Source organism: Ixodes scapularis, unplaced genomic scaffold (genome assembly GCF_016920785.2).
Source record: "Ixodes scapularis isolate PalLabHiFi unplaced genomic scaffold, ASM1692078v2 PGA_scaffold8__174_contigs__length_109621045, whole genome shotgun sequence".
Taxonomy (NCBI): domain Eukaryota; kingdom Metazoa; phylum Arthropoda; class Arachnida; order Ixodida; family Ixodidae; genus Ixodes; species Ixodes scapularis.
The window spans coordinates 29184443-29256531 of record NW_024609883.1 but is presented as its reverse complement, the minus strand read 5'-3'; the positions used below and the strand labels follow the sequence as shown (position 1 = coordinate 29256531).

The 72089-nt window shown below is 46.7% G+C and overlaps 1 protein-coding gene across 1 annotated transcript; it reads left to right on the top strand.

The window, feature by feature from the left end:
* Positions 1–16431: 16431 nt before the first annotated feature.
* LOC115327797 (tyrosine-protein phosphatase non-receptor type 23) lies at positions 16432–58341 on the top strand. The gene is made up of 3 exons (XM_029988835.4): positions 16432–16739; positions 51112–51415; positions 55780–58341. The coding sequence occupies exon 3, from the start codon at positions 56419–56421 to the stop codon at positions 58015–58017; it is 1599 nt and encodes a 532-aa protein (XP_029844695.3). The 5' UTR covers positions 16432–16739; positions 51112–51415; positions 55780–56418; the 3' UTR covers positions 58018–58341.
* The last annotated feature ends 13748 nt before the right edge of the window (positions 58342–72089 follow it).

The following is a 72089-nucleotide window of genomic DNA, read 5'->3' as shown; positions in this document are numbered from 1 at the left end:
TACTCGAAGCACAAAAAAGTGCTACGTTTGATATAAAATATCTAAACAAAAATATTTTACACAACATTAAGTTTTTTTTTCTGCATATTACCAATTATAAGCACTACATCTGTAGCTAATTTCATTGTCCTAGCGCTTGTCATTAAAAACATATTAGTGCTGAAAAATGTCAATTTTTGGGCAATATTTGGAGGGATGAAAAAAACAAAATAGTGCAAATACCAAAAAAGTTTATCGTTACATTCTGCTTTGACATCATCTTAACAAAACTGCTATATTGGAACCGTGTTATCTTTAATGGATCGTTCATAAAACATGAACTAGCGGAGCAAGTGAGGGTCCGCGCCATCATATTCGCAACGCTACAAATGCGCATGAACAGTAAACACCAACACACACATAATATCAAATGAAAGAGGATTGCATTGCCTTTCGAATGACATCAATCCCACAAAACAGTATTTAAAAGGAGATGAGTAATGACCTGCCAAAATGTACCTAAACTGCCACATTCAGTGGGACCGTGGCCTTAACGTGCACCATTGCAGTAGAATTACACGACCGCACGCCGGTACGATGCTCTTCCAGATCGAAACGGGCAGGGGTGGGGCTCGAACCCAGGGATCGGTGGCCGAGGGGGCTAAAGCGCACACCCAGCTCGATGCTTGTGGAGCGAAACTGTCAGCAGACATGTCGTGAGACTGCATGAAGCAAACATGCTTCGAAGATGCCCGAAGCGTATCCTTGGAACATTCGGTCATTATGTGGGCAGCGCACGCTTTCGTAAGCCGGGGTCACACTGCTTTTACATCATACAAAGGACAGTCTGCATACAAATTGAAACACGAGTCACTGCGAGTTCCGCGCTTCGAATTCCACACAGCAATCAGTTGAAGGAGAAAACCTCCCAGGTGAAAATGTGAATGGGTATTTGAAGTGGTGCCACTTGGGCCTCATGTGGTACCATTTGGGTTGCAAATGGTGCCGCATGAGCTTCAAGTGGTACCGCTAGTTTGCAATGGTACCAGTTTGAAAAATCACATATATCAATAATAAAACAAGTGAAAGCTGTTGATCAATCTGAAAAAAGTTTCAGGTGTCTTAAACATGCTGTTTTTAGTTACAAAAAGCCAAATTAAAATATTTTGACAATATTTCACTCATGTATACAGTGTGATAGAGGTCTATGAATATTGATATGCTAATTATTGGCATGAGTGCAATATTTATAACAAGCGAGAAGAAATCTTTTATATGAGATTCACTAAGCCATTATAAATTTTCGAAATCTGTTCCAGCAAACAGTAATGCAGTTTCGGGAGGTCTTTTCTTTAAATCGAAAAATTTGGAACAAGACGTTTCTTGAGCTCGAGCTCAAAAAACGCATGCAGGGCATGGCGAGTCATGAGCGTCTCGCCATCCCTTCACAGCCAATGATAATGTGACATTAGCCGACACGACCGCCGGAGAACCAATCACGAACCAAGAAGATAACGAGTCACGCCCAGTGTCTCTTAAGTTGTCAATTGTCACGTGTACTACGTGTACCCGTTGGAGGTGTTGCGTCTTCATAGTTAAATTTTCATTAATTTGGATAACTTCATCTTCTTCTATGCTATGTGCACATTCACTTACTTCTTCTTCATTATCATCATTTTTGAATAGAATCTCATGAGAGCAGCACAGGGTACTGGACGTTCCTTCCGACCCGCCGGTCCACCTAGGACTCTACATTCTTTTGACGACGGGATGGACGGCGGATTCGGCATCAAACCTCCTGAAGACGTTTTGAGTAAACCGGGACAGTCGGAAATTCCCTGGGAGTGATGGATTTCACTCTTCGAATGTTTCATGGGGTGCTCGTATGCACTGCCCTCGGAATGTCGTCGATACCTAGTGCGCCAATGCCTGGGAGTGGAGGGTCAACGGGTCTTCGGGTCTTCGACGCGTTGCCTTCATCCCGTGCTGTCGCTGTGCCGTCGCCAGCAACGACGTCAGCGGCAGCCGCTTCTAGAACTCCGACGAGAGACGTCAACCAATTGGAGGCTGTCGACACCCTCAGCGCGCAAGTAGAAAAGTCGTTCAACATCAACCTGGAGCGTCATCGGTTCCGCCAGCGTTATCAACAGCCCGAAGAACCATTGTCGGATTAATAGACTAGCCTACGGGACTTATGGAGGCAAGGTGGCACCGAAGGACAAACAAAAACAAAAATGTGGGGGTCCAGAAGGAACTGAGTCTCTTCAAAGTTGGCCTCGTCATAGGTAAATGAGTTCAATCTGTTCAATCATATGACTGTATTCCCATGAGCTCTTATTAGATTAGTGTTTTGCTGTTGTCTTTGCAGAAACAGTGCAACATTGGGGACACCACAACAAAATGCCTGTTTAGCAAGTCATCCCTAACATGTCGACAGTTCTGTCACAAAAGATCCAGGACTCCCGAAAATCCCTGAGGTGCCTGGGTTTTGAGGATTTTTAATCTTCATAAGCCCGAGTACTTCTGCTCTACAAGCACTCTCAACTGCAAAATAAAAGTAAGAAAGACTAACACCTAGCTTTGTTTTTGTGCATCTACACTGTTAGCAAGTCCCGGGTATTTGGCGAATATTTGGGGTGAAAAACACGCTATTTACACAAATTACCATAAATTTACACGATCAGTAACGGATAATTCGTTCAGAAATCATGCGAGGTTGTAAAAAACGTGTTTTGGTTCGGTCATACACGCATAACCGTGTAGCCGACCTCGATACCACGCATCGCCCCCGGCGACGACCGCGGCATTGCCGGCCATCGAAGCACCGGAATGCTTGGGGACACACTTAGAAAGGACCGTCGAGACAAATGCCGCGAAAAGAAACATGTTTCGGAGACAAATATGCACCAAAACCAATTGCGCCATGTCGCAGGACGTTGGCGAAACCCGCGGTCACCGTGCTCGCCGCCATCTTCTGGTCGATGGCAATGCGGCTTCCCTCATGTCGCCCATGTTTGTATTTAGTTTAGGGGTCCTGATAACAGTTTCTTAGACACCACGAAAAAAGTCATGGGTCTAATTATTCGTTTCAAACAGTTAAAATGGATATAAAAAGCGTGTCCTCGATGTGAGCACGTGACATTGCAGTTGGTTTCGTTTAACCTTCAACTGTAAGCGATCTGGCCACGGCGCAAGCGCAACGCCGATGTACTCTGGAAGCAAGCGCCGGTTGGCTTTCGTTGTTTTTGTTTGACCGGAGAAAATCTGGCAAGTACGCATGGCGCCGCTACTGTTTTGGTTTGACGGGACGCGAGAAGCTTCGCATAGAGCTTCGGAGTTTGCGAGCACATAGTGAAGACGTGACCGGAGAAGTGCCCCTGTGATGTTTCTGGAAGACGGAGAGTAGCATTCGTAATCGTCGTGTGTGCTTTGAAAGCGAAGGGAGTTTCAGGGTCCACGAGTTCGCAACCACAAGCCAAGGTTCACGACCGCGCGGCGTTGACTTCGGCGATCTCGTTCTGTTTGGTGCAACCCGGCGATGCGAAAAAGAGCTGAAACATTCGTCGTGTGTGGCGCGGTGCTTTGTATTCCGGGCCTGTTTGAACCACGCTTTTAACACGGAGCGCAAATTGTTTGTTGCGTGGTGGAGGTTCAACGGGTACAGTCCCGTCGTCGTCAGCTAATCCGGTCCAGCTGGTCCGGGAGAACGCAGCGAGCGTTTTTAAAAGTAAATCTTCCTTCGTTCCGTTTCAAACTGTGGAAGTATCCCGACACATACCGTGAGTAAGAAGCAGCGGGCGTTTTCAACAAAATTACGTTGTTTTAATTGAATAATGGACTCCGGATTGTTGTCTTAAATCTGCCGTTTTTTATGCTTCGTGTTGGACTGCGTTTGCATAGCGACGCACACCGCTCGAGTAGATGATTCGGTCCTGCAACGAATTTGTTGCGCCAATCATGCGGCGTGAATAAATTAGGGCAAGGTTTCCTACCTGCCCACAGATGCATGTACTGAGACCATTTTTTATGTTGTGAACGTAGTGCTCTTTCTTTATTTTGGAAGACGCGTTGGTGCATTTATTATGGTACAATCACTTGAGAGTTGAGAAATTGGAGAGCGAGCAAGCTTTCTCAACTTTGTCTCTTTCTCTCTGGCACTGCCCTGTTTCAGTTTCAGTAGGCATATCTACTAGCAGGTACAAACTGCTCTAAAGCAGGTAAAAAACGGGAAGCTTAGGACGGTGCGGACTCCGTGTTTCGCGCTTTTCGCAAGGTGACAGGGTAAATGCTTTTGTGAGATATGCGGAATATGCAAGCGATTTTGTTATGCCCGTCGTTTGCGTCTCTCCAGCAAAACGAATAAGATGATCTACTACAAAGGCGCAATCACAAGCCAAGATTTAAGATAGCAGTCGTTTGCTTCGGTGATCCGTGTAGCTGTATTTTACCCTGCTCTCTGCAACACCGTGTCATGACGAAGAGCTGGAATGGTCACGGTTTGTGCTGGCCTCCCGGTTGACAGAAACCCGCGTCGCCCGCATCGGCACCGAGTGCGCTTGGGCTGTTGATGCTCAAGCCTTTCATCCGCGGCTTGTCGCCAGCTCATCCTGCTGCTCAACGGTGAGGAAGCGGCGAGAGTGACCTCTGAAGTCAATGTAGATCCTCATTCATTCAGTTATCCATGTCAAAGTGTGGAAGATGTCCAACGTGTACTGAGGGCGGGAACTCGAGCGCTTTGCCTTGCTTTTATAACCGAACCCAGAGCAACGAGATAACTGCCTTGCGTACTCCAAAATGACGGAAGCAAAAAGTTTCAACAGGTCGAGTACGTCACCGGGGATGTAGTCGAGACGGTGCACACTGTTTAAACGCTTGCAGTATCCACGAGTGGTACCAGGAAAGCGACGTCAACAGAGAAGGAGCTCGCGATTCAGCATAATGCAGTGCTACGGGCCCGTGTATCTTCAAAGTTCGGGGTGGTGGCACTATAAAAAAAAGACGCATCAGCGCCCCACACCAGTGTTCACGAATAACACCGGTCACAAACTCCCAAGCCCCACCGCTCTTCTCGACACCGACACGACATACGACAACAAACTGCATCAAAACGCCCCAAAAGTGAAGGCGTCTGCTCCCGTACTGCAACTGCTGCAACTAGCGGAAGTGAAGTGTTGGGCGGATGTCCGGATGTCCTTCACAAAAATATATAAAAAAGGCTTTGCGCAAGGATCATTTTCATTTATTATTGTATACGTATTGACAAAATCCCAATAATTTGTTTTCCTATCTGATTCAAGCTAGTCGGACTGCTCATAACACTGGTCAAGCAAGAAAATAACAAAAATTTGAACTTTTTCATGACCGGTTTAAGATTTATTGTTAACATATCGTTATTTATTGCAACGGACTAACATTATAGATTTTGCCTCCATACGTTTTAAATGCAAACAGTTCTAACACACGGCTGTCCATTGCGCCGTGTTTTGTGTATTCTTCTATAAATCTGTAATGGTCAGCGACCGAAGAGCTCACCCGCACATGTCAAGCTTATATGCGCCGCGGGGAGAAATGGATATCGAGTAGGAAGTGTCGGGCATAGTGTAGGTTGTTGTGTTTATGTACATGTCGGTGCTGTGTAGCCACTGATCTCAATTGCTGGATCGCGCTTGCCGCTCCCGCAAGCGAAGCCACCGGACGCAACCCCGCTGGGATACGATTTCCCGTTTTGCTAGCCTTTTGCTGCGGTTTTCCAGCGTGCTGTAGACAGGTTTTCTACTCGTTCGTCGTCATTCGCCGAGGAAGTTTTTTGGGACTCTGTGTATTGTTGAGATTTGCCGTTGTGAACACGGAACATTTTACGAAAGTGCAGTGTCGCAGGAAAAAGGCACAACGCGTCGAAAGGAAGGGCTGGCGGCGTGTTCAAAGCTTCCTTGGCACGCCGAGTGATGCATCTTTGTGCCTTCGCACGCTTGGATACCGGTCAAGAATTGACGCCGCGCCAAAGTTCTGAACGTGTGTCGCGCGTAGATGCCTTTAGATCATTTATATATATCGGCCACGGAGTTCTGGATCGTCCAGCTGTTCCGGTGAGTTGCTATCAATAAAAGGGGGAGATCTGTATGTGTTCTTATGTACTATATTAACCATGGCTATGTCCCAAATCTACTCTAATAGATTCCGTGGGAGCACGAATAGGGCAACGTTGTGGAGCCAGGGGGGTTTTCGAAAGCAAAAGTACAAGACGGCGAGAATGAAAATCTTTGAAGCGCGGCCGATATGGTCGTGTGCAATCTGTTGACCAATTACAATTAGGCGAGCCGCGCTCAAACGTCAAGTGCAATTAAGTAGGTTGATAATAAGCCAGCACTGATCAGTGATGAGGAGCTGTTGTGCACGGTATCGTGTAAATCGTCTAAGGTCGAAAAAAAGACGTACCTTCCCCCCATCTTCCGTCGCTAGTGGACGCTGGATTAAGCTCGTTCCTAAACCGCGAGGGGAAAAGACGCTGATCCAGAGGCACGAACAGCTTCACGCACATTGCACTCGCTAAACACATACACACGGCGTCGGTTCTTGGTCGGTATCCAAGCGTGCGAAGGCACAGAGACACGGCACTTCGGCGTGCCGAGGAAGCTTTGAACACGCCGCCAGCCCTTCCTTTCGACGCGTTGTGCCTTTTTCCTGCGACACTGCACTTTCGTAAAATTTTCCACGTGTTCACAACGGCAAGTCTCAACAATACACAGAGTCTTCAAAAAACTTCTTCGACGAATGACGACGAACGAGTAGAAAACGTGTCTACAGCACGCTGGAAAACCGCAGCAAAGGCTAACAAAAACGGCAAATCGTATCCCAAGCGAGTGAAGTCCGGTGGCTTTACTTGCGCTGCAGCGAACAAGCGGGGAAGCGCGATCCAGCAATTGTCGTAGAGATCAGTGTGTGTAGCTGTGTGCTGTGTTGCCTGCGTTGTATGTAGGGTTGCTGTGTAGTCGTGGTCGTTAGCAGTGTTAACAGACTCGTCTTTTTTAAAAAAACAGGCTGCTAGAAATCTCGATAGGTGGCGCAAGTTACCGCCCGATTCTAAATAGTTTGCTCAAGTTATCTATCCATGTGAGTTCGGCATACGTTTTTTTTTGTTTTTGTCTAGCGGTTCGTTGCAGCTACCGACGCCGCCGACCGCCGACAACGCATGTACGTACCTTTGCAAGTAGCTACGTCCGCCGCTTGGAGACTTTACTGTGTATAAAAGACATCGAACGAGAACTAACACGCCCTGTGTGCTTTCAATTCGGCTGAAAGGCGCGCGGCTCGCTGGGCTCGTCTCTCGCCTGTTCTCGGCCGCTGGCCGCCATGTTTCATAAGGAACACGCTCGAAACGGTTTTGCGGAAGGCAGACACGGTGTAGCGTGTTAAGTTTATTAAGTTTACACAGCACCTCATGTGTAGACGAAAAACACAGATGGCCTCGTGTAAAACGAACACGTTTCGACGTGTCCGCTATGGGACAACGGTTTACACGTCTGGGCGTGTTATTTTTGCTAACAGTGTATATGACAATGACACTGTTGGCAAGTGATACCACTAGCAAGTGATACCACTAGCAAGTGGTACCACTAGCAAGTGGTACTACTGGCAAGTGGAACCACTTGCGAGTGGTTTATTGAACAGGTACCACTTGCAAATAGTACCACTAACAATGGTACCACTTACGAGTGGTACCGCTTCCTAGTGGTACCCGTTCAATATAAACCACTTGCAAGTGGTACCACTTGCAAAAATTTTCACTTGGGCTGGGCACCTGCACATTCGAACCAAGGATGTTCCAGTGACTCGAGTTTGCTGGCTGTTTTCTGAAGGGTGTGTGAGCAGTGTGACTCCGGCTGTCTGGTGTATGAGCGGCGTCACTGTGGCTCCTTTTGTATAATGTATAGGTTGTGTGAGCGTGGGTTTGGGACAGAGGCCAGTACTGCGTGACAGGGTGTATTACCCAGATCGTTCGAGCTGGCTGCCTCAGTGCTCGGCCAGCACGTTCAAAGCGGCATTTTTAAGCCAAACATCGCCTCTTTTCTCTCCATTCCGTTCCAAGCATCTCTAGAGTACGTCTCACGACGAACCGCAGCCGACGAGCCTTCGGAGCCAATACAACGTGGCCATCTGACTCGACTGCGGTAGGTCTTGGAAGGAATTTCCGAATTGAACGCCACGTTGCCCACACTCCGACAGTCGAGGTAACCGCCATCTTGAGACTTGCGCGCTCGGTGGGCCCGAGATCTCTCGAGAGCTTCCCTCAGGCCGACACACCAAATCCTCAGCATTGCGTGCGTACGCAGTACGCTAGCCCTGTTATTGCGTTTTGGGCAGGCGCACTTCCGACCCGTAACTTTGTCGCATAGGCAACCTGCAATACTGTTTGGTTTGGCGCCATCTAGCGACTGAAACAAGAAATATTGGGTAAACCTGGGAGTGGCGGCTGCATTTTTCAAACGTGAGCTTTTACTCTGGTGGCGCCGCTTAGCCTGGTGTCTGAAGCAAGAAATACTGGGTATCCCAGGAAGCCGTGATCGCGTAACGTGCCAGTGGAGCGGAAGCTACGGCCCTGGTGGGCTAATCGGAACGCGACTGCCTATCACCGGAGCGCGCCTCAACTCCGGAGAAGTATCAGGCTTTTCGCTGTGTCATGCTCCAATACGTGTGCGTTGCGCTCGTATACGTCGCGCTTTTCGAAGCCTTCGGCACGAAATGTGGGTCTTATCGTTTACCCTTTGCCAAGTTACAACGAGACACGGTATAACCGTGCGCTCTCACCCTGCTGGCGCCGCCTGGCCGTTGGCGGCTGGCTATGCGCGAAGCTTTTGCGTACGGTCCACAAAAAGTGTCTATTAAGTTCCGTCGTCGCATCTCGCCGGCAGCCAAAGCGATCCCAATACCTAATCGTGTGTATGTAAACTAATGGGTAAAGGGCGGACGTTGTTCATCAACATGGCGGAACGCGGCTGACCGGAAGCGAAAGCGCTTTTCGTGAAAGCGTCCCACGGAGCCTAAGGCACTTGCGCCGAGTGCCTCGCTCACGAAGCACTTTCAGGTACAGGCGCTACAGGCTTTCTTTAAGCTTGGAACAAGAGTTCAGAATAAAATAAGGGCTCAATTGCGGTATCTGTAATGTGTATTTACTCGAGTTTGTTCCGATTTTTGAAATTTTGATTAAAATCAGTTTCCACCAAAATCTAGTCGAGTTCGGTCCGAGTCAAACACCAGAGGATAGCCGCAGGTGCTTTGTTTCGGTAGAAGAGAATTATTCTCATCGGACGGCATTAAATATTAATCCTGCGCCGCGTTATAATTTTTGTTCCACTACGTAAAAGGTCTCCTCTAAACATACACTCATCGAATCTGTCGTGGGTTGGACGGCAGTAATCCGACTGCTTCGCCATTTGCCTCCAAGTCCTCCCCTCGCTGCATTCCGATACATTTCACTAAAAGGTGAAGAATGTCTGCCAAGGTTGAAGCACTCGGGCCCCGCTACGCTGCCAGATCTTCACGGCCGGCCTTCCGGAACTTTTCCAACTATTAATTTCAGTGATGTGCAGTTGGGTAGGACATTTTGTGCAAAGCAGTGCTGCGATCACTGACAGAGTGAGAACGGCGTGTCTTTCGAACGCCCCCAGCATACGATTCGTGAGTTCCCCCCCACTTTGGCGGCGCGCCCGTGCTCGAGGTGCCCGAGACGCCACCAGACGCCCAAGCGCTGGCGAAGGCTCGCGCTGTAGCTGGGGACACCTGAAGCTACTCTCTGCCCTTCTCGCCTTCTTCGTGACTAAAGTGAGGTGTTCATCGTTCCAGGTCTGAGTGGATCAGTATAGCTCCGTTGAGTGCGCTTCTCGTTGAGCACCGGTGCGCCGGAGAGCAGCATGGCCCGCGGGGGAGGAACTGCGGCCCCGCATTTCTCGCTTCGCCGTAGCGAACGGCCTGCTTTGGGGGAGAGCACTGGTTCCAGGTGGGTTTCTAGAGTGATTCACACCTGTTTCCGACGTCATGCCCTGCTGAGCTGTCGCGCTCGCTCGCTCCATTCATCGCCCACATTAGGAAAAGATAGAGCGCAAAATGTCAACTACCGTTGCCGTTTGACACCAATCGTAAGCACTACATAAAAAAATAAAGAAAAGAAAGTGAGCGTGAATGGAACTTGTCCCTGACTCCATGCAGAACAGTCGATAGATGTTCCCAAAACAGTGTTAACTTTGGAAACATTCCAGTTCCATGATTTTTGTTAATTAATGCCGCCTTGCTCCGCTTAGCACCGCTCCATGAATGGACGTTTTGTTCTTTCGTCTTATTTCCTGAAGCGAGGATGTTGTTCAGTGGCGTACCAACTTGTTTTTTTGTTTTTTTTTGGGGGGGGGGGGGGGGTGGGCAGACCAGCCTTCCCCCTCCCCTCCCCCCCTCCTTCCCCCCCAGGACCGGGAGGCGGTGCCCTTGGTATTCCTTGCGCGCCGTCGACCAGTGTTTGCTCTGCCCAGTTGCGACTGTTTCAGGGAGGGGGGCAAAACACATGCCTTGCCCCCCCCTTACAACTGGGGAAGAAAGCGCCCCCATGATGTTGTGGGAATCTGGGGCTTAGCTGTTTTTTTGTCGTTGTTACTTTTTGCTCATTTTGGACGTCCACATTTATTTTGAGTGCAATTTGGCAATATAAGAGGAAAGGTCCCTTGCATCAAATTGGAAATTTAATTGCCGTGTGTCCATACTTCACTCAGTTCGTGGTTGTGATTAGCGTAATTCTACATATTTCACCGTTTGGTTTCTTTGTTTTCGTCCGCGCGATGTAGACCCCCGCTGATCGATGAACGATTTTGTTCCTCGTTTTCCGCGTGAATATCCGAATACGTGCTTCGTATACCCAGTTCGAATATGCATTTTATAGAGGCTTTACACACACGCCAGAATACAGCCGTTATTGCTGACCTTCTCTTGTCTTACGGAGATACCGAGCCACTGGAACGGGTGTTGACGAGCTTCCAGAAAGGCCAATGCTGGGAAGAAGGACACAAGGAAATCTAAGATGGCAAAAACCTGGAGTGCTATGGTAGTGGCGAAGTGATGAAAATGAAATAAGCGGAAACAAAAACTGAAGGTCAGTTATGGCGGCGCCCATGCACAACTGCTGTAAAGCGTCTATAGTCGCGCCTCGCGACTCTATGTCTGACATTGTCTTTGTTCTCATCAATTTTCTTCTTCTTCAGTCCTACTTGAGTCGTAAATGTCCCTTTGTATTTCTTTAAAGGATAAAAGTAACTATTAAACCCAAAAGAAAAACAAAACTAATATTCGCTGGGTTCCCTTGAACCGCGGTCATACTGTTAATAAATCATACTGAAGACAGGCTGCACCCACTGTAGTGTTTCTTCGTGTCCCATTGCTCGTACAAAAATTGCGCTCACACACGCTCGAAGCATATACAAATTGTTTGTACGAAGCAATCTCTCGGCTCGTCTCACGAATCAATAGAGAGTTTTAGTATACCGTTTTCGGTTTTCCGCTCCGCTCTATGGAAAGCGGAGTCGCCGTCGCGCATGCGCGACCCGCTCTGGGATTTGAGCGTGGAGCGTCAGCTCCGCTATCGTCGCCATTTTGAGAAGTGCGTTCCACTCTCAGTAAAGGTTCACTAGATGGTGCTTTTCTGGAAAGGTGGGTGCTCGCTATTTGAAATCATGCTTGGGAGCGCGCTCGACCCTAATGAACCTCGCTGCACTAAGAAGCTGCGCAGACTTTGTTTGAAAAGGCGTCCCCCAGAAAACGTTTCACGGTGGTCAAGAACCTCTGGCTGCTTCGAGAAATCGCTGGCCGCAATCCTTTCACGGCCCCTGAACGGTGGGAACAGGTGCTGCCTTGTCTAAGCCAGCGGGCTCGATTTTTCTATGCGAGATGACGACGACGACGTTGAGAGGATGACACACCGGGCGACGGCGGTGTCTCAATCTGAGTCCTGGGCCCCGGTTCCTCGGAGGCGGCAGCTTCTACTTCGGCTGGACTACCTCCTTGGAGCATGATTCTTTGACCCCAGTGAACCCCAGTGAGCAATAGCGCCATTATGTTCCTGGTGCTCCTTCATGCACTGATCGAACGGCGTGCAAGATCCTCATAGCTCGCTGCTCACCCGCCCAACCCGCCTCCACCAAGTCTGGACTTCTGCAAATCGGACTGCCACCCTCCCCAATACCAACAACCCATGTCGTCGTCATTTTGCACGTATATACTCATCACATTACCATGTTCCCTAGACGCGGCACCGGGGGCCGGGCTGCTGCTTTCTGCGGTGCCGCGGCTCTCCAGAGCCAAAAATTAAAGGTTAAAGACCAAAGACTAAAGCAGTCGGCAAACGGACAGATATTTTGTTTGGTTACTTCAGGCAGCAAGACAGTGAAAATTAGCAAAAGCGAGTGCTCCATTTATATCTCTACTTTTTTCTCCTAATGAAATGAGTCTTTTCTTCCTCGTATGCTTCGGTTTGTGATATGGTGCCTTGGTGTTTATGTACACTGCGCGACACTGTTAGCGGGAGCATTCAATATCCTGTTTTCATTGTTCACATTAAATTCGAGGGGCCGACATTTGCCTATTGGTGTGAAATACAGCGCTCGTTTGGGGCACTAATCTGAGCGGCAAAAGTTTCAGCTTTTTCAATAGCTGTCAAAGAAATAAACTGCAAATAAAAGCGATTTTTTTCGTGTTCGTATTAACAGTGGAGCGCAGCGATGCCTTGGGGGGTGACATGAAACCATTTTGCTTGACTATACACTTCTTTTTATTTCTTTTGTGTGTTTATGAAAGTGCGTTTTTCAGCTTAAGCTCCTGCCCAGTTTCTGCCTCACCTGTGCTACGGTCGTTTCTTGCAATAGAAGGCCACGCAACATAGTCTACTTTTACAATGCTGAATTCAACAGTAACACTGTAATTTGGTTAGATGCAATATTCACACGCACATCTGAGAAGTAAAATGGGAGTCGTTAGTAAACTTTTTTATTCAAATATTTCTAGATACTTTTCAGCCCAGTTGGACAGGTATTTCGCTCAGTACAAAAGCTTGAAGATGATTTACTGTGATAATTTTATGCATTCTAATATTAAACAAACAAAAAAATGCCCATTGTCTTTGTAGGTTTCGTCCAGCCGTCAAATTATGCCGTCTGCGCACATCACTGCCTGGTGCTTCACGACGAGCACCCTCTTGTGGTCTTCTTCTAGTTTTTTTGATGGACGGCATATGGGCATGCTGTGCGGTCAACAAAAACCCAACAGTTGTTCAGGGGTGTTCCCTTGTCCTTGACGGCCTAATAAAAAAGACAAAGAAAAACACTCTTACAACAAGGCAGTATTTAAACACTACCAAAACATGTGATATGGGACTTGTTACCCCTCTAAGATAAAGCGTATTTCCATTGTAGGGTTGTAGAAAACTGGGTATCGTAAATTAATATATATATATATATATATATATATATATAGTTGTTCCTCAATTCTGCTAAGGTTTGAGGCCGTCAAACTGCGCATGCGAGGCCCGCTACGCCGGAATTCAAAACGAAACTTCTGAAAACTGTTCTAATCTACCACTATTGCTTAGAAGTCCAGGGTTGTGTTTGCTAAATTTTGCATTGTTTATGCCTGTCTGGTTCTCACCAGACAAAAAATTGACGTGGAATATTCTTTCGACCGTTATTGGAAACTCTTTTCAGAACACCACCGGGTAACATATTCGGCCGCCATGTTTTGGGCATCGCTTTTAGTGTGAGACGTGTGACTAGAACCCATTTCATAATCAGTATTGACGCAGCATTCGTGTCTAATACATTTAGACTCGCATCCGCGAAAACAATGACGTAGCTCTCTTGCTCCCTAGACACTTGGCCAAAATAAGGCGGCCTCGAAGACTAGCGGCACCATGGGTTGCACTTTTAAAAAGGCTGCATTCAAGTTTCTATTATTTTCTAAATCTACCAAGGAAATCCAATGGAAACATTTCTTGAGGAAAGTTAAACAATTCAAAAGTTGCGAGCGAGTGTGAATAAGTAAAGCTGAGAGGATTGGTTTCTTTGGTGCTGCTTGCGAGCGCTATGCTCGTGGTCAGCATTCAGTGGCATATCGACAGGAGGGCGCATGCACAGAAGCACGCGCACCCGTACATCTGACTGCATAGCCACAGGACGTCCTCAAAACGCGACGACTTTACCGACGCCGTGCTGGTTGCAAAGTGATACTCGTTCACTTCGATTGATTATGCTGTTTTGTGTTACATAGAACTCAAATCGAATGGTTTACTTTTTACGCGCAGGGCGTACGCTTTGCTTCTTGATTCGACCTCTTTCAAGCTGAGGTCACGGTCAAAAACATCGACGCGTATTGAGTAAGTGCAGCCATCTTGAGATCTAAGCGATCACGCTAAGGACGCAGAGGGCAGTCCGCTCTACAATTTGTGAAGCGGAGCGCACGCTCACTCCGCTAACTATACGCTCCAACTCAGAGCGGGCCACGCATGCGCGGCGGGGACGATGCTTCTCGCAGAGCCTAAAGTAGAGCAAAGAGGGCTCATAAAAGTGGCCTACTAATACTCATAGATTACAAACGCGCTCGTCGTGACTTGTCCTGACACTGCCCATGTACACCTTTGGCGTATAGGAAAAATAACTTTTCACCAGACAGAGCAGCTGTGCTAGAAACAATGGAAACGCGAAATTTTACACAAACCATGCAGGGTGCAACCTGTGAGCACTGCTCTAGTTTCGCCAGGGTCAACCACCTATGTTTGTTCATGTCAGCGAGCAGGTGGCCGAACCTCATGTTGATGTGATCCACGATGAGGTTCACAGAAGTGAAGAACACCGACAAGTTCCGTCCAAGCGCTCATCCAAGTACGAACAGACGGTTGGGATAGGCCAGTCGAGGAAGACCATGCAAAGCGTCTCGCCAGATTGGCAACACCCTGCGCCGATCTGTCGGGTGCTGGTATTTGGAGGCCCGCATGCAGAACAGCCAGGTCCTTCTTTAAGCAGGATAGCTTCCTAAAGGGTTTCTTTTCTATGTTGGAAATATCCAGCAAACCGCGTTCGGAAAGGAAGCTTCGGCGCTTGGTGGCACGAGGGATACGAATCATAGATTCGATGTCTCGCCAGCTTAATCTCGTTGGTAGAAGTCTCCTTCCTTGAGAACAGCGGGGATTCATCGTGCAGACGCCTTGCTAGCCTTGAGCAACACTGTACTCGTACTACGCAAAAGGATGTACTCGCAATGCGCAAACTTCGTCCTTTTTTCTTATTTTTCTACTTCGAATAAGTAAATCTGTTTCAGTTTTAATTCGAGTGGAGCAGAAGCTACAAGAGCGAGTGCCGGCCTTTCAGCGTCCTTAATAAGCACGCGCGCTCGTGCAGTGCAGGTACCGTTTAGAGCAACATGCTCATGCTTATACCTTCGGCTTCACTCGCACACAAGGTGGAACGATTGTATTTATATTTTATAGCTTAATATTTCTTCACGTGTGTGCCTACTCTTTTGTGTTCACTATTGTCGCCTTCGTTTTTACTACCTCTACAATCACGCTCCCTTTTACTATCTTGGTGTTAACGCTTAGGTTTTTTCGTCTTACTAGTACTATAAACGTCCCCTTGTGGGGCTACGCAAGCAAATTTTTCGAACCCGCTCAAAACGCTCTTACGCTGAAGGAAAACGCTCTACTAAAACGCGTTTTTGGACCTCCGCTTTCCATTCCGGCGAAGCGGGCCGCGCATGCGCAGTTTGGCACCCTCAGAGCGGAGCGGAAGATGAAAACGGTCTACTAAAACTCTCTAATCTCTCGGCTCGTCTCCAGCGTTCGCTCTGCTCAAGGGGAAAGAGGGGAGGGCCTTGAGGGAGGGGCCTGTTCCGCGTGCTCCTCGCTGGTCGGGGAATTCGGAAAAGGTCCATCACTGACGTGGTACCGGTGGCCGAGTGTGCCAACGCCTCGGATGGATCGCGTGAAGCGAAAGCTCGCGCTGCGGACCGCTGGGACCCCTTTTTCGATCTGAATAAACTTCGTATCGGTGTGCGATTGTGTATATCACTACTTCATGGTGCACGTTAAAGGCCGACGGTTTGTGATGCATGGGCTAAATTTCTCATCGACAGCGGCGACAGCGGACGACCATTGGAGCTCACCAACCTCCCAGTGTCCGAGCAAACACACAATTATTACAACTCCCGGTAAACTCGGCGAACTTGACGGAACCCGCCAACTTTGCGGAAGTTTGGCGGACAGGGAGGACGCGCGAGGCCTCAGCCACGCGACCTTCGTTCGGTAGTAGAGGCGCGGGCGCCTGCTTTTTGGAACGCGGCCGAGAGAAACTCGATGCGGCCGACCACTGCGCGCTGCCGGCACTTCCGTTCGGGCGTTTTGACGACGACGCGCGTCTGCCTTTGTCCACCGGTGACGCCGTGACGCGCAGTGAACGCGGCGAGAGAGCGCTCGCGCGGGGCTGGGCCCTATCGGATCGGCGCGAAAGCGATCAACAAAGGAAAGGGGGGCTCCGAGTTATCAGTCGGCCGACGGCGAGGTCGCTTTGCGTGGCGTCGTCAGCGTCGTGCTCGCACAGCGCGCCCGTTGATTTCTCGTCCCTTTCGCGTTGGAGCCTGGCGCAAACGAGGGTTGGACGGAGACGGTCGCCGGGCCAACCGGGCGTCGGCGACGACGACGACGACGCTGCCACTTGCCTCGCCGGACTTCCGCAGAGCTTCAGGTGAGACCATGCTTCACCCGCTCGGCGGTCCGGCAGCTCGCCACACCGCGCCCCTCGATGAGTCACGTGACTCGCGTCAGCATGGACTATGGAGTCGGAGTAGCCGACAGCTCTCCATATTGCGTTCATTCTGGGGCTCAAAAGATTGGCATGTTGCTCTACCAGTGACTCGAGACATCACCAGTGACTCGGCTGGACTAGTGACTCGAAAAATGAGAAAGTTTGAGCATTTGGTTCCGATAACTTAGATAACGACGAGCGACAACGAAACGATGCGTGCGCCATAACACACGCGGGAAATCTGGTAACGCTACTATCGGGGTTATCGGAACTATCTACTAAAACTGGGATGAAGTGGGGGCCAGCTAGAGTACGGGCATGTATCTCTGATTGTGTCAAAACTCACGTACTTCTTTCTTCTATGGTGTATTGTGACGAGCGACTGGGTGTTAAAGTGCAGTGACCTTGAAGCCATGAGACATCCTCAGGTGGGCGCTTGAGTCACCATCAGCGGAAGACATCATTCGCTCGATAGACGAGACAGGGAGCTAGTTCTCGAGGTGTTAAGAGTAACTCTATATGCTCATATTTAGTTGATCTACACTAGGGCGTTATATTGCGCTGGATACCCAAGTAGCTATACGGAACTTCTGTTGACGATGAATGGCAATCGGTGGAAGGTTACGAGACTCTTTGAACGGTGGCTGCAGGTTTTCATTTTTCTAGCGTGATACTCCGTGAAAGCTGCGAAAGCACATGGTTCTTCTGTTTGTTGATAATCGCTTTTCTAAAAGAAAAACAATCACGCATCACGCGAGTTATGACTACGCCATTTCTATCTGGTCTTTGTAAAGTGACAGAGAGCTTGTTATAAAGAAAAACACCACAATGTCATCCACCGTTGACACCCTCTTATACTTTCATGCAATTGAGGACGTGAAATTTAGTAAACAACTTATATTCGTTCAGGTAAACTCATGGCAGTTCACATGTAAACAAAACCTGAGTCGTGTTTGTCCTTTTAACGTAAAATGCGTTTTTTGGCTGGATTTCATGTGAAAAGCGTTACGCTCGAGTGTAACGAAAAGCCGTTGCACACAGGCCAAGGTAACATTCATTCATTCCTTTGTTTATTTTTGTGCTCATGAACAGCTTTCGTCTTTGTATTGATGCACAATTAACATACAGCAAAAAGGAAGTGTAATTCAAGAGATTGACAAGAGAAAACTTGAACGCTACAAAAGATATATATTGTAATTTTATGATATATATTATAATACCTTGCTACCAATAAAACGTTAAGCAAATATGAAGAGTATTTTTTTTAATAAAATCGATTCCGAATTTACTAGGCTCTCGAAACATTTGCTCATTCAAATGAAAATTTGTTCATATAATATTGAATACGTATGCGTAGAAGAGAATTAGGTTCGAACTTTGTGGTCATGTTAAGGTAATTAAAATATCTCTAAAATGTTACAAGTAGGAACTTGCCCAACATTACCAAAAAGGATCAAAAGGAGATATTTTGACTTTTTTTTAAACTATATTAAAATACAAACGTTTTTTCAATTGATTCAGCGTCGGTTCAGGGCACGGGGGCTGGGCACCTTATAGCCCATTGCCGCACGTGCGGGTGCAGGCCAAGTTTTAGCAGCGTTTCTATTCTTAAACGACACAGGAATGCCTTTGCACGCGAGATTCTCGAGGCCTTGGCCATTGAGGAAAGCGCCGATGGCTGCGTGAGCATGCCCTCCGTCACGGTCAGCAAGAAAGAAAGGCAGTTTTGTAGCGTGAGCTAGACTGGCCGAGGTTGAGCAGTTTCGCGTGGCTCCTGGAGAGCCGTGCTGCGCATGCGCGAGGAGCAGTGACGTCATCTGGCGCACAGCTGGCGCGCTCCGCCGCCGCCGCGCGCGCCTCGCCGGTCTGCGCATTCCAGATGAGTGACGTCATAGCCGCGGCAGACGCACTGGCGCCGCCGCGTGCCCAGCAGTGCGCCTCCGTTGCGTAGTACCCAAGTCTGACGCTGCACCGGAGCCGCCTGGTAGTGCCTCTCATTTTGTGCGCATGCGCAGAGGTATCAGGGTATACATATAACGGGGAGTTTGCCAGTGTGGTATAGCCATGGAGAAGGAGAGCGAAATTGCTGCTGTCACATAATGCGTATACGGTGTGTGTGCCATTGAGGCAGCAGTAAGCATGATAATCAAGCTAATCCTAGACAACCAGGAAAGTTAAGAATAACCAGCTGAACCTGAGCTCACGCTACGTATATCCTGGCATAGCCGAGCTAAGCCACTGCAATTTTTTTGCAATGTGGCATGGCACCATGAAAGGGAATAAGAGGGATATGTGTCGGTGGTGGTTTGTGGTGTGGGTCAGGGCCAAATGTAAAGTGACCAAATGTAATAATTTAATTTAATTTGTTAGTGTCATGTAAGTATTTAGGTTGGTTTATTGGCAGTGCTTTAGATGTGAATCTTTGGATTAAAAATATCAAGAAGAGGTATAAAATCTCAGTTGATAGTCAGCGGTGTGTATGTCTCTGTTTCTCCCTCTGTGTTTCGTCCCTATCGTTCTAGCTAACCGTTTCCTTTTGCATTAAGAATTAACTAGCGCAACTTCAGCCTGTTATAGGATAGAAACAGAGATGGCGCATGCTTTGTATTTTTAAGTATTTTTGAGTTGTTGAAGTCATCGCCAGAACTTGAGGAAAGTTTATGATTTCCAATGGCGCTGATAACCCCAGAATAGTCTCTGATAATGGTTTCCATAGACGGATGAGTGAAGGCAGGAAGCTCCGGATTGACGTGAAGATTTCCGATGGTGAAGATGGAACAAAAATAGTTGATTACGCAATCAGCACACTGATCATCAGACAGAACTTGTCCTTCGTCATCAGTTACAGCAAAAGGGGTGTGCGGTTTGGGGGTGAATATTTTCCAGGACTGTTGAGGGTTTGTCAGACACTACACTTTCAATAGGTCGTTGCCTTAAAATTTTTCTTTGGACTTTTGGAATTTCGTATTTAGACAATTTTTTTTGCATTCTTCGTATTCGTTCCGTGTCTCTATATTCTACAGTGTGTATGTGAATGTTATTTATGACTGCACTCTCTATATTTAGATGACTTTTATTATCGCGTTCGTCGCCTAATTAAAATAAGTATAGTAATTAAATTAAATTAAAAGATCATGTGCTATTTTAATTTAATTATTTATTTTGTTTGTTTTCAAGCTATTGACCATTGAAGCGGCCAAGGCTGAACTCCAAACGACGAACGCGAACAGAACGCCACGTCTGAAGTGTTCGCGTTCGTCGTTCAATCCAAATAAATATAATTAACTTAAATTAGAAATTGCGAGTCCAGGGACCTCCTTTTGTTATGTCACTGCACTTCGGCGTGTACAAGACGTGTTACGGGGTGTATACGATCGATATTTATGGCACTGCACCCGTTCCTTTTATTTGAATTTAATTCTATCGAATCGAGTGATGATCCCGTTCAGGTTCAATAAGTTGAGTACAAAGAAATTAAAGATGTTTACAACTCCGTGTAACGGCGAATTAGAGCGCAGCTCTTAAGGAGGAGGAGGGAAGGGTACGGAGAGGAGGGAATGCTTCTCCTCTTCATCCGTACCCCCTCCTCCTCGCCTCCTCTCATCTTCCCTCCTCCTCTCCTCCTCCTCCCATCCTCCTCCTCCCCTCCTTCTGCCTCCTCCTCTCCTCCCTCCTCCCCTCCTCGTGACGTCATTATGGGAAACGTCCAATAACCTAACGCCGACGGCGACGCCGACGCCGCTCAAGGTACGAACGGCCGCCTAAGAGCAGACTTGGACGTAGTTCAACTACTCTACTCAAACTACTGTGTTTAACTACTTTTTCGAGTAACTTGGTAACTTTCAATTACAACTTGATTTGGGTAATTAGTAGTTTAATTTAACTACTTTTTTCAGGTAACTTCTACTGAAATTACTAACTACTTTCGAAATGATATAGTGCTAATTTTGCCCATCACGAAAGTTTAAGGGAAGAAATGAATAAGACGCCGGCAGATAAAGTGGCGTTCCCGAACAAGGGGCCCCCTTGTTCGAGAAGACGTCCTTGGGCCAAGGTGGCGACGAGCAGCCAAAACATAACACTGGCACGCACGAACGCAGGAAGAGATGCTTAACAAGCCTTGGTAGGGTATTGACCTAATCCGGTACTGCACGCAGGCGCCGCGTTTCCAGCTGCAACCATGAAAGACGACACTACCAGAGTTGTTATTGTTTTCGTGTTGTCTATCTTTAGTGAGTTCTGACTCAAGCGGTAGGTTCCACGGGAGGCGCCACTGAAATGACCTCGCAGCTGGGCGCCTGTTCCCATGGTCGCCTTGTCGTCAGCGCATACGCCTTTGCAAAGCCGGACTTCCCCGCGCACAAACCCTGGCACGGATAATCCGTTCATGGGAGCACGTCCCCGCTTCCAGCTGCAACTGTATACGAGCGACGATGCTTGTTCACGTAATCCTTCGCGTCCTTCCGACCATCCATGCCTGGGAGACCTCCTCTTTGTTAAAAACGATTTACTTGTCAGGCGTGTCAGGCGCGTCAGGCGCACCAGAACATTCTAGTCGCCGGGGAGGATTGCGAGTTACCCTTGGGAGATCATTTTGTTGGACCCGGCGTCAGCGGCGAAGTATACTTCGGTTCATCATCTGTTAAACCAAAACAAATTTTTTTCAGTAGCGTAGCACTAGCACTACAACGGGACGCGCAGTCGTCCGGATGATCTCATCGTCGTGGCGCGAGACTTTAACCCTTGACGGTCTGGTGCACTCGCTCAGCGTACTCTCAGAAGGACGTCGGAATAAAGAGGGGCCAGCCATAACAATCTCAACTTGACGAAGAAAAAAGAAAAAAGGAGGAAAGTTTGTTATAGAAGATCCTCTACCCGAGGCAAACCTCACATGTTTAGTCATGGACACCTAAGATGCCGACACTCCCTTACCCGACCCTGCACAGCCTGTTTCTCAAATTCAACGCTGCCGTTCCATCCAGCCCGTCGGTGGAACGTCAATTTAGCTTGGCTAGGGGCGTCCTCAGAAGGAAAAGGGGAAAACTTTCCTATCAAGAACTTTGAAAGTCAATTGCTTCTGCGAGCGAATAAAGTATTTTGGCAAAAACGCAAGCCATAAATAGACTGCATTTATTTTAGGCTAGCAGGGTTTTTCATTGATCAAAACTGCTGTTCATTTTGCTACAAAAAAAAATATAAAAAAGTAACTTCAAAAGTAACTTCAAAGTAACTCGCTACTTTTTACAGTAGTTAGTAGTTTACTCAATTACTATTACAAATGCGTAATTTCTACTCTACTCTAATTACTTTTGGCGTCGGTACTCAGTAACTTAACTTAACTACCTTTCTTGAGTAATTTGTACATGTCTGCCTAAGAGCTGCACTCTAAAAGTGGGCCAAGCCTGCCGTTTGCGCTCTTTTTCATTCCAAGAATCGTCCCCAAACACATACTCTTTGGTCAAAATGAAAAATTCTGCGCTCCAAAAGTAAGGTGACCAGAATCCTCGGAGCAGAAAACAGGACATCGGGGGAAGGGCGGTAGTGAGGATCAGGCAGAGATAAAAGCTCTGCTACGTGCTGTTGATTCCAATGTAAAAGCTCACATTTTTGGGGGCTTCTTCATTAAGAACGTTGCTTTCCTCCCAATTTTTAACCCCTTAACATTCGTCGTCGTACATGTTCGTCGGCGATTACACATTTGAAAGTGCCCGCCAAAACGTGAAACCATGCGCACCGCGGGAAATGCTGCTATCTTTCTGTATTTGGCAAACTTTAATCGTGATATTTGCGTATTGCTTCACTTATCCTGGTGTTATTAATAGTCTTGAAATTAAGTACTTCGCGCACGTGATTTGCGCGGGACGGCCGCTTCGCATGTCGGCTGCCCCAGAGTTTTAAAGCTCCTCAGAGTTGAATTCAGAAGGTGAGAGCCATCCCAGGGAGACGCTCTGTTAAGTACCGTCGGAATCTCGGGGAAGCGGATACGCCAAAATGAAACCGAATGGAAGTAAGGGGACAACTTTTCACATTGAAGTACACTTATTCCAAAACTCGGAGCGCCTCATCACGGCGTAATGCCACATTATGCATTGTGGGAATCAGTGGAAAGCAAAATCCATACGCGCTCCGCTCCTGGCCCACAGGTTTCCCAGAATGCAAAGCGCGCGGGGGCGAATCTGTGAAGTGGTCCACTGATGCTTCCAAACCTGACCTGCTTGCTAACAATGTACGTTTTTCGCTAAATAGTCAAGAAAAACCCACGCATTGACTCTTTCTTTATACTATTCCTTTAAAAACAAAATCCGACTACTAAAAAACGTCGTTTTGGGGAAAACAAAATGTCATCGTCAAAGGGGTAAACAAAGAGAAAATATTGTGAAACAAAGCATAACAAATTCAGTCACACAGAAAACGTCTCCACCACAGGTTTCTGTAAACAAAATGTATTGAGAGCTATATGACCACTTAAAACTAAAAATTATACTCTATGGGGAGTTATATTTTGCATATATATATATATATATATATATATATATATATATATATATATATATAAATTATACTCTATAGTATTTCTTTAAATAAAATAACGTCTGTAGAAAGTAAATATTTTCTTTCGGATTTCTTCCGTCGAACTATGGGAGTTTCCGGAGAAGCGGGACACGTAGCTTCACAGAGACAAAATGACCGGACGACAGAAATGGACTTCAAAAACGGGACCGTGCCGGTCAAAACGGGACGTCTGGTCACCCTACCCAAAAGCGCACTTGAATTGGGATGAAAACGACCAAGATATGTAAATCGAACCTCACTTTGACCTTTCAAAATTTAGGTCGTCACAATGCGCACTTTTTCACCAAAAATAGCTTATAGCAAACAAACAACAACATTAACGGTCGCAATATTTGTTGGGGTAGAAGCGTGATGTAATCCGAGTCATCGCCGAACCCCGACGCGGCATATACTCTCTTTCAATGCGAGCTGAGCCGAGTTTGCGGCGAACGCTGATGCGGCCCTTGTTTCCAATAGAAAATTTCGGAAATACGCAGCGGGTCCCATCGGCGTTTCCACGCACTACGAAAATCTAATGTACGGCGCGTGAACGAGTACCCATACATACACGGAGCAGTTCGTGTTTCTTTAGCATTTTGCCATCTTAGAACGCCAAGAAGAAGGACGGTAACAAAACAGGATACGTGTCAGCTTTGTCATGTGTTCGCTTTTTTTTTTTTTTTTGTTCGAACTTGCAATGGTAAGAAAGAAGGAAGTGAGCAACTTCAAGGACGCACAGAGCGTACGAGCCGGCCCGAGCGTACATCGAAACGGCAACACAATTCCCCGCGACGCGTTGTGCAATGTTGGATTGTCGAGAGGTTAAACATTAAAAGCGGCGTGAAGACACGGACACAGTCAATCTTCCAAGTCTACCACACAAGCCCGCAATTTCCTCATACCAGAGTCATGTTTGGCTGTCCTGGCAGTGTTCTAGCCATCATAGACTCTGGCTCTACTGTGGACACCATGGGACAGGCTACCTTTCTTCAGCTATTGCCAACACCAGCCCCGAGTCCATCTGAGTGTCACATCTTCGCATATGGCTCGAAACAGCCACTACCTCTCGTCGGCAAGTTCCAGGTGCAGCTCAAACACAAAGCCGCAACGTGTGACACGACCGTCCATGTCATCGCCGAAGGTAAGGGCCAGTCCCCACTCTGCAGCAACACTAGGACTTTTGCAGATCACCAACATTGTTCAGACAGGCAATCCACTCGCCGCACACCTAGAACTAACCAGTGGCATTGGGAAGCTGAAAGGCACACGTGTGCACCTTTATACCGACTCTTCTGTTTCACCAGTGGCTCAAAAGCCACGACGTGTGTCGTTCTACCACAGAAAAAAAAAATGGAAACTGAACTTAAAGCCTTAGTGGATGCCGACAGCATCAAGCCAGTGGAGGGATCGACTCCATGGGTCTCGCCCGTTGTGGTTGTCCCGAAGTCCACAGACCCAGAAAGGTACGAATTTGCGTTGACATGCGGAGAGCTAACACAGCAATCCAGAGAGAACGACGTCCAACATTCACACTCAACGACATGGCTGCAGAGCTGACACACTCACGGATGCTCTCCAAAATTGGCTTGCACCATGGTTACCACCTACTAAAACTGGATGAGTCATCTCGAATGATCACAACATTCACCAGAGCATTTGGGCTGTTCCGATATAAGCGCCTTTTCTTTGGAATCTTTTCCGCAGCGGAGGCTTTCCAACGGGCATCTCAAATGCCATTGCTGACATCCCAGGAGCGCTAAATACAAGTGACGGCATCCTTGTCCATGGCTTCACACAGGAAGAGCATGACCAGGCACTGCAGGCTACTATCGAACGTCTCAAGCAGACCGGCCTCAGAGTAAACCCAGTGAAGTGCTCTTTTCGCCAACCCAAACTGGAGTTTTGGGGGTTAATTTTCGGGAGCAAGGGCCTCAAGGTGTTGCCAAACAAAGCATCAACAATCCAGAAGGCACCAGCCCCTGAGACCACCAAAGAGCTAAGGAGCTTTTTTTTTTTTTGATTTGCTACGTACTGCTCACTTTTTATTCCAGACTTCGCATCTGTGTCCACACCCCTTCGACAGCTGCTCCGGAAAGATTCCACCTGGCAATGGGGCCCCGAACAGAGAGACGTCTTCCAAAAGATCAAGGAAGCCGTCGCAGATGACACGACCCTCGCCTACTGTAAACCAGAGGCCCACGCCACCCTGGTTGTGGACGCCAGTCCAGTTGGACTGGAGGCAGTGCTGACACAACACACGCCTGAAGATCCTTGCCCAAGACCAGCCTCGTACCCAAGTCGATCCCTCACACCAACTGAACAGCGGTACTCACAAACTGAGCGGGAAGCTTTACCAATCGTCTGGACCTATGAACACTTTCATCTATACATCTATGGAGCACCCTTCGTGGCAGTCACAGACCACAAGCCTCTCCAAACAATCTTCTCCCCGCAAGCAACCAACACACCACCTCGAATCGAAAGATGGCGACTTCGCATCCAGCTCTACGACTTCCATGTGCAATACCAGTCAGGCGATCGCAATTCAGCAGACTACTTCTCCCGCCACCCTGTGTGCCTCGCCCTAAACACAGCACAGCCCAAAGCCCTTTCCCTTGATGAGATCCGTGCAGCTGCAGACGAAATGTACAAGGCTGTGTCCGAAACCATCAGCACTGGCAACTGGCAACATCTCGAGAAGTCATTTTTCCTACCCTGTGACCAGGACAAAATCGGCACCCTCAAGAGGCTGCAGGAGAAGCTTACCACACACAAGGACATCATACTCCGTGGCTCAAAAATCTTAATCCCGAGACCCCTTCGCCTACGCACAGTGCAACTGGCCCATGTTGAGTATCAAGGCATGGTTAAGACCAAACAACTCCTGAGAAACAAAGTGTGGTTTCCTAAAATGGACAGGCTCTGCACAGACACCATTCAGACCTGCATAGCCTGCCAGGCCTGTGATGACAAATCTCGCCAGGAACCGCTGCAGATGACGCAACTTCCAGAGAGAACCTGGTCGGAGGTTGCAGTGAACCTCCATGGTCTCCTACCATCAGAAAACACATGCTTGTCATAATTCATGAACACTCGAGATTTCCAGTAGTGGAAATGGCACGATTAACGTCAGCAAAGCAAGTTCTTCTAAAACTCGGAAAAATCTTTCGCCTCTTTGGGATACTTGACATCGTAAAATCTGACAATGGCCCACCATTCTCGTGCCATAAACAGAACACTACACGTTGCTGCTCGTCTTCCTTCTTGTTCGTGTCCGTATCTTTCAGATGTTTTTAATTTTTAACCACGAAATACCAACGAGCGCAAGCGTCAACGTCAGTTGACAAGATGCGTTGTGGGAATTTTTCGGAGAGGTCTATACATGCGCAGAGTGCGTGCCCCAATAATGGCGAACTCGGATAATTTGCGCAGTAGCTACTGGTGGCGCGCACTTTTCAAAAGGTTATATTTAGAGCCAAAGCAAAGCAAATTGTTGTGTGTATGTTTATACAGCCGGAAGTTAGTCTGCCTCAGTGGGCGTCTGGTGTCTCAGCTGCAGATGAGCAATTTAGCCAGTGCAGTACAACTGCTAGCCTGGCGTCTTAAGCGTGCACCACGCAGTAGTGATACACGAGCGCACGCCGGTACGATGCTCATCCAGATCGAAACGGGCAGGGGTGGGGATTGAGCCTAGGATCCCTGGGTTCGGCACCGCGAGCTTTCGCTCCACGTGCTCCGAGCTGGTGTGTGCTAGACCACTCGGCCACCGATCCCCCTCTTTAGTGCCAAAAGTTGTCAACAATAAGCATCCTTGTTGAGTTCAGCAAAACATTCGACTCTCTCGACCTTGCTATCCTCTGAGATTAATTATCTTCATATGGCTTTCGAGGTTCTTCCCTGTTAGAGTCCTATATCCAGAACCGTTGCCCGTTTCCAATCCATACTCGAGCATAGGTCGCCTTTGCTACACATTAATTTCGGTGTTCCCCGAGGGAGAATTTATTTCCTTTTTTATTTCTGTTTTATGTAAACGACATGAGAGTATGACGATACGAGTGTGATTATTTAGGATACCCGAACTTTTTTAAGGGGTGTTCCGGCATTTTATTCGTAGTCCCCGAGTTGCCTGAAAATTTGCTAAACACACCAACAAACATCGCTGAAATAGTCCCCCGAATATTGGTAAAAAAAAAATCGCGAATATATTGAATTTACAATTTTGATCATCACCGTGTTTTTCGATGTGAAATTGTCTACAGTTAACAATGAAAAACTGACGTCAGCGGAAGGCAGGGGTTCATTCTTTGGACTGTAGACTGTTGTCAAGTGATTACAAGTAGTTTCCTGGTGTCAAATGAATTATTTGGAAGCTCGCTCCAGCACGCGCACAGCAACACGGAACAAATTCTCGGCATAGTCCATTTTTAAACCGCCCGGCCGACTTGCAAGCCTGCCTTTTCCTGAAGTCACGGCAAAAGCGCGGTTATATTTGAATGTTCGTTTCGGCATCATTTTCAGGCGCCAATTTCACAATAACTATTCTGAATTTCGCGATACTAAATGGCATACCGGAAAGGGCCGGTGATTCCGAAAATATAGTTAGTTTGGGTAGTTAGAAATATCGCCGGAGTTCCCCTTTAACAAAACAAAAATTTTACGTTAAAAATTAAGTGCATAATATGAAAATAAATCCCTTCATATAAATGTTAGAAATTGCAAGACCAATATATTTTAACTACATTCAAAAACATACATAAACATATTTATTCTCGTAACATATGGCCCTGATGTGATCATGTCATGACTCTCGATGTATATTCTATAGTATGTCTTACAAGAAGCATGTTGCCCACGTTCGTAGTAAATTTTCAAATATAATAGACGTAATGAACCAATAGATATGCGAACGTTTTACCTACCAGTATCAATCTTCAACTGAATTAATCACTTTTCTATCCCTGATGTTACGGACGTCTGGTATGGGCTCCAAATGATTGCACTAATTTATTTCTCTAACGCCCCCGAGATCATACACGCTGTGTCATCTTTTCAATTAAAAAAATCTTTTCGACTTGAAGTTTCAACTTTTGGACACCCAATCTGTCATCGATAAAACAGATCGCCTAGGTTTTCGCGTCTATGTAGTTCTAGTGTAGCCCGCGAGGCGGCTTCGCGGCGTGTTTGAAAAGTGGCGGAACCTAGCAGTGGCGGGATGCGATTACGACGCCGACAGTATGTGGAAGTTTCGTAGGAATTAAAGGTATAAACATTGTTTTTTGCGCGCTTTGCCAAACCTAATTGTTTCTGAAGCTTATTAACAAAACGTATTTGCGTTGTTTGTATTCTGAAGCAGTATTACACCAGAACGTTTCTTGTCTATCACATGTGCCTACTTAAAGCGTTCTACTTAGATACTTACGCCCGTATCAGAGGTGCTACGAATCACGCTTGGTGTTTCGATATGCATTGTGAGTGTATATTTTTAAGCCGAGTCGCCTCGAGACATTGTAAGCTGCATGCCGTCGGGTCACGACAATAGCCTTGATGATTTGAGTGATGATGGCGATAATGAATATGTACCAGATGGCGTAACTCATCAAATTCAAATTCTAATTCAAATTTGTTGTATTTTCATCATCAAGAGTACTGATTCATGGAAAAAAAAAATCTGCGCCCATAGCCATGTTGACTAGTTGGGGTCCATTTTGATTAATGCACGAAAACAGTCACTGTTAAAAATGCATGAAATCATAAAACAAAATGACCGATGTAGATACTAAGCTGTTACATATTAACAAACAACGTCACTAATGCAATGATAATTATTCAAACATGCTGTCAAAACGACCAAGCATCAGTTGTTTATGAGGGGTGTGTGGCTTAAGATAAACATAGACGCATTCTTTCAAAAAATGTATGCTGTCTTAGTGAATTGTTAAAATTGTTCGATTGCGTGGCCGACGGTGGTAGAGTATTCCAGATTTTAGTGCCGCAGAATTCTATTAATCGCCCTCCGTATACATTATGACACCTTTGCAGATTAAAGTGGCCGGATATGTTAGACCTTGTTAGTCGAGCACCACGATTTAAAAAAAAAAAAAACTCGCTGGAAGAGATTGTTTTGCTTTAGTATATTATTCATTATGCATGCAATTTTATACTTTTTTATTTCACGGAGTGAAGAAAATTCAGAATTTATTAAAAAGGATGGGTGGGAATAAGAAGGGTATCTTAATAGTCTAGCAGCTCGCTTTTGTGATTAAATTAATGGCAGAAGGTAACTATCGTGCGTTAATCCCCAGGCCTCAAAAAAGTACGTTAAACTTTATTGTGGGTCTACTGAAACATTGTCCAGCCCTCAGTAACGCAAGACAAGCATAGGTAGGTTAATTTTTCACAGGTCTTTTAATGTGCGGTTCCTTCTGACCTTGGTACAGAGACCAGCGATGGATATTCTGAAGATCCAAGGGGGCAATAGCATCGACTCACGACGTGGCAGAGGCTCTATTGACAGAATTCGATAAAGGGAGCATTTGGTGGAATCAGCCTTTTTAACGTTCAGTGACGCTTCCACTATGTCGGCGACGGTCGCTTCTTCTTTAATCTACTTCCGGAGGTTCACAAGTGCGGTAAAGATTATATTCCTCGTTGAAGAGATGAAGCTACACTGCGCCTAGTCTACTGGAGATTTACTGAACGTGACAGAAGGTAAATTCGGAGAGTATACTGGCATTTACTTGATGACAGTACTTAATCAAATGCCAAGTGTACGATGTTGCTGAGAAAATTGAATGATGATTCTCTCAGTTGCTGAGATGATGGCATGAAACATACTTGAGAAGTTACTGAGGCTGTTGCTGTTAACTGAAAATTTTAAGCAAAAGAGGACACATATCGTGACAAGGCTTTGACGATTTGGACGTGGCTGAATTCACCTCAGGAAAACCTGTTCAGACGGTGCTGCTCCCAATTAAACGAGAAGCATGTCAACCTCTATCGATTTTAATGAAGAATTACAGACGGCGGGAGGGAGCTAAGAGCTCGGGTGGCAACCTTGAGTGACCCCACCTGCCAGTTAGCGGAGAGTAGCCAGAGGTGTTCCCCAGGACGATGTTGCATCCAGACGAAGGTGGTCACATGCCCATTTGTCGCAGCAGACTGCAGTGAAAGTACGACACCACCAGCACGAAACAGTTTTTCATATACCTATTGTTGCAAGTGTAATGTGGACCATTGTTACAGGATATGTCGCCATTACCTTAGCGCCTAGCACGTGAAAAAAATTACATCTTGTAAACCCTGAGATGGGGAACGATCGACATCGACATGTTGTAAACCCCATCTCAGGGTTTACAAGATGTCGATTAATTACCAGCTCGCCTGCACTCTATCACTGCTTAAAAGTAATCGTTTTATACGTTGTAATGCCTACTATATCAATCAATCAATCAATCAATCAATGTTTTTATTCGTGCCCGGGAACAACCTTGCGGTCTTGGTACAGGTGCACTGTGTTAACATGTAAGGCAGAACAGGGTATAAAGCAATAGTACGGACAACACAAACAACGGACAAGCCCTAGAAAAATACACTTAAGAATTATAAAAAGTAAACACAAAGTCACAACATACGATAAGCTTAAGGGTACTACCGCCAACACCAATTGCTAGAAAGAAAGAAAAAAAAAATGCATTCAAAGTGGGGAATTTCGGCGTGAACGCCGCAAGTTAGTGCATACAGTTCTAATTTAAGTGATGGCCTTTAACGTTTTTACAAACTGCAGCGTGTTATTGTTAAATATGTCGAGTGTTTCAGAAAAAGAAGAATTATAAGTATGCCCAAGTCTGGACACAGGATCGTGGAGGTTGAGTAGACGCCTGTTGCAGAAGGACGCATTTTGCCTTGTTGTTTTTAGAGGAATTTTTAAGAGTACTCTTGACGTCAATACCGTGCAATCAGTGACGGCGTGGACAAGTTTGTATAAAAATAAGATATCGGCAAGTTCTCTCCTACGAAGCAGGGTAGGTAGTGCCACGCTACGCTGAACAGGGACAGGGACATCAGTAGTGGTGGGTACAATGCGCGCTGAGCAACGATGTCTATAGATGGAAAGAAACTTGTTCTGAACCCGTTCTATTTTCAAGGAATTTGTGGCACAAATTCCATTCCATACAACAGAAGCGTATTCAAGCTGTGGTCGACACAATGCACTGTAGTGTATAAGAAATGTGCAGGGGTTAATAAACTCTTTAGTGATGCGGCACGCACTACCGAGCGTGCGTAGAGCTGCGTTCACGATGTGATCCACATGACTGGAGAAGATTAAGGTGCTGTCAAACACTACGCCAAGATCTTTGATTCTGTTCATACGTTCCAAAAGGTCTGTCTGAATAACATATGGGAATACAATGTTATGTGTCTTACGAGTGTACGACACGACTTTCGTTTTAGAGCTATTTATCTTTAGGTCATTCCCCCGGCACCATTCTTCAAAAGCATCAACATCTCTCTGTAGCAAAACACAGTCTCGGTCTTCTCGTACCTCCATAAACATCTTAATATCATCTGCGTACTGAAGAAATGAAGAGTGACGAATCACAGTCGAAACATCATTAACAAAAACTGAAAACAGAAGAGGTCCGAGAACGGAGCCCTGAGGCACACCCGTTGTCGCCTCATAAGTAGCAGAAAAATTATTATTCGAGCTAACAAAGCACTTCCGGTCACGCAAATAACTTTCGAGCAATGAAAGCAATGAGTTGTGAATATCTAGCTTTGACAGTTTAGCCAGTAACATTTCGTGATTAACAATGTCAAACGCTTTACTCAAGTCAAAGTAAATCACATCAAGCTGGCCTCTGTTAGCGACGGCGTGAGCAGCGGTTGACATAAAACAGGCGAGATTAGTTGTGGTCGAGCGACCCGCCATAAATCCATGTTGGTTAGGGATAAGATAACGCTTGAGATTGAATGACAATATTTTGCGTAGTGCCACTTCGAGGAGCTTCGAAAATGTGCAAAGAAGAGATATAGGTCTGTAGTTCGACACATTTGTTTTTGGACCGGACTTATGCACAGGTACAACAAGTGCCGTTTTCCACATGGCGGGAAAGACCTCATTCTTTAGGCAGTTGTTAAAAGTCTGTACTAGAACAGGAATAAATATGGCACTGTATGCCTTCAAGAGGACTGACGGAATACCATCATGGCCAGAAGACAATGATGGTTTCATTTTTTTTACACACTCATGCAGTAGCTCCTCGTCAAAGAGTGCAATACAGGATGCATTCCCAGAGACAGCTGGCGCGGCAGTAGTTGAAGGGATTGGATGATGCTTAAAAACAGACTGGAAGTGGCGTGCAAAAATTTCACAAACATCTGTCGTCGAGTTTCCCTGTGAGTCCAGCAGGGTGATCTCTCTTCTACCTTTTTTCTGGGACCGAGAGCGAACATACTTCCAGAATTCTTTGGGATTTTTAGTTAGCTGCAACTCGACGGAATCAGTGTACGCCTGACGATCACGTTTAAAAACTTCCTTGCAGAGAGACCTAAAGTGCCCAAATTCTGATTTTAATTCGGGGGTATCGTTCTTTTTAAACTTTCGATGAGCGCGCAATTTCTTATTCATTAAAGTACGTAATTCGTGCGAGAACCAGAAGGGAAACTTTGAGCCTGATGTTTTACGAAGCGGGATGAATTGATCCATTCCTTCTCGGACGATTCGAGTGAAATCGCGAACCTGTTGATCAACGTCAGAACACAGGATAATTGAGGACCAGTCGTAATTGGAGAAATGATCGTACAAACTAACATAATCTCCAGCGCAAAAATTGTGTCTATTCCCTTCAGGATGTTTCCGTGAACAACGTCTCATGCCCTGTCGGACAGGTATACTAATCTCCAAAGGGGGGTGATATCCGTCGGGGGGAACCAAGCCTGACGCACCCTCAGTTACATCTATGCAGTCAAGATCCGAGAAGCAAAGATCAAGCATGTTGCCCTGGGTGTTCGGGATACAGTTATATTGTCTTAAGTTCGTAAATGATGCGAAATTAAGCAAAAGATGAGATTTTTGAATAATATAGTAATGTTTTGAGGACGCAGAGGCTGTTTCCCAACATATGTTGGGGACATTAAAATCGCCAAGAACCATAAATTTAAATTTTTCAAGGGCGTTGGTTGTGCGCTCAATGCCTAGTAGACATTGGCTAAAATCATCAGGAGAGGTATCAGGGGGCAAGTAATAAGAGCCGAGAAGGATACGCTCGCCATTAGCGCATTGTAGCTCTACCCACACTGACTCAAATGATGTCTCGAGATCTGGACGCCTAACGCATTGTAACGACGTATCAATTGCTATCAGCACCCCACCCCCTGTCTTTTTCAATGTAGAGAATGTGCGATCGCGTCGAAATACTGTGAAATTTGGTGGGAAGAGATCAGATGAAGAAATATTCGAACAGAGCCAGGTCTCGGTTAGCACAATAATAGATGCATGAGTTAGGGTTACGTTAGAAAAAAATTCATTAGCTTTTGTGCGGAGACCTCGGACATTTTGATAATAAATGTCTAGTTTAGGTATCTGTTTCGGCATTATTGGAGAAAGGTGTTGGAGATACCGCTTGATAGGTACGGCTGTCAGTCAGCTGGCCTGTGAACTCCTTGAAGAGGCTTCCCTCTGGCCAGAGGAGGGGATCAAAAAGTTTCTCCATTTCGTCTTCCGCAGCCGTCACGTGGAAGGACGAGTAGCCGTCATACCGTGTCTTGAGCCGGGTGCATACGAGCTCACGAACAGGGCCCCGCCCTTGGATGTGAGCCTGAAGGCCAGCAGGATCACAAGATGAGCCGAGACGCGTCACGAACACAGCGCGTTGGTGACGTGGACGAGGGGGTGGCAGTGCCACAGGTATACAGCTGGCTGCCGCACCTCCCCTCAACAATGATAATAATAATAATAATAATAATTATTATTTTAATAAGACTGTTATCTGTCTTCTTACATTTTACAGAGAAAAAAAGGGGAAACGAGGTCAAGAAGCGGCTAGCGCAGCTTGACGAGGCCCTAGCTCCAATACACACTTTGGCGGGAAAGCAGTTAAAAATGAACACAGTAAAACAAAACAAAAACACAAGCAAACTGCTCACATCAATATATTGTGTACATAGAATAGTAACTAAAATTACATTTGCCACTCATAAAGACAATTCTACAACACATGAATTACACTAAAATGTATCACATAGAAAATGAGACGTAATAGTATGTTTGCTAGCATTTGATTGGTCTTTCCAAGTGTACACACATCATTCGATTCCAACGTAACCTGTTATACGAACTGTATCACAGCGAAATAATAGGGTAATCAAATAAAAATTGCTTTGGGCTAAATTCTAGTATTTTTAGCATGAAACCTGGGCTTCAACAAGTTTTGGGCATTAGAGTGTTGAATATAGTGATAGCGTAACCAAAAAAAAAAAAAAAAAAGCTGTTTGAGCCGTAGCTAACGTTCTTTAAATAACGGTGTCATTATCTATATGTAACAACTATTCCATAACAGATAAAAAAATGATATTCCCAGCAATTATTATTAAATACGCCTCTCACAAAAAGTCATTTCGAGACATTTCTCTACCCTTCGTTAACACAATTAAGTTCGCCAAACCTGTCAGTTATATGAATGACATATTTCCCAGCACGCACTAAGCCTGGACGTCAAGGAGTTAAGCATACACCTCCTGAACTTTTGAATTATACAGGGAGCTTTTAAGATTTAAAGTTTAGTTATAAAATAAAAAAAAAACAAAAAACGTGCAAGCTACACTACTGAGGTCTCTGCAGGTGAGTTGCACGGCCAGGGGTACACAATATAGGGGGCTGATCGTCAAGATAAGTCGAACAATTAACTAGAATTTGTATTAACTTTTCAATTTTTTGAAAATAAACGTATTGTTCCGAAAACAATGTTTATTCTGACCGCCATCACACTCCACTAAATACTTAAGTCATTTATAGAAGGACTTCGAGCACGTGGGAAGCGCAGTAATGCGCTAAGGCTACCATTCGTGCAACAGGCAGAAGGCTAGCGGTCAGCAAACGCGGAGTATATAATAGACGGCCGCTTTATCGCACCGGCAGCCTTGCGTCTGTTGTGGGAGTGGTTACTTAAGCGCTACTTCCTGCTTCCCACGACCGTCCAAGTTTGTCTAAAATGATGTAGTGGCTTTCGATAAAAACTCATCCAATTGCTTATTAAAACCGTATGTTTATTTTCACTAATAACGAGATAATTAACATATTTGAGTTGACTAGCCGACTTATCGTGAAGATTAGCTCCTTATATCATATCCCCCTGGCCATATAATTCACTTGCAGAAGCCCCAATAGCGTATATTTTACGGCTTTTTGTTCTTTAAAGAAATCTGTAGAGCCTAAAATGCACCCTGTACCTCGCACCTCTAGTAGCTGACGTTACTTCACTAAACAAAAACTTTAAGCCGTTCCACTCTGGCGAAGAAGGAAGAGCAGCGCAGTTGTACGATGTGCCGCCATCTAGGAGCTGTCCAGAGAGTTCTGTCCGGATTTATTTGTCCACGGACACGAAACTGGGGAAATTAACAGCACCGCTGTAAAATGCCACACAATACTGTATCGATTGGCACATTGCTTGAATGATGTTCATTATTTTATTTGTGCAATCTTGCGTTGTTGCTTGCTTTATAGACGATTGCTAGCAGGGCAGCTGGCAGCCGCCGCTTGTCAAAGATATATGTTCACGCCACGCTGCAGATGCTTGCACGCCAAGCTGCATAAAAGCAGTTCTTTTTCCCAGTATCGCCCGTTGATCACGATGAAAATGAAACAACAACTGCAATGTTTCAATGCTGTAGATAAATGTCCGTAAATCTAAAGCGAAAGCAAGTGGTGGCAAATTCGTAATGTCAGGAAAACTTGCTGTCATTTTGATGTTTGCCGACGCGGGGTAGGATATGGTGTTCCATAAGAAACTGAAATTACCGACAAGCAGTTATTTTTGTTTGCAATACCTTATAACTGTTGTGGATACAAAACACTTTGCCGAGTTCTCTAACTGCAACTTGGATACGCGAAGTAAGAAATGATCAGCGGTACCCGAAACAATAGCCTGCGACCCCCCCCCCCCCCCCCCCCCCCCCCCCCCCCCCCCCCTCCCCCGCTCTCGCGGCCCGCCGAGAAGGCGATCCTGGAAGTTGGGCTTCTCTTTAGAGTTCTCTTTGGGTCTTTCCATTTTTCTGCTCTTCTTTCTTTCCGATATTCTTATACTTCGTTTCAGCTTCGGCCTAGACGCAGCCGATGCTACAAGCGCGAGCATGTGGCCCAGAACAGTGCTTGCACTGCACGAGCGCGCGTGCTTGGCAGGGATGCTGAAAGCCCGGAGCTCGCGCTTGTAGCTTTGGCTGCGTCTGGACCAAAGCTGAAACGAAGTATAGTGTCGTATTCAAAATGTTTCTAAATATAATTTTATGTTCTCCCGTTTGTACAGGTTTTCATTTTAACAGTAAAAAAACATGATATAACTTTATTTTATTTCTGATGTTGGAGATCGCAAGTTTGAATAGATGGCATTTGAACTGGTTCCGGCCGCTATAACAAGGAACCGAAAACAGTTCCGGTTAAAGTTTTGTTTTCATATTTTTAAAAGAAAACATTCCAGATATGTCTCGTGTGCTCCGCAATTAAATGGGTCTTCTGTTATATTTCCCGCGTCCACTGGCTTTTTGAAGTGCTGTAATGATCTGCAATTGACTGGGCAACTTTGCTGCGGCAAATCTCCGCGAAATAAAAGCTGCGGCGAGCCGCGGCCGTCGAGAGCGATCATTCTGGCCGTGTTCCAAAATTTACTCGATCTTACTCCAGGGTAAGCGTTTTGTAGCCCGGCGTTCCAAAACCTACCCTCGTCCAGCGCTTTTCAATCTGTGTTGTCACGTGACACGACCGGCCGGAGTAACTCGGATCCATTTGAGTAAGATTTGGAACGCAGACTCTGTTACGCGCATCGATTGTACGCTGAACACTAGGATCGATCAAAGATGCACACAGCCGACTCTTCCGGACAGCGAAGATACTTGATCGAAAGAATCACACTAAAGTTTTTATGCAAATGAAGATTGATTAATATTCGCCCATATACAACTTTTTATTCTAGCAACGCAGGTTGGTCATAACACAAACCAACTTGCGACTGCATAAAATATTTGATACATAAAATAATAGTTTCTTTTCTTAAATCTTGGAGTAAAATTACTTGCTGGCGTTAATTTATGAATGCGTAGCAGCTTGTGGACAAACGGTTTATATGAGAGTTCGGAACAAACTCAAACAAAAACCCACAAACTAAAAAAACACACAAAAAAAATAGATTTTCAGAGTTTGTGTACGCGGAGGACTTCAGAATCGGAGGGATCTTTCCGCATTGAACCGTGCCGGGGGTTCGGTTCCATGCGAAAAGGCGGAGAGCCGAACCTTGGGCTTGGCTCCAAGTGAATTTCACGCACTTTAACTTCGAAATTCGAGAGCCAGAATTTTTTTCGGTGTGCAATCAAGCGTTTGTTTGTGACACGATCAATGCAAGACGTGAAGCACAAACCACTGGTACCATCCCTTCAATTTCATTATTCGCCCACGTCGTCAAACACAACAGCGCTGAAGTGTCTGCCAATGTTGTGTCTGCCCAAACAGAATAGTTCGAAGAAATAATGTAATATGTCCCCATGCAAGTGTCGCGCGATCGTAACAAGTCGAACGTGTAACTAGTTTTCTTGTACCTTTGGTTTTAGAATTCAAAATAGTCTTTTGACGTCCGTGTTTACACCTGTATCCACGTGATTATCATTCACGTGGAAACAGGTGTAAACACGAATGAGCAAGTGAATATCATTCGCGGCATCGCCCCTGTGGGTCGACTTTGTCGCAGTCACGATCTATCTCCACTCGATGGCCGTCGACAGCACCGCTTGATTTTGGCGGGGAACGAGCGGTGCTATCGTACTACACACTGCGACGGCTTTGTCCCAGTCGCGATATCTCAACTCGTCGTCGAAAACGCACCGCTCGCTTTTTCCAGGGCACGATCGAGCACGAGTGGCACAATCCTTCGCGCCTTCCTTCAACCACGTCCGAAAGACGTAGCGTAGTTTCGCCTTGGCCAGCTCAAACACCCACGGCGAGGCCGCGCACTTGATGAAGTGATGTTGTTCTCAGACACGCTCTACCGTGCACGAATAATGCGAAGCAATTAAATACCTTTGTTGATTTGTGGGCATTTAACTTCGAATGCCTCACGTGTACACAAGTTTCGCCCCGGAGGCCAAATAAAACGACATGCGGTGCTTCTTGGTGCTGTACAGTCCACAAACACACATATATTTATCTTACGTTCGGTTTTCGACAGACCCGTTCCGATCTTCTTCGAGAAAAACTTCAATGACGCGATGCTCATTCTTGCTCATTGAGACGTGCACAAGAAGCTGGTCAACCGAAAGTTATCCCGGCCACAGGAACTCCCGCCATTACTTGTTTATGTTTACCTTGGAATACCATGTAGAATTTCTAGGGGTGTCGCGAACCTGCCCAGGTTCGAGTTGGACTAAGCTCGACTTTTTCAAACTTTCAACGTGATGTTCGACAAGGGTTCGACTGAAGTTCGACATCCGTGTGCATCATAGAGTTATTATAATGTACGCTAGAGGTTCAACTGGCGCTAGTGTCTATGCGACTTCCGTGACGCAAATTGAAGCAGACAGCAACCTGTCTACTTTTGCGGTGCTCCTGTGAATTCCTATGGGAAAACGCGCGTGCATTTTGTCTCTTCGCCGGAAAATAACATGGAACACTTTGGTTATTTTGGTCGTACCGAATAGTATGTGTCTTAATTGACATTGTAAAAGTGTAATTGCTTTTAGTTTGCGCATTTTTCTTCATCAGTGAGCGATGTTTAACTTCGCTGCTTATCAGTCCCAAACGTGTGTTCCGCAGCAGGTGTGTAAAAACAAGCGACGATTCAAAGCAAAATTACGATCGAAACAAACATAGAGTGTGTTCAAGGCTCGCCAGCATTCCGGTGACGCTTGTATATTGATAATATGCCAGCCCTGTCACCATATGAAAATGATCCCGTCGTGCATGAGCAAATAAAAACCTTCAACGTAGAGAATGAAGTCCGTGGGATATGAAAGGTGTCTCTTCGTATTGTTTTCTCTGCCGGGCAGCTTTTATCGCGCACTTGTTCTCAAAGATGTCTAGCGCGGGGGTGATATTTTGAACGTAGAACACGCAGCTTCGCTCAGGACAGAAAGAATAAAGCGGTACTCACTTATTTAAAATCGGAATAGATTACGTGGCCTTCAATTTATTTTGATCGTATACATGCACTGCAAGTTACTGATCCGGTGTTGCTGCGTAGTTCTTGCCGCCGGTCTTGATTTTCCAGATGTCCTTCGTTCGTTTGGCATGTATATCCCCCATGCTGGAAATCGCCGACGCCGCGTTCGCGCTAACAGTGTCCGACAGTGCACATAAATACACGTACGAAGCCGTTTTAGCACCGCTTTTAGTGCGATGAATTCGAGAGAAAAACGCCGTAACTGACCAATTCTTTCGTTGGCCTGACTGAGAAATGTTCCAAACTACCTAGTACGTACGAATTATTCGGGATATTTGCTCTTATGATCGAGCGCAGGGAGAAAATGCACTCACTTTTTCCCATAGAAATGCATTACCGGAAGTCAATTTTCGACTGCTTGCTGTCTGCTTCAATTTGCTTCAGCACACTAGCGCCACTTGAACCTCTAGCGTACATTATAATAACTCTATGGTGTGCATGCGCGATAATTAAAAAAAAAAAAAGGAGCCAGTTGACTCCGCCTGGCGAAGGAAAAGCGCAATATTTGTTGAGTGTATTGGCATTACTGGCTGGCATAAATAACTAACGAAAGCGTTAAAAGCGCATATTTTCGCTTTTATATGTTGTAAAAATTGGTAACCACTTTATAAAATATAAAAGAAACTACTTTCTGAACTATTTGTTTCCCAAAATTCTGAGATATTCGCGTAGCAGCCGGGCAACACTGTCCATTAGTCGTTCTTCTTCGAAGTTTAGTGAAAGGTCGAATGTTCGGCGAACCAGTCGACCCTTGAGGTTCGAGGTCAAAATCGAGGTTCGAAAAACGTTTGCGACACCCCTTGTCATAGGTATAGGGTGTGTGTCGTACGCAAATATATTTTGAACATTGGTACATAACGTGGGCAGTGGATGACGTGTAGTCTGCGTGGCAGAGTGTGCAGCTCCTCGGGCACAGGTTCTGCGCAAGACACGGAAAGGAGCGGGAATTTACGTTTTAATCGGGAGGCGAAAACATTTCCCGCTCACTAGGCAGCAAAAAAAAAAAAAAAAAAATGTTAATTACGAGAGGGCGCACGGTTATGATGGTGTCCTGCAGCCCCTTCATAGACAAAAATAGACGCGCGATTGTTTAGCTATCTGTCTTCTCGGCGCCATCGTAAACAACGCACCAGCACCATACGCGAAGCCCGAACACTTCGTCTTCATATTCATATAAAGAGCAACGAAAGCATCAACAAGCAAACAAAAACATAGAGCCTCTCCACTCAGAATAACTTCGATGAGCGTTTCAGTTTTGTTTTCTGCATATATTTTTGTTTTTACGAGCCAATCCAGCAGCATTAAAAGTGCATCGTCAGGGTTGTCTTCGTGTATCTCCGGCTGTAGCAATGAGGTAACAGTTTGGCAGCGCATCCAGTTTGCGTGACTGGTTCAATCGTTGATAGCAGAAGCACAAAGGAGTTCCGTGACGATGCACTTTTCACGCTGATTGATTGGCTCTATCGGAGTTCGATGTTAAAAAAAAATTCGGCAGATACACTTAAGACTGCTTACGTGTAGGAAGACAAAAGCATTCCTACACGCAGTGCATTCCTACAAGCAACGCGCCACGCCTTCATCTTTCACATGGCACTCCTGATGTGACATCACTCTCCCCCGCTGCCCAGGCGCGGCACTCCCCGCCGCCTTCAAAGCGACAGCAGCGCGGATGCTTCGTCGCGGAAGCTTCGTCGCTTCCGCGACGAAGCATCCGCGCTGCTGTGCTTTTCTTTGCGTTTTATTTCTAAGGCACGTCCGCTTTGACCTTGACCGCCCCCGCCGCCTTCTGTGACGAAGCATTTGCGTTGTTGCCCTTTCGCTCAGCGAATGGGAATTTAGGTGCCATTTCGCTCAGGCAATGGGAATTAAGGTGCCGTTTTTCTCTGCTACAGACAACGCCTGCAGGCAACGCCTACTTCGCTCCATGGGACAGTTAATGCTTTCGCATTAATACTGCGGCAGTATTGGCCGTGAGTACATGCACGCGACTGTAGCTAATCGAGACAAAGAGGGGCACTATCCGTGCGCGTGAAGGATACTTTCCCGATGGCAGTTCGCTGCGGCGGTCGCATAACAAAGCCAGAGGACTTCTGGCAACTGCGCCATGTTCAGCGTTCCTGCATATGACACTTGATTTCCTCGCTTCACGAATCGTCGAACACTCGCCCCTTTCGACAGAACCTGCGAGGACCTGGCAATCACAACTGCGGGATATGCTGTTCATGGGGAAGTTGTAGTGAGATCGGCATTGCAACAGCCCCCCCCCCCTCCTCCCCCCCCCCCCCCCCCCCCGCCCCCGAACCCGCACACAAAAGAAAAAAAGGCAAAAGAAAAAAAATAAGCGACGGCGCCGATCCGTCGTTGTCGCCTGAAACGCCTTGTAGCTTCGCAACAGGGGAGGGGAGGGAGGCGATCGCCCCAGCAATATTCGCGATGGCCGGAAACCACTTCCCCAGCACACACGGCCCATTCATTTCTTGAACATTTCCGGTGCCACCACTCGTCCCGCCCCTCGGTGTGCCTCCCGATAGCGATGTTGACGGTGGAGGACGCCTTTTCGACGGCTGTGAAACGTCACTTCGTCGTTACCGATAACCTCCGCAAACGGAATTTCTTGCGACGTACAAGTATGAAGTATCGACAGCTGGTCTATAGGGGGACAAAGGGACACACATGTGCAATGGGATCGGGGCAGTCGTTCAATCGGCGTGCGCCGCGGTGTGGCCTGCGCGCGCTCAAGTGAAACTGGTTACGACTTTCTGTTCCACAAATCTGGATGTAATTGAGCAATGAGAAAGTACGAATGACTAACATCTCGTCCTGCAGAACGTCATCACCGCAAGAGTTCAATCATCACGCTCCGCGAAGTTTGGTTCCCGCTTTGTGTTTGTCGAGCGTCAGCTGCCCCCCCCCCCCCCCCCCCCCACACACACACACACACCCTCTCCCTGGCTGCATGCTTGATAGTGACCCTGATAAGATCCCTATTATAACTGCGGGTTCATTTACCTTTCTGGAGTATCCTGTTTTCCGTCGAGAATGGCGAAGGTTGCACTCTGCCGCATGCCTCCTTGTCATGCCGTGAAGCCATCTCGCCGCGCGCAGGAAAAAGAAATTGGGTTGTGTGAATGTTTATACAGCCTAGAACTTGGTCTGCCTCAGCGGGCGACGAGTCTTCCAGCTGTGGATGAGCAATTTAGTCAGTGCGGTACAACCGCTAGCCTGGTATCTTTAAGGTGCACCACGCTGTAGTGACACACGACCGCATTCCGGTACGATGCTCATCCAGATCGAAACGGGCAGGGGCGGGGATTGAACCCAAGATCCCTGGGTTCTGCAGCGCGAGCTTTCGCTCCACGTGCTCCGAGCTGGTGTGCGCTAGACCACTCGGCCACCGATTCCCCGCACCGCGCAGGAGCTACTTCGATTTTCGCCAACACGTCAATAGCTCGAAGTACAAGGAATCGTCATTAAGCGCTTCGTTTTAAGAAGTTTCTTTGGACATTCTGTGCTTTAAGAAAAAAAAAAAAAAAGAAATAAAAGAAAAAAAAAGAAAAAAAAGAGACACTTGCTAAGACCTTTTGTATAGGACAATTGGCAGAGCAACGAAGCATTATTTTGTTACAGACTTATATTATATGCCATATTTTGATGACTACGCAATTTCAATTTTCCATTTGATAAGGTGTAGCTGTGTGCGTGTGCGTGTGCGGGTGCGTGTGCGCGTGCGTGCGTGCGTGCGTGTGTGTGTGTGTGTGTGCGTGTGTGTGTGTGTGTGTGTGTGTGTTACCTTTTCCCAAGGATTGATGACTAGCCCGACGCAATAGCGGGTTCTTCCCAGTTTTATACAGTAGGTCTCGGGAGAAGATACTGACAAGTCGAAATAGGATGTACGAAACCGCTAGAAGGCATAGTTCTTTACTGGAGATGGTCTGTGGGAGTTTAAAGTGATGCCATTTGGTCATTTTAGGGCTTCTGCAACGTTTGAGCGCCTCATGGATCAGTTAATGAAAGGGAAGCTGAAGAGGTGACTTCTAGGGTACTTTTGTCTAGTGAATCTTAATATCACGTTCGTTTTCTGCGAAGATACAACGAAACGCGAGAAAACACGAAAAACTTCCGACCAGTCGTTACGTTATACCATAGCCTCCTCTATCCTCACAAAGCCTGGCAGTTCGACGACGGAGCCATAGAGTGCCCGGTCGCAGATTTGGGGCGCGAGGATCTGATAGCACAGAGCATCGAAGAGCCATTTCTCGGGGAACCTGAACGTCAGCGCACAGCTTTTGCAGCAGCGAGGACCCGAAACACACTTGTTCGCTCGGGACAAGTGTGTTTCGGCGTCTCGCCGCAGCTGGGCGCCAGTCACGTGGCTCTCCTCTCATCCGTTGTTTGCCGCTCCACCTTTTTTTTTTTTTTTTTTTTGTTTTGGCAGCTTTTTCTTGTGGCAAAGGCTGTGTCAGTATAAAAGAAGCTATGGTTATGCCCAGATATTCCGGCTGCCCAGCGCATGTCGCTTGTGTGGGCGGCGCGTGCTATTGCAAGCTTGCCAAGCATATTCCCCCGGACCAGTCATGGGCACGTTACTACTAAAATATGACAGTGTTACGGTTACAGTTACTCAGGTGAAAAAAAAAGTAATCCTGCTACAGTTACAGTTACAAAGTTTTAAGAGTAATTTGTTACAGTTACTTCGCTAAAGTAACGCCGTTACTTCGTCGTTACTTTATGAACACAAATATTAGAAAACATTCAAAAGGATCCTTCCTTCATATGCCTTTCAATTAGCATAGATTTTTATAAGACATTGTGTTGTTCATGGTAGTGAATCTGATTTTTTGAAAAACGGAGGTTTCCCTTCAAACCAATATTAACATGTTTGATTCTTCCCATTTAAATTTTTTCCATGAATAGTTCCCTGAACAAGATCATAATTTAAGCCAGTATTGGGTAAATCCACCTAATGATAAAGCATTTATAGTTATTTCTTAGGCAAAATAACAGGCGACTTAATTTTTTCTGAATGTTAAGCTAGCAGGTAAACGCTGATGATCCACAAATAACTTTAAAATAAGCGCGACCACCTTAAGGTATACAAATACAACAGCACGCGTCTAGATCTTGGATATGTCCAATCCTGGTGCTAGTTTACAATCGAATTTCTTTGGTGAGGCGAAATGGGACGGAAGCAATAAAAATCGTGCAAATGTCAAGTCAATAATAATACAGGTTATACCTCGCAATTAGCTTCTTAAGTGTGTTTTATGCCCCTTCAATCAACTCGTCAATCGAATCGCTTTCTACTGCGTGCGCACAATCTTTTATGAAACACAACGCTTCTCTTGAAAACTTGGAGAGCAGTGTAGCGGCAACATTCCTCCGTCAAACCCGCTGAAGACGTCAGTGGTGCAAAAGAAGCACTGATCGAGGTACAAACGACCCCTGCGTGTAGACTTTCCAACGCCTTTTGTGATCTTTTCTTCGCCACTTCCTAACCAGATCGGACACGTTTGCGCTCTTCCATCTCATCCCCCCCCCCCCCCCCCACCCCCCCCCCCCCCCCCAAACTAGAAGAGACTACCCGGAAAGGCCACGACGTGAATATCTACAAATCAAGTTATGACAAGTGCTACTCTGGTCCCGGCCAAGGACGGTCCTTTAATTTCAGGAAGACGAAGAAACAAGCAGAACGACACGGATGGTTGGGGCGAATACTCCTTTTCAAGTGACGGGACCCGAGAAGCATAGTCATGGGGGACAAGAAGTGGGCGACGGGCGCCAAGGCCGATAATTGGGTTGCAAAAAAAAGAAAAGGGAGAGTAAATGGGCCCCTAAAGTCAAGACCCTGCAAGGGTGCATCTGGGGGTTTGGTTTGACGATTCAAATTAAAAGGGAAGGAACCGCATGCTTGGCGGCAAAAAGACAAGGTTCAGAAAATCGGTTGTCCCGTAAGCCTGCGGTCGTTTGGGGCGACAATCACCACAAACTGTCTTCAGCAAAAAGCATTTGCTCCCTCCGCCGGACGAAGAACTTTAGAGATGCCACACTTTGTTACATCTGCGTGCGCTGTGGATGATGCACTATACACGGCGGGTACGGACACAAACATCCCCGTCAGCCCAGTTGGCGGGACCAGCTTGGCCAAGCAGGGTCACCACAAATTCAGTTTCTTTTGATTTAATTTTCTCGAGCTTTAAACGGTTTCTGCAGCTGTTTTTGCTGTGCCCTTCCCGTTCAAGGACTTGGGACTCTCTCACGACTCGAGTTGCGAGACAATTTGGTGCTCGTGTTTGCAATCTTTTTGCACATAACTCTGAGAAGGAACTGTAACGCCGTTACTCTTTACAGTTGCTTTAGAAAAAATAGTAACCCTGTTACGGTTACCAGTTATTCTCCCTAAGCAGTAACGAGTTACAGTTTCAAGTTTGAAAAAAATAACTAGTTACCGGTAGCGCGTTTCTAGTGACTAGTTACTGTCGAAGACTGTCCCGCACTGACACAAGTCGTGGCGTCTTTTTCTGACCTTTTTAAAAATAGCAAGAGGTCGCGTGCATAGCTTTCATAGGCGCTGAACATGCACAAGAACGAAGATTCCGAAAACTCCTTATATGACGTGACGCTTCGGGAAGGAGGGACTTCAGCGGTACTTTGGAAGTAATTTTCTGCAGCCTCAATCCTTGCACCAAATTGAAAAAAAAAAAAAAATAATCGCTACGTTCGAGGAAGCACTTTATCACTTTTCATCTGTGTGTGCACGTCTCAGGGAAGCGAACTTAAAAGTGAACGCCAAGAAATACGTTTTTTTTAAGAAGTTTGCGGTTTCTGGGCCACATTGTCTCAGAAAAACGGATGGAGACGGTTCCTGAGAAAAGAAAGTGAATCAAGAATGGGTCTTAATCGCAAAACCAGCGCGATGTAAGGAGCTTCCTGGGCCTACGCCAATACTACCGTATTTACTCGAATAATAGCCGCACTATTAATGAACATGACCCTTGCGTCTACTTTCCCACAGAGCACATATACAGCCAATCATTGTGTTGCCCATAAATAACATAGCGAATAACCAGGTCGAGAACACGATTTTACATAATACGCATTCTTTACAGACGGTATCTTCGCACGAAGACGTTATCTCTGACGTGTAAACAGCTGGAATCATGCTGTCGATCGCGGTGACTGGCACTCTGCGTGCTCTGCGGAAAAGCAAACCTTCGGGTTTTCTCTATAAACAGTGCGGCCATCACTCGAGTAAATACGGTACTGCCGATTGGATAAAATTCGCCACGATTGCCAAACGGCGATATTTTATAGTTTTGATGAGTCTCGGGGTAGTAGAGTTTGGGAAGCACAGCGCTATAGGTTATCGTCGAACATTGAAAAAGGTTTGCAATTTACTTAAAGTGGGCTCCATCCACCCTTCCTACAGCGGTTGAATTGTCTCCGTGCCCAACGCGTGTGTGTCTGAGTTGACATGAGGTTAGCTATTCCTGGGTGTGGCCAGGAGGCAGTGTTGTGTTTGTTACTAAAAGTAAGTAACGAAATAGCTTTAATTACTCCTTAGTCCGTCAACAAATTAACGTGTTATCGAATTGCAAATGTAACAAAATACTTGTACTGTTACTTTAACGAACGTTACATTTGCCTTCCTTTAAGTTCAGTATTTTGCAGCGATAAATTGTAGTGAAAAACTTCGATAGCAATTCATCTTGCACAGAGCGATTTTATATTTGTATCCTTTGTTTAGTAACTTTTTAGAATACAACGAGGTCCCAATGGCACGTTCACTCTTTTGCAGGGACCAAAAACGAGACTAATTCCAGTCTAAAGTAACGAGAACGTAATTTGATAGTAACACAGTTCGTTTAATTGTGAGCATTTCAGATTCTAACGAGTACGTTAGTGCGTTACTTTATAGCCTAACGCATTACCAGTAACGTCGTTACAGACGGATGGATGGATGGATGAATCCACCTGAGCTCTTTGGATCGTGCGGTACCTTACGCCACCTAGCCATTTTGTTTTACCATTTAAGCTTAGAATATTTAAATTTGAAAACTATATTCACTCCGCACTGAAAAAAAGTGAGGCTATAAAACCCCCTTGCCATCAGTTAATAAGAAAATGCCTAGTTTTCTCTCACTTTCTGCCACCATTCACTTAATCTTTGCTTGGTAATCTCTACAGTCTTGAAGTCCACTTTTCCTTCGCTGTCTCTAGAACCCAATGACTTTATTAAATCTATGTTGTCTTCGGTAGGCATAGGGTGAAGCCCTTTACAGTAGAGTATCAAGTGCTCAGCCGTCTCTTCCTCCTCTCCACAAGCAGCGCACACTGTATGCATTTCCTGGTACTTCGCTCTGTATGTTCTGGTTCGCAGAACACCTGTCCTTGCCTCAGACCTTATTCATTATTAGCGCCATCTCTCGGCGGCCACGGGTACTATCAGAGGCTCGGCGCCATCTTTGAGGCTTCTCCACCGTACCCGTCGCTCGCCGCAGAACGAACCCCTCTCCCCGCGTAGTGTTCGTGCATGTTTTTGTGGTATTTTTTTTTTTTTAGTATATTGTCAGCCGCTTGAGAATAAGTTAAATATATTAAGCGCAAGTTTGTTTTCAGTAGTTTGAATAAGAATCTCTTTTTGTAAAAATGAGCTTCATTCGAGCACCGGAGCAGGCCGACTCACGCATTGTTTCAGAATCCTGCGTTAACTTGAATGACCAGCTGATTATACCTGTTCGCACAAGGAAGATGTGTATGATATATTTAGCAGGGCCGTCAGCCTTTGTGTGACAGTTTGTTTTTGTTTGGCATTCGCGGCTGCGGGTCTAAAGAATGCGAGCAGTTCTTCACCCAGTGCGTCTTGCCCCAGAGTGTGCTGACCCAAATTGCAGAGTTCTATGATGGGTGCGTTCAACGTTTAATCTTGCTTCCCCGTTGTATAACCTTAGGGATATTGCAGATATGATTACACACACACACACACACACACACACACACGAGGTAAAAATTATTTTATTAAATAGATTTGTATTCAATTCCTTGGGGAGATCACCAAATGATAGCTCAAAACAGCATTATAAGGAGTGCGTGTGATACAGCACGAATTTAGTATAGTAGTACATTTATTGCAACTAAAAATAATAAAAACTACGCTGAAGATCTATTATACTAGCATACTCACACAAGCGTATGTGAGACACACAAGCGTAAAAGAAAATGACCGGCGTGTTGCCGCGGTGCAAATATTCAAAATATAACGTATTAAAAATCACTATTCTACGGAAAGTAATCATTTATAATCATCATGTAATAACGAATAAATTCAGTACTTGCGCATATATACTCTTTGGCCCCTTTAGAGAAAATGCATGAATAAATGTCGGCGGCATTTTAATGTGCTCCTCCTGGTAGTGCGCTCACATAGCTCATCGCGCTTTTTAATCTCGTGCTTACTCGCAATAGAATATGACCAGTGCTCATAAAAGTGGTTGCTTGCAGTATTTGGCTACAAATAAAATAGCTCATCCCACAGCGCAAACCCGATTTATTGGGAAGTGAGCAAGCGGGACAGTTAAACTCGCCAACATGTCCAGTTTAGCAGTCCAAAACCCGCTTTTATGCGTTCGACTACATCTTGAAATTGTTACTCGAAATGTGAGAGTCGCGAAATAATAATGATACAGCGTAAAGTAAGCGAGCGTTCGCCTTTGCTTTTTAGCATCGTTGTCTTTATCATTCATGTGCAAAACGAAGTTGTCACGACGCCTAGTTCTTCTGGCACTTTGCAGCAGCCTTCAATCGGATGTAAAAAACCTACTTGAGGGAGAGAAAAAAATGAAAGCCGTTTACAACTCCCTGTAACGCCGAATTAGAGCGCAGCTCTTGAGAAGGAGGAGGGAAGGGTACTAAGGGTCACGTGTTCTTGGGGGGTCACGTGACCTCGGAGGGGGGTCACGTGGCCTTGGGTGATCATGTGACCTCGCTGGGTCACGTGACCTCGGGGGGGGGGGGGGGTCACGTGACCTCACGGTTACGCCGACGCCGCTCAAGCCGGAAACGGGCGCTTAAGAGCTGCGCTCTAAAAAGAAGCGCAAAACAGTGTATTTGAGTGATGTTGACTGGACCTCTCCGTTGCTCTGCGCGAGCGAAGCTACAATACTAGCAACATGAAGCTCCCAAAAAATCACAAAATAATAGATTATCGCTGATGTTACATACAAATATCATGAGCCCTTCATGCCATCGTGGAAAGTGTTATACATTAAGGAAAATTGAAGACAGGTGCCGAAAAAACACAAGGACAAGAAGAGACGTAAACATTGGCGCCAGTGTTTACGTCTCTTCTTGTCCTCGTGTGTTTTCGGCGCCTGTCTTCGATCATGAGCCAACTGGCCCAAATCGCCATATTAATACAATGTTAAGGGAAAGATTAGGAGCCCTGTAAAAGGACACAACACTAACGCACGGGTGCTGTTTTTAGGAGCATGGATAGCGCAGGAAAGCGCTACGGCTATTCAAACGTTAACTGTAATACCCTTGACTTGAAAAGAAAAATAATACGATCCGAATCTTTAGATCGGTTGTTTTTAATTTTATTTCCTCGTTGAATACGTAGCGGATCTACAGAGCAATCGTGCGGTCGCTGCACGTCGCTTTCACACGCCGCAGACGGCCAAAGCGCCATTCGCCTCAAAGATGGCGTCGGAAGGAAGGTTGGCGTCACGTCCGACAGATGGCGGGCGAATCTGAATAAGGTATATTGTAACGCGTTACTTTCAACACTGCCTGGAGGGCTACGTGATGCCCTGAAAAAATGAGACTTTTACAAATCTCTGTAATGCGCAATTATAGAGCGCAGCTCTTGAGGAGGAGGAGGGGAGGGTGTGCCCCACCTTTTCCTCCTTTCCATCATCCTCCTTCCTTTCTCCTCTCCTCCTCCTCCAATTCAGTTTCTCCGCTAAATTTAGCGGGGAAAATGACGTCACATGACTTAGTGTCGCGCGTTACCTATGAAGAAATTCAGTTCCTACGCTAGTATCAGCGGGAAAACTGACGGCACGTGACCTCAACACCGATTTCATTCCCCGCCAATTTTAGCGGGAAATTGAATTGGTGTTATGGTCACGTAACGTCCATTTTCCCGCTAAATCTGGCTGAGAAACGGAATTTGTCCGCTAAATCTAGCGGAGAAACTGGATTTCTCGCTAAATTTATCGGGAAAGTGAATTAGTCTTCAGATTACTTGACGTCATTTTTCCCGCTAAATTCAGCGTGGTGACGCCGCGAAACATGGAAACGGACGCTTAAGATCTGCGCTCTAAAAGAGTTTTGTGGCGACACAGCGACCTGGTCCGGCTGGGCTGGAACCCCGACGATGGGTCCCGCCCGGCGAGGCTCGGCGGGGACCGAGACGAGAGGCTCCAGAACCTCGTCAACGAAGCCCGCCAGTTCCTGGCCTCCTTGGGGCAGCCTCCGGGGGACCGACAGGACTCGGAGGCCAGTGCCGAGCTCCGGCGGACCCTAGATCGACTGGACTCTTTGGGCCCGCTGCGACTGCTCTTCGCAAGGGGTCCAGGACGCCTGAGGGACGACGTGGACTCGGAGTCTTTCTCGTCGCCCCTCCCGCTGCAAAGCGAGACGTCTACGGTACGCATTTGCAACTTGGACCAGGCACCGGGAACACAAACTGGATGCACCAAACCAAACCAAATTTGACGTTCGTAACAATAATAATCCTTGGAGAAGGGAACAAGCGGGATAGGGGACAAACAGAAATCTCCAAACACAGCTAGGTGACTGGTGCGCGACCGAAAATATCTGCCTGGTCCTGGTATTGAACCAGGGACCTTTCCATTTCTAGTGGAGCGCTCTACCAGCTGAGCTAACCAGGGGTTTGACGTCAGTAGAGCAAGCGGGTTTTAACAGCTGCCACCAGCCTAACACAAACAATGGTGAACGGCCTGCATTTTAAGGGTATGATTATAATGCAATTAATGCAAAGGGACAAGCGAGTTGGGCAAGAATGAAGGGGAAGAAGGAGTACAGAGGACAAACAGAAATCTCCAAACACAACTAGGTGACTGGTGCGCGACCAAAAAAATCCGCCTCCTCCTGGTATCGAACCAGGGGCCTCTCCATTTCTAGTGGAGCGCTGTACCAGGCGGATTTTTTGGTCGCGCACCAGTCGCCTAGCTGTGTTTGGAGAATTATGTTTGTCCTCTGTACCCCTTGTTCCCCTTTTCCAGGAATTACTATTGTCATTCTTGTCCAGCTCGCTTGCCCCTTTCTGTGAACTGCATTTTAATCATTGACGTTCGTCTCAGCGTAAGGTCGGTCTGCCTTTGAAATGTGGCGACACTGGTTTCTGCTGTAGATGACAAATTTTGCCTTCAGTGCCACAGCTAGCTTAGGGTAAACGTGCGTCACGAGGAAACACGACCGAACACTGGCAGGTGCTCATTTAGATAGAAACAGGCAGGGGCGGAGATAGACCGCTTTAGAAAGTCTGCCCTTTGTTGGAAGATGTGAAATCCCTGCACAATGGCGGACACAAGCGTTCGCTCCCTGCTACAGCGCACTAGAGTACGGGGTAGTGTTTGGACTGGTGCGGCTGCTGTGCACGTGCGCGTGCACACGGTGCACGCGCACGACCACCACCATACTGACCATACTGCCGATGCGCCGGTGTCGACACCTATCGCGATCTACACCACACGCCTCACGCGAGCCGCTCCGGTCCTAACACTACCCCGTATTCCAGTACACTGCATCCTTGCGTTCGATTGCACCTGGGCTGCACGAGCCCTCCTCCAGCAGGAGCACGAGTCGAAGCTACCCGCTCGCGGCATTTGCACGCTCCGCGGTTTCGGTTGTTACGCCATTGTGCACTGGCGCAGTGGGTAACATCTTCTAACAGTCGGCACGTGGCTCTCGAAAGTGGTCTGCAGCGCGAGCTTTCGGTACAGGTGCTTCGAGCTGGGGTACGACGAGTTCACGCTCGAAGCTCAGAAGGCGCCGAAGTGTCAGATATATAGAAGGTTGAAAGACCTACGCTGTAGGCGGGACAAATTAAAGGGAACGAAGAGGTTCTTCAAAAAAGTGACAGACGTTTACAAATCTCAGTAATGCGAAATTAGAGCGCAACTCTCGAGGTATTTTGATCTCTGCAGTCTCCTCCTCTTCCGTGTCCTCTTCCTCCCCCGCACCCTCCTCCTCTGTACCCTCCCTTCCTCCTCCTCCTTCCCGTACCCTCCCCTCCTCCTCCGGTTACGCCGACGGCTACGGGGACGCCGACGTTGCAAAACACGCAAGCGAGCGCCTAAGAGCTGCGCTTTAAAAACGAGTCGGAGGTGAATCCTAGGGTATTTTTATCCTGTGAACCTGAACATCACGTTCGCTCTCGCCGAAGATGTAACTAAACGCGAGAAAACACGAAAAACCTCCGACCAGTCGTTACGTTTTTCCCGAATCTTTTGGCCGCAAAGAGCGTGTCGCTCGTGTGGGCAGCGCGTGCAATTGCAGGCTTGCCAGATATATTCCCCCGCACTGACACCAAATTATATATATATATATATATATATATATACCGGGTGTTTTTGCGAAGACTTTCAGAAATCCTAAAAATTAGGGCGTTTGAAAAAAGAAGAAACTGTCTTCGGGAACAAACTACCAGCCACGGCGGACGTCAGGGATTGCCAAAAACATACTAATTAGCCAGCTAATTAATTAAAATTTGTTAATTAACTTTTTAATTAGGGGAAATAGACATACGGTTCCAATTAGAAAGTTGCTGAGCGTTATTGAAAACCACTAAATCAGTCGTTTTCAGAAAGATTTTGAGCGCGTGAGAAGAGTAGTGCTGCACTAAAGTTACCGCTCTTTGAGCAGGTACAAAGCTAGCGGTTGCGATAAGGCGCCCGCGCGATTTTTCCGTCTCTTATCTAGCCCCAGCCTTGTACCTGCTCCACGAGTGGTAACTTTAGTACAATACTACGCTTCTCACGCGCCGAAAGTCTTTTTGAAAATGACTGATTTAGTGGTTTTCGATAACGCTCACCAACTTTATAATTAGAATCATATGCCTATTTCCACTAATTAAAAAGTTAATTAACAAATTTTAATTAATTAGTTGGCTAATTACTTTGTTTTTGGCAATTCCTGACGTCCGCCGTGGCTGGTAATTTGTTTCCGAAGAAAGTTTTTTTCTTTTTTTGACGCTTTAATTTTTAGGATTTTTGAAAGTCTTCGCAGAAACACCCGGTATATATATATATATATATATATATATATATATATATATATATATATATATATATATATATATATCGATATTCGTGATTTTTTAGGTTTAATGAAAACAATCTAAGGGTTTCTGTCCCAAATACAGAACCGCCTTAATTTCCCTTCAATTACCTCGGCGGCGTTTCTAACGCGGGGTAAAGTTTTGGCGAGTGTGACTTGGTAAAAGTGCAAGACGCAAAAGCCAATCGCAAGGGCTGATCGTGAAAGCGAAACGCACAAGCGAGACGCGAACGCGACACGCGAAAGCTTTACGACGGAGTGTGGCAACTCGCACCCATTTGCTGGCGTAATCGATCATTTAATTACAGCGACGAAAAAAAAAAAATGCCCTTCCCGTAGGACGTCGCGGAATGAGTAACAAACGTCTGCACCGAGATTTACCGACCCCAGAAAGTATTCTGTGTATGACAATTTGTCAGTTTCTTTCTTCACAAGTCTTATTGCGTTCAAGTGTAGTACAGCGTTTGCAACAACCTAGACACCGCTCCACTATAAACGCCGCCTCTCGGGAGGTAGTGCGACTATCAGGCGGAGATTAAACTTTTTAAAGCACGATATGTATTTTGTTTACCGAAGCATTTTGTGTCTTAGAGATTTTGAAATAAATAATCAATCGATTGGGTATAACATTGTAGGCTGCGGTAGACATTTTGGCACAAGAGCAATATTTTTGCAGTAAACATATTTTAATGAATGTGCTCTCACCAATAGATCAATAGGGGGAAAAAAAGGGGGGGGGGGGGGTGTAACAATTTTAAAAGGAAGGTGGCGGATGTTGGCCTTTGAAATAAATTTAATAGCTAGCGAATTGATTACTTAAACTCCACCAATTAACGTCTAGGTACACCTCCTGGCTGGAATATTTCGAGTGGAGACCCGCAACGCGCCGGAAGCGGCGCAATTCGTCACTAGGGAGTTTTCGTAGAACGTTTCCGCTGTCCCGCAACGCCCTCCGCAACCAGCTACGCTAGCCGGAACTCTACAGTCAAGGCCATCGGCGCGCCGGCGCAGTAGCGGCTGCTTCGTTGCGGAGGGCTTAGCGGAAGGGGAAACGCGGTCTACGAAAACTCCCTACTATCTTTATAGCGGCGCCTCGTGGTTGTTTCTTCATCATTGCAATAATTACTCCCTCGGTTGATCTTAAAATCGAATAGTATTACGTCACAAAAGACGTGGGATTGATTATAGGTAGAGCAACATGAACAATGTTGATGCTCATAACACGTTAAAACATTGATTAGTGGCATAGCCGGGTAAATCCGCCAAGAAATTGAGAAGCAAGAGACGTAAGCGCGTGGGGGCGTCAGAACCCCGAGATCTATTTCTAGTGGCTAGACCTAAATCTAGCTCCCTCATGCACTCGTCGAACGCGTTGGAACGCGGAACGGTTGCGTCCGACGTTTGGTTTTTGCATTCGAATTTGTTCAACGCGTACGTGGAGATAGAGACAGCCTTGCCTTCACTGCTCTCGTCGAAGGCGTTAGAATGCCAGCGCCAGGCATTTGGCTCTCGCATTCGAGCGCGTTCGACAAGTGCACTGGTCACAGCTTTAGGTCTACGCACTAATCATACCAAATCGGAGCTCGGCGTTCTCATGTCCCCTCTCCTCTCCTGCTCTCCCTCCCTTTCTCAACGCATATTTTTTTTTTTTTTGCAAATTGTTTTAATTGTTTAAAATTCCCTCTTTTTTGGTGCCACGCACCTTGCAGGCTGCTGGAAGGCCACGTCAGCGACCGCCTCAACGACCAGCTCAACGACCACCGTCCACGGGGCAACACCGTCAGCTGTCCGAATCGGTGCTTCGGCCCGAGCTACACGCGGTGCTTAAACGACCAGCGGCTGTCCGGGTGCGTGAGCGTCGGGCCACGTCACTACCTCGTACAGGGTCCCGACGACAGTGTCAGCAAGCAGCTTCGTCGGAACGTCAGTCATTTTTACGGCTTCCTTCCCAACTGCTACCTTCCACAACGCCCGTGCGTCAGCGACCACTTCATCTACGGCGAGTACGACCGCCTGCGTCGGCGTGTGAGCAGGGGTCTCGAGCAGCACCTCTGCCGGAGGCTGAACTAAGGTCACAGTCGGCAATAGTGCCTCAGAGACAACCTCTACGATTGCAGTGGGGATCCCCATCCCCACCAGAGCCAAACATAGAGACACAATCCCGGCTTCCGCCTGAACTGTTGTCTCAGTCGGTACGTCAGCGACCTCCACAGCTACCAGAAGGGCCGCCAACAGTATTCAGAGCAGACCAGTGTTTAGCATCTCAAGGAGTGGCATTGCCCGTATGTCTGCCTCGTGCAGGCAGTCGGCATGTGCCCGAAGGGCGGTCATCGGAGCCAGAGTTTCAAATGACGTTGCAGCCACAGCAAATAATTCCTCAACTACCTTCCATGCAGCCATTGACTGCACTCGTGCAAGAGCCCAGGACAGCGATTTTCTCAGGGCCCTCACAAATACTCTTATCAGATTCCCTACCGGAGCCGCCTCAGGACTCGCCGATTATGCTCCAACAACAAACTTATTCAGTGCTCGAACCGTTGCCTCATGCAGTGCATCAATCTATGCCCCAAAGACGGAAATCTCTGCCAGTTCCGCTACCAGTGTTGCAGCTCGGGGCACGTTTAGACTCGCATCTTGAATCGCAGCTAGAATCAAGTTCAGAGCTACAGTTAAAGTCACATTTAGGGTCGAGGCCGAAACCTCAGCCAAAGACAAAACTAATACCGCAACGGCCTCCTCCACCCCCTCCTCAAGCGCTTCGACCAGTGTGTCAACGACGGCCACCCCAACCAGAGCCACGTGCGGAGGTACATCTAGAGCTGCACCCAGAGCCTCCTCCAGAGCGACATTCAGAGCTTCAGTTAATTTCTGAAAGGCCAACCCATCCAAACTTCGAACCAATTCCTCAAAGTCAGCCGATCAAGCTAGTGCCTCAACCTCTTATTCACTCATATGTTCAGCCATGCGTTCAAGCATTGCAGACAGAACCTCCTTCAGAGCTACATCTAGAGCCTCGATTAATACTTCAACGCCCACCCGCTCAAAGTGCAGCAATGCCTCAAAAACGAGCGATCAAACCAGTGATTCAACCAGAGGTTCAATCAGAACCACAATCATATGTTCAACCAGATGCTGTATCAGATCTACAGCCTGAACCATGCACAGAACCTCTTTCAGGGTCACATTTAGAGCCTCAGTTAATACTCGAACGGCTGTCCCTTTCAAGTCCTCAACCAAAACCTCAGGGATGGCCCAGCAAAGTAGTGCCTGAGCCAGAGCTCCAACCAGAACTCCAATCATATGTTCAGCCAGGTGTTATATCAGAGCTACTGCTTGAGCCGCACTCAGAACCTCATACAGAGTCACATTTAGAGCCTCAGCTAATACTTGAACCCCCACCCCTTCCGAGTCTTCAACCGGAGCCTCGGAGCCGACCGATCCAGCCAGCGCCTCGGCTAAGGCTTCAGCCAGGCCTTCAACCGAATGCTCAAGCTGATCCGCAGCCGGAAACGCAGCCGGAGCCGCATGTAGACTCCCATGCGCAGTCACAACCAGAGCCGATATCGGCGCCTCGACGACTGCCTCCACCGCTGTTCGAACCAGGATCCCGACAGGGGGCCGAACCGTCCGAACCAGGATCCGAACCGGTGTCCGAGCCCCTGCCCGTTGAACCCGAGACGCCAGGACCGCCGCCACAGCGACCGCCTCGACGTCTTCGGCGACGCGGCGTCGACGACTCGTCCGCCTTCCACGGCGGGCGGCCAAGACGTCCGGTCCAGGGGGACTCGGGCCAGGAGCCTCAGCGGCTGGAGGACGTCACCGAGGTGCTCAGGCCTCCGCCCAGGGGGATCCCCGTTGTTCGGCGACCGTCCGAGCGTCCGGGCAGCGCGGCGCGTCCGTTCGGAAAGCCGGCCAGTGGAGCAGCCGAGCAGCGGCCGCCCCACTGACCCAGATGGCCTTCACCTTGGAGGTACAACGACCCCCCTTCCCTGCTACGCCGGCAGCGGCGTTGCGTCACGCCACGAGCCGTCCGCGAGCTCGGTTTCTTCTCAAACGGCCTGCGTGGTAGCGGCTAGCTTGACAGCGGCCGCTCGTGACCCGGGTCCGCTGGCTCGCTCTTCTTTGAATTTCCTCCGGTTGTCCGCTGTTTCTCCCGCGCCACCCCCGGCGTCGGTGGCGCGCGCTGCCATTCGCGCACTGGGATGGATATGTGCCAACGACGTTCAGCTTCGCCGCGTTGAAAGCGCAGTAAACGTCTGTTTCGAAGCCAACGACTTTCCTCTTGTGTGCATTGCGTGGCGTCGAACTAACACCAAAAAGCGTCTCTGGTACAGTCGTGATGCAGCCTTCGTTGCTGGCAGCTGAAAACCGATAGTATGGACAGCTTTGTTTTTTGACGTTATCACTTCAATGGGCAGCCAATGAAGTCGCAGCATGAGTCCATAATAACCAATCAGGATCCACTGAAGTAGTGACGAACGCTGTCACAGCAAGCCGCACTTATTTTCTTTAAGAACAAACACAGTAATTTGTCTATTTAACAGCCAACAACTTTCTTCTGTGCATTGCGTGACTTCGAATTACGACTGAGGAGTGCTTTTGGTGCAATCCGGATGAAGTCTCCGTAAATTGCGGCTGAAAACCAATAGGGTGTGGGCAGCTTTGTTTTGTCGTCATCGCATCACATGCGTAGCCAATGACATCGCACCGTTACTCAATAAGAGCCAATCAACACGAAGTGACCGACACCACCACAATAATATGGATTGACTGTATGAACAGTAGATCCCCCAGCAGAGGACGACGAAATATGATTACGATAGATGCATTATTAAAAAAATCATCTAATGGCTTGTCCGAGGCTGCTTTGTTTCAGGCTGTGTACGCTAATACGGGTCATTTTTAAAGCACAGTGGATTTTGTTGGGTAAGAACTCGAGCAGCCCATCGCAATCGTCGCTATAATTCTAACGCGCAACCCATCCCGTTTCGCTGGTTCTCTCACTCGTGACGTCATCCGTGACGCCCAAATGCATCGTGGGGTCGCTCCGTGCGCGGAAAGAATCACCGAACAAAAGTTATTCTCAAGTCAGCTTGTGCGTACATTCGGTCGTAGTTGTCAGCAAATCACTGCTTGCCTGCGAGAATAAAGAAACGATCACGGCGGTCATTACAATGTGTCCAGGTTACATAGACACCTAAAACTAAAAAAAAAAAAAAAAAAAAAAAAAACGTGTAGTTTCTGATGTTTATGCTTTCGCATTCTTACCGACGAGATAACGCAAGTAAAATGGCGGCTTAGCAACCAGAAGATGGCTCAGACCGTCTGGCGTCTCTTTCAGTAACTATTGACGTACATATGAACGGACGCGAGCGAGGCTTTTTTCTCGCAAATGAGCCTCAGCTTGCACGCGCGCGATTCATCCGACAACAAATAATCCTCAGTCACGTTACTCATACAAACCTCCCCCCCCCCCCCCTCTCCCCCCAAAAAAAGCGTTTTAGATTGGTGCTTTTTTTAGCGTTCGGGGGAGCAGGAGCGAAAGCTCGCGCTGCAGAACCCAGGGATCCTGGGTTCAATCCCGACCATGCCGTTTCGATCTGGATGAGCATCGTACCGGCGTGCGGTCGTGTATCACTACTGCGTGGTGCACGTTAAAGACCCCAGGCTAGCGGTTGTACTGCACTGGCTAAATTGCTCATCTACAGCTGGGAGACTCGTCGCCCCTGTGAGGCAGACCAAGTTCTGGGCTGGATAAACAAACACACAACCCAATATTGTTTCTCGGCGTTTTTGCGGATGGCGCGTGATTTGTTAGCTTTCGGAAACGACGAACATGCGCTTGGTGGGCCGTCGAGATCGCACGCGGGGTTCCGCATTTTCATACTTTGGCACGCCGTATATATAGAGTATTCGGTGGCGGCCATAGCTGCGTGCGGGACTGCCGAGCGTTTGCTAAGACGGCGAGCTTCCGAGGCTCTTTGGCAACGTGCATTCCGCACCCATCGAGATTCAAGGTCTTAGCAGAATGTGAGATTGTTCCGAGCATACGCTCTGAACATCGCCCTTCAATATGGCGTCTAGCGAATAGCCCGTATTCTCGTTCTTATTTCTTTCTTTCTTACGGCTTACATGGCGTGTTCCGAGTGAGTTTTAAATAAAGCTCTTCCGTAGTCACCGACAGATCAAGAAAAGTGGGGCATAGTGAGTCCCGGTTCTTATTCCTCCGCGATCAATAAGATGGAGGCGTTCGCCGATAAGAAGGCCGAATCGCGACGTGACAAGCACGAAGGTTTTAGGCCCCGCCTCAGATTTCTAGACTCCTCTACGTGGAAGGTCATCAATCTATTTACAGGTTCGACTTGGTCCGGAATTTATTGCAAGCCCCGTACGACTCGCCTCCAGTATGGTACCTAAAAGCCGTCTCCGACCGTCGCGTTCACCGCGTTCTCAAAAAGTGCTGTGTCGATTTCCGACGGATGACGTCATAAACATGTTCACGCTGTTGCCTGCCGCCATTCTGGCGGTGGCAGAGCGGCGGGGTGGAAAACGCCCGCCGTGCGGTTGATCGCACTGCAGCCTGTGCCTGACGCAGGTGACGGGAACCTAAGCGAGATGGAACGCCGCGACGGCAGCGACCCTTGGCGTCCGCCCGCCTCGTTCGCCGCCGTTTCTACGACCAACAGCCAGGATCGCTACATCGGACAGCGCGGCAAGCCGGCTCCCGCGATGAGATTCGTTGCCACTTCGAGGGACCACCTTGAATGCGTGGTTGAGACAGGGCGTTAAAAGCACGAGTTGTGGACGCCTTTCACGCACCTATACTTAGAGGAACGATTGTACTGAGGGATCTCAAGGGGTATCTAGGCGTTAAAAAAAAAAAAGTCGAATGAATAAGATAATGAACGGAGTGGCAATAGAACCTTATACGAAGATGTTTTTAGTTGGCTTATTTATGATACTCCAATGTTGCCACTGTAAATGCTCCTGAAATGAATGAAATAAAAGAAAATTCGACGTTTTCTGCGCGACGGGATAAAAACAAATAATAAATCGTCCGGTTTATTTTTTGCTTCTCGCATATCGTACCGCACACCCTCGGATCTGCTGGATCTGCTTTAAGCCGCAGTCCCACAGCAAGTACATTTAAAACAAAAAGTGTGTGGTCTTGGCTGCACGCTTGATGAGAAAATGATGTGCGGACGCGCCCGAACCATGATGTAAGCATGGTTGCTTCGTACATACGCATGGTTGGAAGATGCCGGCGGGCTATTTTGCACGACCCATGTGTGACGTGATACGAGGGAGAAAGAGGACAGTGTTGTCAGATAGCCTTTTGTATCATGCACTAGCAATGTGAGCGCGGCTTTAGGCTGGTACTTTCTAAGAAGATATCGATGAGTCTGTACCGTATGGTGCCAAATGTGAGTGGCAGCTTTCTTTCCTCAAATAGAAAAAAAAACAGCTTTTTGGCGCATTTTTTTTTTTGTTGGTTTTAGAAACGTACATTCACGAAATTTGAATATGTTAAATGCACCGCATCAGGACACCTTCGTGAAAAAGTTTAATTGCACGTAATTTATTAAGTAATTTATGCAAATAAAAAAATTGCGCCCGAACGGCATGCAGAAGCAGCCTGTAAGGTACGCTGTATTTTAGCCGCGTATAAGCGATAAATCTTTTTTTTTAAAACGAGAAAAGTTGAGCAAGATTTCTTTGGGACTCCCGCGTCGCTTGGCCTTGAGAACGGGCGCTGTAGTAACGGTGGTGCCCCAGTCTGGGAGTTTGAAGAAAGCGGAGAGGAAACCGGCCGATTTTCCTTCTTGTTCGCGGACGCGCTTTCTTGCAAGTGCCGTTCCTCCCCCTCGGCGCCCGTTTTCCGCTTGGACTCCCATTTTCGTGCATTGCGTGACCCGCCGCTAGGGCTGCCGTCTCTTTTTTTCTTCTTCTTCGTCTTTCTTCGGGTTTTTAAATGTACCGAAAGGCGTTAGAAAACAGCGCGAAAGGGGCTCGCTTTTGACGCTCGAGCTTTCTTTTTTTACTCGACAATGTTGCCAGCCGTCTGATCGGCGGCCGAGGCGAGGGTGAACGCTACTTTGCAGACTGTACGAGTAAACGAGACAAATATAAACAAATCGTCGGTACCAACAACAACCATGACGCACGATGCAAATGACATTGAATTCAACGTGCCTGCTTATATAAATTGCGAGATGCGAAGGAAATAAAACGACCGAACAAATATTAAATACTATGGTTGATATACCTATAATCGTAACAAACCAATAAAATATTTTGAAAAAAAAAAACGCACTATGGAAGCGACATTAAATGCCACACGTCCGCTGATATGAATGACTTGGTGTGAAATGACGCAACATACAGTGTATAAATAATTGGTATCAACAAATATTAAAGCGGAGTTATCGTGGCAAGTTATCATACTTACAAAGTCGGAATAATTATTACAGCCCCCTTTTTCATATTTTCCTGATTTTTGTCCGTACCTGGAGTGTAGCTTCAAGGGCAAACTTGGAATTAAAAAAAAAAAAAAAAGTGGTTTTCCTTAAATAGTCTGCCCATCATGCACTGTCCGCAGTACTTCATTCACGTTCCACTCGTGTTAACTATGTTAAGGGAGTTACAGTTTCCAAACAGGATGACACCCAAATTAATGTAGCAGTGCGAATGTATAGGGTTCGACAGAGAAAGGTAAACCCCGCTTTTTAGCCCGCATAAATAAACTACGCTTCGCAGAGTGCTCAAACATTGTGAGAATGTGACGCTAGGGGTGGTGATAAAATGCGAAATTGTGAGCACGTTGACGTTACCTGGACGAAAAGATTTAAAAAAAAAATCTCAATGAGCCGACGTGCCTTTAGCAATTATGTCAAGGAAAACGAAATTATCAGCATGAAAGGAAACAGGATCATCTTTCTAAGTGGCCAGTTTTGTCACTGGAATGAAGGTTACAAGTGCTCACAATCTAAAATTACGGTTCGGTGAATATTAGGCTTAGGTGGATGTAGGGCCCTAAAGACCTTTTGTTTTTCTTTTTGATCGAATCTTTTGATCAAAGTCGCTTCATTTGCTTAAACTTTCGCAACTTATCACCACCGATAGCGTCACGTTCTCACGAAGGTACAGCCTTCTGCCATCCGTACCTTATTCATGCGGACTAAGAAGCCAGGTGCGCCTAACTCGATCGGACTCTACATATTAACACTGTGTTTTGTTGGCATTGCTTTCATTTTTTATTGTATTAACAGAGACAGAATTAAGATCGTGATCGCTTTCGCCCGTTTTGGTGGTATCCCGACCGTTGTTTTTTGAAAGACTCCGACATCCCTTACCGACCTGTAGTGACGTGTTTACACCCACAGGGAGTAGTTTTCTTTATTATGAAGATCAAGAATTATTCATATTGTCCTCTCGCGGAGTGATTGGAGAAATTGCCCGTTGGCTTCAAGGCAGACTTGTACGTAACTCGTTACTATAGCAACGCGAAACGTGTGCCCCGTTACATTTTTCAGTAACGAAGTAACGACCCAGATATTTTTAAGAGAGCGAAAGAGTAGCGTATGTTTCACGTTTTAATGAAGTAGCGAGTTACTGTATTGAGTTACTTCTGGAGCGGAGCTTATAGAACACAAGCACTCAGGTTAGTTCACAAAAGGTAAGGGCGCAAACGAGTTGGTGGTGGTTAAACATTTCGACAAAAACCCCGAGACTGGGACAAAAAGGGACGGACAAACACAAAGTCTCAAACACAGCTGAATTTTATTTGACAAGGAAGGGTGCTTATATAGGCGTCAAATCCTGTGTATCCTGTGTATATAGGCGTCAAATCCTGTGTAGGATTTGACGCCTATATAAGCACCCTTCCTTGTCAAATAAAATTCAGCTGTGTTTGAGACTTTGTGTTTGTCCGTCCCTTTTTGTCCCAGTCTCGGGGTTTTTGTCGAAAAATTAGTTCTCAGCCCAGCTCGACCCTGTAAATTTCCCGGTGAGAAAACACTAGACAGACCATGAAACAATTTACACAATGTATGTCAGTATGGTCATAGTTTTCCTCGAATAAACGAGTTCAAATGCAAGGAATTGTTAGCCACGTCAAAAATTGGAAGCAGCCGCTCCTTCAAAGAAACGGCACAATCAGGGTAACGAGAAAATGACGCGTTGCTTTCAAGATGATGTGACGCGTTCGTTTTGAATCGCAGTAACGAGTAAATTACTTAGTTACTTTTCAAGTGAGTAATGAGCAATGGTATTTAGTTACTCTCTTTCAGTAACGTGTCTGATTGAAGAGCAAGAGCAACATACTGACGACATTTCTATCTATATTTGGTACCCAATGCCCAACCTAATATAGCTTGATCCCTACAATCGCACCGGGCCTGCGTTGTTATCACGAATAATCTTGCCAAACAAATGGTCGTGTGGTTCACACCTGTAATAAATTCACGCAACATGTCACGCTGAGGATCAATCACAGACGCCTATTGGCATTCTGGGGTACACTTCACGTCGCTCGCTTCACAGTGATCACTTTAGTAAGCCGAAAGCAAATATCAACGTTAAGATTTAAGTTAAAAGGAACAGGTATGTCATGTCTATCTGGGAAACGGTGTTCACTAAAGGGTTCAAGAAATAACAGTCAAAATCACTTCGTAATTAAGGTGCAGTGCGCGCGGAAAAATCTTTTCCTCATAATTTATACGCAGAGTGTGTTTAAAGGCTGGATTTTATGCGAAAAGTGTCACGCTCTAGTGTAAAGTAAGAAGCTTCACAAGGAATCCAAGGCGACGTATTGAATACACACCCCATATTAGGCTATGCCTTTGCATAAGCACCCAAAGATGGGGCATTCTTATAGTCAAACGTTTTTTTTAAACAAATTGCTGCAACTAATTGATGGTTGGTTGGTTGGGGTTTTATGGCGCAAAAGCATCTAGGCTATGATGCGCCAGGTACAACAACTCATTGAAGCTGACGTTCCAACTATTAACATCAGTCCCCAATCTTCCAATCCTTGGTATTCACACTCACTGAAAATTCCTAACAATAAGAAAAAACGACGTTTTCGAGTAGCCAAAAAACATGACACTGCTTTATCCTGGTCTAGATATAATAAATGTGCCACTGATTATAAAATTATGTTAGAGCAGCAGAAGCGTATTCTCTACCAGGACACCCTTCCATCTATGCTACTAAACAACCCGCGCCAATTTGGGAATGTTGTAAATCATGCACCTTACTCCCCACTAGCGCTTATTGATGATTCTGAGAACATTATCGAGAGTAATCAGTGTGCCACAGTTCTTAATAATTATTTTTTTCCCAGTTCACCGCCCACTGTCCCTTAACACTGTCCTTACCTATTACTAGCAATGTTTGACCTATGGATCCAATTTGTATTGATTACGAAGGTATTGTTAGTATTATTAAGTCACTGAAAATGTCCTCTTCCTGTGGTGTCGACGGCATAAATTCTAAGGTCTTACAAAGCGCTAAATATTCCTCAAGCCTATTTCTAACAAAACATTTTCAGCAATCATTAGATACGGCGGCGGTTCTTGAGGATTGGAGAATCGGCAAGGTCCTCCCGGTCCACAAAAGCAGTGATAAATCTTCTCCTTTAAACAATAGGCCAACATCTCTAACTTTTGTACCTTCTAAAATACTCGAGCACGTAATCCACAAGCAACTATCTACACAACTTAATTCTATCTCCTTTTTTACCAAAGCGCAGCACGGATTCCGTCGAAACTACTCCTGCGAAACCGAACTTCTCTGCATAACCAACGAGCTGTTTGCAAACCTTGATTCTGGCTACCCCACTTACGCTGTATTTCTCGACTTCGCTAAAGCTTTTGACAAAGTTCCGCATAAAAGACTGCTTCTAAAACTATCGTCATTAAACCTCGATAATAATGTTCTCTCCTGGATTGAATCTTTTCTCTCTCAGCGTCATCAGTTTATGTTAATGATTGTTCATCTACTTTAGGCCCCCGTAACATCTCGCGTGCCCCAGGGAGCGGTGCTTGGTACGTTACTTTTCCTCATCTACAGACTACATCAACGATCTTCTTCTTCAGGTATCTTCACCCATGCGCCTATTTGCCGACGACTGTCCTTTCCCGAAAAATAACATCCCCTCATGACTCTTTAACCCTACAAAATGACCTCGACCTAGTTCAGAGCTGGTGTACTAACTGGCAGATGACGCTTAACGTCAGCAAATGTAAATGCATGCGCTTCTCTCGTTCCTCTTTTCGAACCTCTGCTGTTCATTTTCTCAATGGTATCCCTCTTCAACCTACCGATGTGTATAAATACCACGGCGTTCTTCTAACTTCAAACCTCTCCTGGGAAAACCATATTAATGCAGTTGCGAGTTCCGCTAACAAAAACGTGGGTTTCCTTTGTCGCAATTTTAGATCCCCCTCTTCCCAACTAAAATGGCTCCTCTATCTTGCCCAAGTCCGGTCTAAATTAGAATACGCATCTTCACTCTGGCACCCTCATCATGCTACATTAACAGACTACATTGAATCTGTTCAAAACCGTGCTGCGCGTTTTATTCAGCCCGATTATTCCAGTTTTTCCAGTGTCTCCCTCATTAAATCAAATATCTCTCTCTCCCATTGCTTTTCACCCGTCGAGAAATATTCCGTCTCTGCCTTCTGCATAAAGTTTTTTATTCACCACTTCTAAATCAGTCTCTTCTTCCCCACCAGCTTATCTTTCCTCCAGACTCGATCATTGCAATAAAATAGCCCGGCCGAAGTTTTTTTTCCATAGCACATCCGCACGCCTTTCTTCCTGATGCAATTGTGGACTGGAATGACCTTCCCGAAGACATCGTCACCATCCAGGACCCCATCAGATTTCAAAAAGCAGTGTCAAACATTGTACTTAACACCCACTCCCCTCTCTAACGCCTTAGGGCACTGAAGGTATTGTAAATAACTAAATAAAAAAATAAATAAATACGTACTCTTAATTAGGCGTTATTCATTGTAACAAGCCAGAGATACCAAGGGACTCAGTGGGAATCGAACCGTGCCATCTGCAGCCCGGCGTCTTTGGTAGGCGCCACGAGATGAGGTGAAAAAGAGCGCAAACAGCGGGACCAAGTATGACGCTCGGGATCCTGCGTGAGCAGTTTGTAGGCTGTGTAAACATACACACAGACGACCGTTAGTTCGCGCAGCTGGCTCCCGAATGACAACGGGTAGCTCCTATTCATAATCTTATACAACGTCACAGGGCGCATCGTAACGCACCAGCGGAGCACCTGGCTCCCGAATGACAAAGCGTATAGCTCCCACGCGTGGTCATAACGCACCAACGGATTGCGCTATGGGCGTATCCCGTCACGATATAGCACGGCGGCGAACAGATATATCAGCGGGTGTGATAAACCCCCTCTCTTAGTGATTTCTTCAGTTGCCACAAGGGAGGCCCCCGTAATCCAAGAGCACCAAGGACTCGAGGCGCCACACGTATTTTCGGAAATAGCAGAACCCAAATACTTCTCTCGATTATATTCCACTTTGCTCATTTGCATTGGACAACGCTCTTCCAGTGTAAAATACTCCAGAACAGTTTGGAAACGCTATGTCCGATAAAAAAAGCTTGCGCATCGCTCTGCGCCGAGGGAGAGGGCTGCGGCCGACGTACCGAGATACCGGATTTTCCAAGGCGGTAGAGACGGCTGTCTCCGCTGAGACACGACGATAGATGGCAGCAGCCACCCCTTCGAATTCAAAGGGAAAACCCCGAGGCTCAGAGCCGTATATAGAGAGAGTTTGAGCATTCATTGGGAAGTGTAGGAGGCGCCATTGGCCGGAAGCGGGCTGCGCGTGTTCCAGCACGTCTTCACAAATTTGTATCTGACCAACGTTACTAAAACACTCAGTTGGGAAACTCGCCGTCGGAACCTGGGCCGCTGGTGTCCACCGAGACCGAGCTAAATGCGACAACAGCGCCACTCTTTATCATTTGTCGGTACTGTGGTCAGCTTGAGCTTTTTGAAAGCCTGTTTTTGCGTAAAAACAAATAAAAAAATACTCTTTTTGTATGAAATTTATTGGAGTTTAGTACAAAAGGGGGGCGCGTTATGTTTTTAAAATCTTTAGTTTGCAGGGTTTTGCGGCACAATTAATATTGTTTTTATTCAACCATGTCTCAGCCGGCCTTTCAGGTAGCGCGTCCCGCCCTAGGTGCATTTTGACTTCGGTAGTTGAACGCGGCGCGTCCGCCGGGGCGACGGGGGTGGCACCCCTGTAACCTCTACCGCTGTATCTGTTCTTAAAGCTAAAATGGATGTCACGTGCACTTCCTCGAGTGGCCGCTGCGGGAAAAATGGTGGCGTTGTATTCGTCATTAGCTCGGTGCTAATGACGAACACAACGATTGGGGCCACTTTTTCACAGCTGTCTCTATGGGAGTTTCCCAACTTAGTGTTTTAGTAACGTTGTATCTGACCAACCAAAAGCCGGAAATAATACTCTGGTGGTGGTCGCGAGAAACGAAATTAATAAGTGGGTCGGTGTAACTCTCGGTGACTGAAAATATGGTGCACGTGATATTTCAATCACGGTCATCTAAAATCATGGTGGACGAGCGCGACTAGCGGAACGATCGACATAATCCGTACGCCAGGCGCCGAGGGCCGGGAATCTGCCCTCCGAGCGGTCAAACTCTGTCCGAGCATAACAGAGTTCGAGCGGCATGTTCGTTTCTTACATCGTTTTGCGTGATCATAATCGAAACATCACGTGCGCCATATTTTCAACCATGAAGCCTTACTACATTTAACCGTTACGCTCTTGTTAAAACTGCTTTTCGCTACCCCCACTAGGGGATTTCTTTCGGCTTAGGGAGAATGTTAAGCCCTCTATCTGCGTCTAGTGCACGCCCTGGTGCTGCCCGCTCCTTCCATTGACCAAACTCTCCGTACATGGCTCTGCCGAGGCTGTGCGCTTCCAGCCGTTCAACATACACAAAATCTGTCGGCGCCAGGGTCATTGGATTTTAGCGGCGCAAGATCTATGCCTTAGTAACGTACTTGCAGAATTTGTGGGAACTCCTCTTCAAAGTGTACTCCTCAAGCTTACACTCCGGTACAAAACTAAAATTCTCTCGATCATTCGGATAAACTGGGCAAGTACATTAGCGCGTCGTGCGTAACGGACGACCGAAATCTCCCGGCAACTAAGCATAATAAAACACAACGCACGCGTAATGGACGCACGACACATCTGATGCTTCTAGTGTTCATCAAAATGATCGAGACAAGTTTTCTTTTTCATAGTGAGCTCTAATATGCACTTTCTCAACGTGTACTACTAACCGTCCATATGAGAAACGGGAACCGCTGTGACCCAGTGCCACCAAACAAACATTAAGCTAACACAGTTGGCGGTCAGTACAAGTACGTCTACATTTCTCTCGTTGCGGACCGGTGGCAAAGCGTTACACCTGCGGCGGACAAACCCTTTTGCTGAAGACCGCTCATGTAGGAAAACTTGTGCTTTTTGTCGGGTGGCGAAGACCGTAAATTGTTCGCCTTGTGGAAAAACGGCATCAGACGATCCAAGCCGGAAAGAAACCCGATGCACAAAGAGACTAAACAAAACATGCGCAATACGCGCCGATAGAAAGAAAATTACGACCAGTTCTATCAAATGCTGCCGCCTCCCTGGCCTTCATACAATAACACAGCAACCAACAAGCAAACGAGCGAGCGCATGAAGGGATCAAAACACGGAATGACAAACATCGTCACCGTTTATGCATGCGACGCACGTGTGCTGCGACCGCTCTGTGGAACGGAGCGACAACGGTGCTCGCAAAAACACAAAGATATGCTAATGGAATATAGCGGTGATTCTGCGCTGTCACAGAGGAAAGCATTATGAAAGATTTTGTTTAAGTACAGGGTGTCCCCCCAAAATATTTAAAGGGTTTTGTTCACTGCAAGAATAACCTATGCATCGCGGAACGCTCATTCTCCGCCCAAGGGTAGCGCATCAGGTCTGAACCATGCAGATGCCAAAGTATCAGCCCAAACCGGTGTATTATTCAAAAGTTATGAATGAGTTTTTAAAAATTACAATAGGAAAATGGTGCCCAATTTCGCCCGTTTTTGGTTTCTGACGAGTTATAGAGCTCATGTATTCCAGAGCCTCGTCGGCCAACATTTTCCCATTGAACTTTTCAGAAAATCACATAGCTTTTCAATAAGGTATCGGATCGAGTTGAAACTTCGGCATCTGGTTCGAAACTTTAGACCTACCTTTGGGCGGAGAATGAGCGTTATGCGATGGGAACTTTATTTTTGCGGTAGAACAAACCCTGTGAATTGTTTTGGAGGACACCCTGTGCATGGCTTCCCCTCACGCCTTCTTTTTTCTTACTATTCTTTTTACGCTTTTTATGTTTCATTTGTTCGTCTTGCTTTTTGAATTTGTTATTCGGCAGAGGCGACTCGGAAATCTCTGTGACACCTCGAACGCGACGCAAGACACAGGGGTTTCCGTCTTTGAGGTCACGAAGTCCTAATTTTCGCTTTTGTTGGCGGACGTCGCTACTTTCGTGAACGACGACAGCAACACTGTGTGCTTCCTTCGGGAGCCTGGCCAGGTCCGAGGCGCTTCTCTGCCGACGGCTGCAAAAAACGAACGTCCTCGGAGAACAAATTTATTCAAATTCCCTTAAGGATCCTCGTTTGAGGGTATTACACAAAGGGGGTACAAAACACGAGAGCATAACACAGTAACACCATCAGAAGTGAATACATGAGGATTGGGAGGATAACGCGGCCAACACCACGGGCGTAAAGCAATTACGCAAATTAGCGTGGGTACATGCGGACCACAGTGACGAGGAGAGGGGGGAGGGTGAATCATTACAGTACTTGGCACGACCAGTAAGCACGAGACAAGTAAAACGCCACAATAAGAATTAACAGAGGTGAGAGCAAACGGCGGCGCGAAAGGCGGTTCTATCCGCCTTGCTTACAATATGATAGGGGAGGTCGTTTTAGTCTACTATAGTATGCGGGAAAAAGAAGGAGGTGAAATCGGTTGTGCTGCCTGAGAGGGAGGAAACGTGACACGGTGATTTAGCCGCGGAGAGGATCGCCTGGGTCGAAAAAGGAGAGAGTCTCGATGCGCAGGGAGGTAGTGGTGAAGAGAGAGAGAGAGAGAGAGTCGGAAAAAAAAGAACAGAGAGGTTAACCTAGGTTGGAGTCCTGGTTGGCTACTCTGTTTTAGGGAGGTGGTAGTGGGGAGTTAAAAGAGGAAGGAAAGGATATGAAAACATAGAACAACAAACATGTAAAAAAAAAAAATAGTGACACGAGAGCACAAACTATAGATCACATTACAAATAAAGTATGTGTGTCCTTTAGAGGCAGAAGCTTAGCCGCGTTTCCTTTAGGAAACGCGGAAAAGCTTTTGTGGCCCTCGCTGCATTCTGAGGGCTGTCCCAGGTTCCGAGCACTTTCATGACAGAAAACGGTCGGCTGTCTAGTTGCACCAACGTACTCTTGAGGTGTTCTCTTTCCGCGTCGTAGATTTTGCAGTCTCACAATAAGTGAGCAATGGTTTCATCACATTCACACGTTGGACAGTCCGATGTTATGGCGCGCTATCATGCGGCGGTCGTTTAGTGAAGGAAGGTTCAGTTCGTTCTTGAGGGCGGATACACTAATTGGCCAATTGTATTTCTTTAGAATAAACCCAGCAGCGCAATTCTGGACTGCCTCGAGATGGTTTGATATGTAAGTTTTGTGAGGGCTCCAAATAGCCGCAGCATATTCTAATTTGGGTTGAATGTACGTCTCATGTGTCATTTTGCGCCCGAACTGGGGCTTACGTCTTATATAGCCGAGGCAGAGGTCCGTTATTGAGCATGAACCGATATTTTATTCAAATGTCAATGGAAAAATGGGGAATATTTTCGCCCGTTTTCGGTTTCTGGCGCCTTAGAGCTTCATGAATTCGAG

Bases quoted from the DNA above. Each gene is read 5' to 3' on its own strand.
- LOC115327797 (XM_029988835.4), top strand. From the start codon at position 56,419: ATGACGTTGCAGCCACAGCAAATAATTCCTCAACTACCTTCCATGCAG.